The sequence below is a fragment of the Prosopis cineraria genome, unplaced genomic scaffold (assembly GCF_029017545.1).
Source record: "Prosopis cineraria cultivar Desert tree isolate PC_DT_omini unplaced genomic scaffold, ASM2901754v1 PC13, whole genome shotgun sequence".
NCBI lineage: Eukaryota > Viridiplantae > Streptophyta > Magnoliopsida > Fabales > Fabaceae > Prosopis > Prosopis cineraria.
This window is the reverse complement of record NW_026555344.1, coordinates 33,789,406-33,861,494: the sequence shown is the minus strand read 5'-3', so window position 1 is coordinate 33,861,494 and position 72,089 is coordinate 33,789,406. Positions and strand designations below refer to the sequence as shown.

The 72,089-nt window shown below is 30.9% G+C and overlaps 4 protein-coding genes and 1 non-coding gene across 6 annotated transcripts; 3 read left to right on the top strand and 2 right to left on the bottom strand.

Annotated features, from left to right (window-relative positions):
* Nucleotides 1-12,996: 12,996 nt before the first annotated feature.
* On the top strand, nt 12,997-13,069 carry TRNAK-UUU (transfer RNA lysine (anticodon UUU)). Its single transcript has one exon. It is a non-coding gene; the product is annotated as a tRNA-Lys (tRNA).
* Nucleotides 13,070-13,141: 72 nt separating this feature from the next.
* Nucleotides 13,142-22,134, top strand: LOC129289819 (protein PEP-RELATED DEVELOPMENT ARRESTED 1, chloroplastic). Its single transcript, XM_054926587.1, has 9 exons — nt 13,142-13,507; nt 15,528-15,683; nt 16,757-16,825; nt 16,925-17,095; nt 18,196-18,339; nt 18,630-18,785; nt 18,910-18,975; nt 20,661-20,720; nt 21,860-22,134. The coding sequence occupies exons 1-9, from the start codon at nt 13,181-13,183 to the stop codon at nt 21,905-21,907; spliced, it is 1,197 nt and encodes a 398-aa protein (XP_054782562.1). The 5' UTR covers nt 13,142-13,180; the 3' UTR covers nt 21,908-22,134.
* Nucleotides 22,135-39,515: 17,381 nt separating this feature from the next.
* Nucleotides 39,516-48,354, top strand: LOC129290393 (fimbrin-2). Its single transcript, XM_054927151.1, is given in 19 exon segments — nt 39,516-39,882; nt 40,353-40,523; nt 41,106-41,145; nt 41,148-41,346; nt 41,435-41,474; nt 41,476-41,607; nt 41,907-41,945; nt 42,127-42,175; nt 42,178-42,194; nt 42,308-42,424; nt 42,978-43,189; nt 43,947-44,071; nt 44,074-44,101; nt 44,248-44,447; nt 44,663-44,820; nt 46,300-46,396; nt 46,855-46,946; nt 47,959-48,004; nt 48,007-48,354. Coding segments are annotated over 19 exon segments (1,989 nt in total). The 5' UTR covers nt 39,516-39,792; the 3' UTR covers nt 48,144-48,354.
* Nucleotides 48,355-53,696: 5,342 nt separating this feature from the next.
* Nucleotides 53,697-65,263, bottom strand: LOC129291010 (gamma-tubulin complex component 2). 2 transcript variants are annotated; one of them, XM_054928092.1, is made up of 20 exons: nt 65,022-65,263; nt 64,800-64,917; nt 63,818-63,961; nt 63,159-63,290; nt 62,598-62,681; nt 62,429-62,527; nt 62,183-62,274; nt 59,645-59,717; nt 59,401-59,553; nt 59,137-59,256; nt 58,985-59,038; nt 57,785-57,868; nt 57,556-57,630; nt 57,338-57,469; nt 57,131-57,256; nt 56,940-57,047; nt 56,521-56,583; nt 56,349-56,423; nt 55,089-55,291; nt 53,697-54,055 (listed from the first exon to the last, which is right to left on the bottom strand). In XM_054928092.1, the coding sequence occupies exons 2-20, from the start codon at nt 64,857-64,859 to the stop codon at nt 53,932-53,934; spliced, it is 2,001 nt and encodes a 666-aa protein (XP_054784067.1). In that variant the 5' UTR covers nt 64,860-64,917; nt 65,022-65,263; the 3' UTR covers nt 53,697-53,931. The 2 variants fall into 2 exon arrangements, with proteins under 2 accessions (XP_054784067.1, XP_054784068.1); XM_054928093.1 differs by having other exon boundaries at nt 64,806-64,917.
* Nucleotides 65,264-67,305: 2,042 nt separating this feature from the next.
* Nucleotides 67,306-68,919, bottom strand: LOC129291762 (senescence-specific cysteine protease SAG39-like). The gene is made up of 2 exons (XM_054929286.1): nt 68,481-68,919; nt 67,306-68,113 (listed from the first exon to the last, which is right to left on the bottom strand). Exons 1-2 carry the CDS (start codon nt 68,917-68,919, stop codon nt 67,527-67,529), a joined length of 1,026 nt encoding a protein of 341 aa, XP_054785261.1. The 3' UTR covers nt 67,306-67,526.
* Between the last annotated feature and the right edge of the window lie 3,170 nt (nt 68,920-72,089).

The window sequence follows — 72,089 nt, the reverse complement described above, 5'->3', positions numbered from 1 at the left end:
CTAACTAATCAAATATTTCTTTATTTATTTACTCTTTTCAAATTAATGCTTCCTCCTTCAAAACCCTTAGCCTTAAGGTTTTTTTCTACAATGTAACCTGAATTAATGCTAGAGCTTTGAACATAAAAGCCATTTGTCTGTGTTTATTCTAAAGACCCCTTGCATCACATGACTTTTACGAACTATAACCCCTGCCTAGTATCAACTAAAATCATATTTTTCATACTCAAGAGGAATTTCAATAAGCTATTTTAAAACTGGTTATCCAAAAAACATTTGTGACCATTGAAAAAGGGTTTGTGGCAATAGAAACAAAGATTCTTGGCATGAAACTCATCAATATTTTCCAGGCTCGATGTCTTTATAATTCTCACATCAACTGGCGAAGAAGAACTAACCAATGAAAAAATAGAGGAAACAGACCTCTTTTGAAGAACAAGGTGGGGCACAGTCAAAAAGACACTTTTGTCCTTAATAAAATGGGACCCATTATCTTAAATTGCCACTTTTATATCCTTCCACCTTTCAGAAGATTGTGAGACACGTGGAGAAGGACCCAGCAGACTTGCCTAAGATAATACATCTCTCCTAGTTCATAAACACCCTTGTACTCATCAAAAGCCTTCGCCAAAAGGATCTCTTGTGTAAGATCTCCTTTATTTAACCACATTTACTCCAAAATTAAGGTAATCAAGGGATTAACCCTTAAAGGATTACAAAAGTTGTAAAGCTTCAAAGTGAATAATTCACAAACTATTTTCAATTTGGATCCTCAAAGTTCAATTTCAAATCTCAAACAACACTTATTATGCTCAAATTAGAGTTTGAAAATAATGGGGAGCTTGAAAAACAAACAACCCATTATAATGAGTTTTTAAAACTCAACTAGATTTTATACAGAAACATGACGTGCACGTGGCTTGTGACATATACACCGCGGCACATTGCACAAATTTGACAGCATCAGTTGCTGTCATTTGATAGCACAAGAAGCAAACTTTTAACATATCCTAATCTCTATCTGACATCTGATTGAGGTGGTTTAGGTGTCTACACAAAGCTTTCTTCTAACTCTAGCTAATGTCACTAGTTTCATACTTAATTTTTTCTATAAAAAGTTAGACATCAAAATTTATTTTACCACTTTTTCACAAAATTTCAATAGTAGTGTCCCAACTCACCTCACAAGCTAAAAAGCCTACATTGACCATCCGATCATACTCAGTGAACTCTAGTGGACTTATGCAATGCACCACACACAATCAAAAACAAATATATCTAAATCACCCCTCAATCCCAATTTCACAAAACATAGGGGAGGAAATCATGTACAAAATTATTATTTTCATTCCAAATCTTTCACAATTCACATGTTTCTACTTACCCTATCCAAGGGTTTACAACTAAAACTCATAACTTAGGGTACAAAATACCACATTGTACACTAAGTTAATGCAAGTAGTGTAAAATAATGACAAGTAATCCTAGTTGGCAATTGCATTAACATTTACATTAAAAACAATAAGAGAGGCATCAAAAAGGATTATTCTATAATCCTAAGCTTTTGAGTGCTTTTCTTGACTTAGATCTAATGTGCTAGGCCCTAAAAATATTAAGAATTGAAGGGTGAGTACAACCACTCAGTAACCAAGTTTTACCTAATCTATACAGTTGCATATCAATTGTAAATAGATCCAAATAGGCAAACACACATATAGCACATATAAGGAACTTTGCCATGGTTCACAAAACTAATAATCATACGACAAGCCCAAAACACACATAATCATGTTATTTTGCAAAGCACAACACAAGATCGCAATAATACTAACCATGCACTCCCTAACACATGCCGGCCCATAATACTATCAATCATGTGGCCAAAGTTATATGCATGATCAAATGCTAACCTTATACCCTTATGTTACTTTTGACTTAAAACCGGTAGCTATCATGTGGTTACGTCCTTCATGGATCAACTTAGCCTTCACTAGTGAGGAGTTACCAAGCCAGTGTTAACTTACTACTTATGCAATATGGTTTCCCCCAATACTAATAACTATGAAGTGTTGTATCCCTAATCTAGCCTCCTTGTGAACAGGTGAAGACTAGTTAAGTTTGAGGCCCTTAAAGAACAAGTGGGGTAGTCCGAATCAACTATGGGATAAGGGCTACCTCTCGATTCCAACGGTTGGTGCCTGAGTAAGTTCATGATTACACAATCACTACCAATACCATGTGGATTAAATCAATCTACTTATTTCCTAAGGCGAACTCCCGCCAATGATCATACTATACACATTTCTCACATAAGTGCATTTCAAATAATCAATTCTAGCACCTAAACTCATATACTTATATTCAAATACTTTACATACTTATCACATTACATCATCACAATTCTCCAACCATAATGACAACCATAATCACATTCATAAAATCACTAATGGGTGGCATAGTAAAGGTTTTTCTTACCAAAACCCAATGCCAATATGCATCATTAATTAAAATCATCAACCACATGTCACAAACAAAATTATATTCAATTATAAAAATTAGATTTCTCCCGATTATCTCAAACCTTGAGAGGTCAAAGGTTTACCCCTCACACAAAAAACACTTTAAAGTTTCTCCTAAGCTTGAATGGTGCGAATCAGATCTCACTACATTCATAACACAAGAATACCATCATTATCTCATTTGAGGATTTACCAATTCCAAACTCCACATATCTATTCTATTAATCTTATAAATCATTGCCCATTCATACCTAATCGGTTTACTAGGCTCCAATAATGCACATTATCATTAATAGCTCTTAAAACCACCATTAATGGTCCACCAACAACTTTTCAAAACCATATTTATGTTAATTTTGAATATTTATTACTTACGCACCAACCACTTCAAAAATCATTAATATTATGTTCCAATACCTTAAACAACTCCTATTATATCCATTTATCCAATGAAATCAAAACCATAACTCTTATGGATCGAAAATCAACTTTACAACTTAACCCTAACTTAAATCTTCATAAATGAGGTGAGAGAAATGAAGAAGAAAGCACCACGTACTCACTTTGCAAGTTGGGAAGCTCCACAATATGACCAATAAGGTCCCAAGTCGTGCCCTAGCAAAGCTAAAGTTGTGCTCTTCATTTTCTTTTCTCCTCCTTCTTTGATTTGCATGCAGAGATGAACTGAATTAATCAAATTTTTATCCATATGCTGTGGTGTGCACGTTGCCCTCCATCGTGGCACATGCATAAAAAGGCCGTTACATTTGAATCTACCCCATGTACCACAGCGGATTGACCACACATCATGGCATGTGGTGCAGAGCAGAGGCATACTTCACTTTTTCTTTCCTTGCCCGAGTAGCCCACATCAATTCAGACCCACTTCTAGGTCTTAAATTACAATAAATTCACAATTAGGCCTTTAGCCACACACTTCATAACTAACTAATCACACTAATTAGGTTAACTAATTATACTTAAATTTTTTCGGATGTTACATCCTGCAACCTAAAAAGAAGTCAAGCATCATGGAGGGTAACTGGTTTAAGTAAATGAATAAGTCTAGCAAATCATTCTCGTAAACCTTTAAGATAAATTTGCACTATACAATCCTCTGTTAGGTCAATCTTACACATGATTGCATCAAAAGCATTATTATAATCTCCAAGACTCCTTATTTGTTGCAATTGCTTGAGCTTTGCCATAGGTGTTTCATAAGTAGGTTTCAATCTCTTCTTTATTGCTTTTGAATATTCTTCCCACTCTATCGCACGTCTTCTTCTTGCACACATTAGGGCTTGATGCCATTAGAATGCCTTCTCATCAAGGTGAATACAGGCTATCATGACCTTCCTGAATCAAGGGTGTCATCAATTTAAAAATATGCTCACACTTCATGAGCCACCCAAGAACATTCCCTCTCTAAAATCTTGGGAATTCTATCTTGGTGAATCTAGTTGAAGGTTAGTACTCCCTTTCTAGTCTTTATTGATAGTGTCCTTCCCCTTAAATAGAGCCTGTCTCGTGATTATTGTGAGACTCACTAACAGTGTGAATAAGCTGTGATATTTGTGTTGAAGTGCTTCAATATGGAGTCTTTCATCAATTTGGTTAGTCATCTTCTATGATATTGATTGGGAGTGGGTGATAGGCATATGAGGGAGGAAAAAATGGCTCTAGATACCACTGTATGGTTTGAAAGAAGATAGAGAGAGAAATAGAGGAGGTGAAAGAGAAGGAAAGAGGAAGAAAGAAGATAAAACAGAGGAAATAGGAAAAAGATGAGAGACGAGAGAGAAAACAGAGGTAGAAAGAAAACTGAAATGTATTCTAGGATTTTTAATTGTTAAGCATACATCGACTATAGGCTCTTCTACTAAGTATGTTATCTAATCCAAACTACTGTTCCTCCTAACTAACTAATTATATATTCTTTATTTATTTACTCTTCTCATATCAAGTTATATCACTTTAAGCCTGCATCAACATGAATGTGAAAGCATATCTTATATTTCATGTTATTGCAAATTCATTGTTTTCTACTTTCTCAGTAATTTATTTTTTTTAAACTTCTATTATGTTCACCACCATAAATTCATCGAATAAATAATGGTTTCTCCTTCCGACCATAAAAATTGGGACAAGTCAAAATTAATTAATATTTTTTAAATTTCTAGAGTTATTATCAATGAAAATTATAAATAGAAAATAATTATTAGAAGGTTGTTTACTTCGTTGAAAAATATCAACTTAAGAAATTGAATACTTGCATAAGGTCTCATAATAGGAAACTAAAAAAAAAATGCCTTATAATAATAAAGAAAGAAGCGAACAATTTATAAATATTTGTTTAAGAAATATTTTAATATTTAACATCTTTAATCATTATAGTGATTTTCTCATATCTAATTCAACCAAATTTTTTTTCTGCTTGGGAAAAACGAGATCTAAAAAATGTAATTATAAAAATATTATTTTTTATAAAAAAGGGGGCTAGCCAATGAGTGTGGGACAAAAAATGACTCCTATCTAAACTAGACACCCATTTTGCCAACTCAACCCACCGCATGTTGGTGGGTTGGGCCAGAAAAAATTAATTATTTAATTTTTATAATTTTAATTTAGTTATAACTCAAATCTTTTAATTTAGACTCATTATAACTCAATTTTAAAATTTTGATTCAATTATAAATTAGTCTCTAAATTTTTTACCTCTTATAATTTAATTCCTAAAGTTTCAACCTCTTAAATATTGGTCCCTATATTTTAAGAAAAAAATTAATAAAAATTAAAAATATTTTAAACTTTTAATATTTATAATATTTATAAAGATTTAAAAGGGTTTAATTATTTAAAATATTAGCAATAAATTTTAAGTATTTTGAATCTTTATAATTTTATTTTAAAATATAAGGACTAATATTTAAGAGGTTTGAAACTTCAAGGACTGATTTACAATTGATTCAAATTTCACTGATTGAGTTATAGTGAGTTAAAGTTTAAAAACTGAGTTACAGCTAAGTCATAACTATAAAAGTCAAATGATTAATTTTTTCCATTATCAATGTTGATTAGTTCATGTCAATTTAGCTTGATGTATGTAATTGGTTTGAATGAGTTGTTACACTTGCTTACTAGTCCATGTTAATACACAAGTCTAAAAGATGATTTCTTTTTTAAATAGCCAAAAGATTTTTTTTTTGGGTTTAAAGGCAAATAGTAGCAACATAAAAGACAAATAGAAAAAGAAGAAAAATAAAATAACACAAACACAAGTTGAGGTTTAAAAATAGAAGTTGAAACATAGTAAACATGTGTTGGACTGTGAAGGGTGGGCTCGGAGAAGAATTTGAGTCATCTTGAACTTGTTTGAGGAGAGAGTGAGTTTTAACTTGAACCATAGAAAAGAACCTTAAGCTATAGCCTTCTTGAAAAAGAACTTCGGCCAGAAAGCTAGACTAAAGATCTATGGGGGTTATGGCTGCAATTCAAAGTAGAGTCGAACAGAGACAAGAAGCATAAAAAATCTCTAGATTCGATTCAAAGATCTAAGCTTATGTTAGGTGAACAGAGCAAGTTACTGTCTTTTGAAGCGAACAATTTATAAATATTTGTTTAAGAAATATTTTTTTAATATTTAACATCTTTTATCATTATAGTGATTTTCATATCTAGTTCACCAAATTTTTTATGCTTGGGAAAACGATATCTAAAAAATGTAATATAAAAAAATATTAATTTTCATTAAAAGGGGGCTACCAATGACAGTTAGGCAGTGTGGGACAAAAAATGACTCCTATCTAAACTAGCTCGCATTTTGCCAACTCAACCCACCGCATGTTGGTGGGTTGGGCCCCCACATATAGTTATAATCAAGAAAAAATTAATTATTTAATTTTTATAATTTTAATTTAGCTATAACTCAATCTTTTAATTTAGACTCATTATAACTCAATTTTTAAAGTTTTGATTCAATTATAAATTACTCTCTAAATTTTACCTCTTATAAATTAATTCTTAAAGTTTCAACCTCTTAAATATTAGTCCCTATATTTTAAGAAATAAAATTATAAAAATTAAAAATATTTTAAAATTTTAATATTTATAATATTATAAAGATTAAAAGGGTTTAATTATTTAAAATATTAGAAATAAATTTTAAGTATTTTGAATCTTTATAATTTTATTTTTTAAAATATAAGGATCAATATTTAAGGGGTTGAAACTTCAGGGACTGATTTACAATTGATTCAAATTTCACTGATTGAGTTATAGTGAGTTAAAGTTTAAGAACTGAGTTACAACTAAGTCAGAACTATAAAAGTCAAATGATTAATTTTTTCCATTATCAATGTTGATTAGTTCATGTCAATTTAGCTTGATGTAATTGGTTTGAATGAGTTGTTACACTCTTGCTTACTAATCCATGTTAATACACAAGTCTAAAAGATTATTCTTTTTTTAAATAGCCAAAAGATTTTTTTTTTTTGGGTTTAAAGGCAAATAGTAGCAACATAAAAGACAAATAGAAAAATAAGAAAAATAAAATAAACAAACATCAAGTTGAGGTTAAAAATAGAAGTTGAAACATAGTAAACATGTGTTGGACTGTGAAGGGTGGGCTCGGAGAAGAATTTTGAGTCATCTTGAACTTGTTGAGGAGAGAGTGAGTTTTAACTTGAACCATAGAAAAGAAACCTTAAGCCATAGCCTTCTTGAAAAAGAACTTCGGCCAGAAAGCTAGACTAAAGATCTATGGGGTTATGGCTGCAATTCAAAGTAGAGTCGAACAGAGACAAGAAGCATAAAAAATCTCTAGATTCGATTCAAAGATCTAAGCTTATGTTAGGTGAACAGAGCAAGTTACTGTCTTTTGTACATAATTAAAATTTCTAATACAATGAACCATCGATGTTTCTTTTTTGAGCAGGTTAAGCACCATTCACTTTTCCAAGATTTGGATGGGGATTAGAAGAGATAACAGAGAGATCACATTTTTGCCAAGATCGGAATTGACCAAAAGAATAATTTTAAAAGCATAGTTGTAGAAATATTTTCTTGACCTCTCTTCAATTTGTTGTGATTTGGGATGACCACAACGTGCAAAATTTGTAGGCAAATCTAGAGGGAGAAGACAATTGAGAGAGATCTCAAATGGAGCATACCTGCTTCCAACAATTATTAATTACATCTTAAATTCAGGGTATTTTTTTAAAAATTTCATTAATTGCACCTTATAAAACCTAAAACGCCGTATATTTTTTAATATCTTATGTCAAAATTTAACAAAGGGAGTGTGAATTTTTTTTAATATCTTATTAATTGTACCCTGAAAACGCAAAATATCTTATATTTTTAATAAATACTTTGAAAGATATATTCCATGAAGTTAGAGGTTAAATGACATTATGAATAATTTGAAAATACATACTAATTAGCATATCAATTTTACTTGTATGAGAGAGAGAGAGAGTAAAACTTAAAAGACACATAAAATTTTTAATTCATCCTTATTAAATGTATTTTCTTTAAAAATATTTTCTTTCTCACGTGTAACACTTTATTCTATTCATAAAAAATACAAAAGGATAAAATTAAAAGAAAATAAATAGTTATTCATAAAAAATATTTACGAAATATTGTTCATTATCTTAATTTACTTGTTCATTTTTCTGAAGTGAAATCAATTGAAAGTAGGGTGATAAATAATAGTTTATAAGTAGATGAATAATATACAGTATAGAAACTAACAAATTATTTTAAAATAATTTAAACATTTAAAATGAAATCAAGTGAAATAGAAAAATGAACAACATTCTGTAAGTAAATGAACAAGAAAAATTCGGCAATGAACAAGTGAAATATGACAGTTCTGATATTAATTTAAATGAAGGACGGTTTTATCATTTCTTTAAAATTTTTTACATCAAATCAATACCTTTGACCTACAATAATATTTTAAAAATTTAAGGCTTTGATTTAAAATAAGTGTGATCAAATGTCTTTATTGATAGTTTTCTATTAAATTATTGCAAAAATATGCCTCATAAATGAGAAGGATGGAGTAAAAAAGTAGTTATTGAATTCCCCCACCCCACTCCCAGCCTTTCTTCAATTTGTTGTGTTTGTGTTCAACTGACAAGCTTCAATCATTACAATTGAGGGTAAACGAAGTTTTGTGATACATTGGCAATTAAAGATTAAGTGTGAGTGAGTATTTCAAAAAGATAAAATTCATTATTTGAAGAGTTTTGGCTTTTCACTATTATTCATGAATGATCAACAAATTCAATTAACCAAATAAGTTCAAATACACGATTCATATTAATTAGACTTTTAGAGACGATTGATGACTCTTAGTGTAATGTATTCCATGTGTCTAAAACAATGTCATTCATATGGTGTTATGAAATTTTGTGATTTATATTAAAACGTAATTCATGTAATTAGAGGTTAAAGTTACCAAAGAAAAAAAAATACACATTGGTTAGTTTGAAAGGACATATTGGTTAGCACATTAATCTTACTGGTACCCGCGTGTGTGTGTGACATCTTCCTCTCATTTATACAAGTTCAAGAACTCATCTCTCTTATATATACTTTTGGGTTATTAAATTGTGTCCTGTTTTGTTTAGGGAAGTGTCTATTTTAAGTGGAATAGTCAATGTCTTTTAACCTTATTCAAACTATCTATGCTAATAGATTTAAATCCGCTGAAATTGATATTTATAAATTTACGTAAAGTTTGCCATTTGAAGAAAAAAATATATTTTATAAAAAAATAATTAAATGAGAAAAAAATAAAAAAGGAAAACTTTATTCAAATTGGCAAATGTCAACTTTAAAGGATTTAAATCCCATAATAATAAGTCATATGAGGATTGGCGTAGGAGAGTGGATAAGAGATTATTTAAGTTGGTGTCTACCTAAAGAGAGGTGGGTTAGACTGAATATAAATGGCTCAATTAATTTTAATGCCACAAATCACAACAGCATGTGGAGGTCTCATATAAGATGATAAAGATAATTGGATATAAAATATCTTATTAAAACACCTTAGTTATCATCTTAGTATTGCATTAGAATTCTTAGGAATTTTAGAAGATCTCTCCTTTTGTTGGAATGATAAGTTTTTTTAAGTTAATGTCTATTTGACTCTTTTAAGACCCATGTTGTAACATCTAAAATTTTGTTTTTAAGACTTAGAAGAAATAAGAATTGATTGGGATTAAGTATGGGATTTAATTTGAAAATTAAAGGGGTTAAAATAGTCAATTTAGGCTTGGGATATCAAAGGCTGGAATCCACAAGAGAAAGCACAAAAGAATAGCATTTTATAACATTGTTAAGAGAACTAGACTGGTCATTAAATTGAAAGAGGAATTAGTTTATGGTTCAACGGTCTGACCATGATTCAATTGTTCATGATTAAATTGATATATTTTAAATAATATATATTTAAAATAAGAGATAATAATTATATATAATAATAAAAATGAATTTTTAGATTTCAAATAAAATAATATAAAATAAAAAAGATAATATCATATATATAAATATTTCATAATTTATAATTTATAACTTTAAAATATATACATATGTACATATTCCATACATATTTATTGTGTATTTTGTTCATTTTTCTTCAGTTATCAGTGCTTATTAGCCATAAATATCTATAAATTATAGTTTATAAATATGATTCAAATTTTTTGAAAATAAAAATAATTTTTTTTGAAAAATAATAGGATAAGTCCAACCAACTTACTCATCGATTCTATCAGTTTTGACTAGTTTGAAAATGGTTCAACGAATTCTTGGATGGTTCTTAGACTGGATGATTTTATACAATAATCAAATCAAGCTTATCACTGGATTTAACCTGTTAAACTGGCCAATTTTATTCTCAAAATATTATTTTATAAATGTTTTGCGTGGGATGATAATGGAAAAATAAATAAAAAAGATTATGGTATTTGGATCGTGGAGTGATAATCTGGTATGCAATTTAAAGTCACGAAAATTTGGAATCAATCATCATCAAATGCCACACGATTGGCCAAAGATTAAGAGTGTGTTTGGGAGTTTATGATTGAATAAAAATGAACGGTCATTAATGGAATGAAATGGAATGGAGTGGAATAAAACAAAATTTTCTATTATTTGAGAGTTTTATGATGAGAAGGAATAGTTTCACATGACCATTTTTTGAGAGTTATTATAAAATGAATGGAACGGAATAGTTTAAAACTTTTCAATATTACCCATATGACTAAATTTAAAGAAAATAATAATACCCATTAAATAATTATAAGATATATCCAACAAGTTCACATCAAATTGGGCTGATGCCTAGCGCAACCTTACCCATGTACAACTCTAGCAAGAGGCAAGAGAGATTGTTGGAGAATAAAAATAACAGATGAGATTTTTTTATTAGGATAGGAGGTTAGGATAATTTTATAAATGAAATAATTATATTGTATCACTCCATCCTTAAATTTCTAATTTGGGAGGACAAAAAATATTACGCTATGAATGGCAAAGGAGAGCTTTAGAGGCCATTCCTTGCCATTCCATCATTCTTTTTTTTTTAAAAAAAATCAAACAATGACTTATATCATTTAGCTATCCCACTTCATTACATTCCCCCCTAAAAAAATCTCCCAAACATAATGTTAAAAAAAAAAAAACAAAGTACATGGCCAATTAGCCATGGGGAAATGACTTTAAAGGGATAAAATATATTGGAATATCTCAAATAAAGACTAAAAGGAGAATGACAAGTAAGGAATCCATAAAAATATTAATGTCAAATTTAAATTTTTTAATACTAACATTTTTAAATTCATTACTCCTCCTCTTATGTTTTAATATTGAAATTTTTAATTTGACATTAACTTCCTTACAAGATCCTTACTTATCACTCTCCCTAGACTAAATAGATATGTAAATTATAACAAAAAATTTCTTCCAAAAGAATTTCTATTATAAGACGGAGGGAGTTTTTCTTTTTAAAGTCAATGGAAAGCAACAATTCAAATGCATATATCTTCTAATTAGAAATAATTTAATTCAAGGCATAATTAGATACTGAATGTTGATATTTTGAGTTTTAAAATGGTAATATAAAATAAAATGTTGTTTGGTTAGCTATGTTGAGATATATGAGTTACAAGAGGTAATAAGTTTTTTGGTTCTAACCAGTTAGAGAAAATCTCATCTAATCTGTCTCCTTGTTATGGAGTTTGTGTGGAAAGAGATCAACTCATTAGGAGCACCCTCTTTATTAATTCTTAGAGGAAGAGAAGTGAACTTATCAATCGTGATGACACACTTGAGGTAGATGGTTCAATTTGGGGAGAAGCTAGTAGTAGATATAATGATGTCATGGGATACACATTCTATGCTCATTATTGTGCTGAGCATCACATAGCATGTGCTCGTCATTTTCATGGGTGTCTTTTATTTTATCTTGAAATATGCATGTTGTTCATTTTAAATTAATTTTCAAATATTTTTAATATTATATTTGTAAAAGTAAAAATTAATAATAATACAAAAAATTTATATTTGCGATGAGTATTATGGTGCTCATCTTCTAACTAATATTAAATACAGTTCAAATTTAATTTTAAAATTTTAAATTTTTTTATTTTCACAAATATAATATTAAATTATATAAAAACTAATTTAAAATGAATGATAAAAGATTATTTCAGCATGAAATGAAGGATCAACATGATCCACAAAAATGATAAGCATGCGGTGCTCATTGCAGAATGCATATCCAGTGTCATGCGTGATCAGCAGCTACAGTAGGTTTGTGGCTTTAGTGGTAAAATTAATGCAGTGCGCCCAACTATTGCTAAATTAAATGTGGTTTTAGTCTGATCTATGGTTTGAACATTTGATGGTTAAGAGGTTTTCGAAGAGTGGACGTGTATATAGATTATTGCATGAAGGCCATTTTCTTGATTTTAAAGGGCTATAATTAGTGGTGGTGCCAGGATTGAGGTGAAACATTTTTAAAACTAATAATTAAAAAATTTTTGAACCCAAAATTTTTAAAATTGAATTAAGGGGTGAAAAATATTTGAGCCAAATGGTGCAAAATATTAAAATACATGAATTGTTTTTGCAATTTTCTTTAAACTTAAGGGATGTATTTGTCTCTAGTCTCACCTATGGTTGTAAAAGTGATTATTCTTTTGTAGATATTGTGGAGGAAGCAAGATCTCTTTACTTTAGAGAATTAGAGATTGGAAAAAGCTGATCACAGAACGCACATGCAGATCTTCTCGCTACCTTCTCTCGCAGTTTAGTCTCAAACTCTTTACAATTTGATCATCCTCCTTCTTTTATGATAGATGGTGGTGGATGATGAACGACTTCAGATCGCTGTGCTGGTGTAAAGATATTTTGATTCCAAATAAATGTTGATTATATAAAAAAAAACTAAATCTCACATTTCGCCGTCTTAGCTCAGCCGGTAGAGCGCATGGCTTTTAACCATGTGGTCGTGGGTTCGATTCCCACAGACGGCGTATCTTATGTAATTTCCCTATTTTTCTTGTTTTCTTTTTTGTTTTTTTTGACCTTTTTAAAAAAATGCAAATTATTCTTATCCTTTCCGATGAACTGAAGGAGGCAACGGGATGTTCCAGAGCACGTTACTCTTCCTCCCTGCTGGTTCATGTGTGTCTTCTAATCTCTTCGCTCACTGTTTTCCAACCCCAACGTCCTCCCAACCATGCCACTTTCAACGGTTGCAGTTAAAGCGACCGAAGAGGAGAACGCAGCGTTTTGTGTCAAGTACAAGTTACGAAGTGGGTGGAGGCTACCCAGAAGAGGAATTAGATGTACAAGACAGATATGGAAGACCCCAACAACGAGAGAACCAACGGTTGGATTCCTCTCAACGTGAGGCTCTCCTCAATGGAGGAGAACAGGTCATCTCTGTTCTCCAGGAAATGATTACCCTTGTAAGTTTTTGCCTCCTCCTTTTAATAGGGTTCTTCTCAAATGAAGGAATTGTTTTTTTGTCCTTTCATAAGTGGAACCTCTTATATTAGACTAGATGCAAATGAGTAGTTCTGGGGTGGAATCTTATATCTCATTCATTCTGGTTTGCAAAAGGAGATGTGTATTCAAAATGTGCGTGTGCGTGTGTGTGTTTGATTGTGTAGGTGTTTTGGGGTTAATAATGTGATCTTTTTGTGAGCCTATAATCATTTCCTGTACCGTATTGGGGATTTTGGTGATCTTCTGTGGTAATGGGCTGTCATATTAGGCCTATTATCTTAACTGGGTGTTAATGGGCTGCATTCCAGCTAAATTTTTTATGGTACTAGAATGATTTTTGGCAGCTATTTTGACAATGCATGCTGGTACATAGCAACAATCTATCTTTCCTGGCTCGTTGACTTCAACTGACTTATCAGTTATCATTTTAGTCTTCATTTCAGGGATAAATATTAAACCTCCTATGATGACTCTGCAAATTGGAACTTAAGGACACGTTAAGTCAATTAATCTTGTAATTCTTTGGGTATTTGGTTTGGATTATACAAATGTTGGGACTCTATTATTTATCAGCATTAGAATGTGAATGAAGGTGAAAAGCTTTCCTCTCTACTTCAATGACAAGAAACTAATTTTAGTTGAGGCCTTCAGGGGGTTATGTGAGAATTAGAGATATTGGTTTGGGCACTTGCAAAGAGTATAGGTGAATATCCCTTTGGGAGAGTGATTAATAATGTAGGACTAGGTGAATTGATGAACATTACAAGTACAATAATGATATGGGCAACAGAAGTGATGAAAAATATATGTTTAGGTTAAGGATAAGGTACTGATAACAAAGATTCTATGTACTAATTTGAGATAGTTACTGAAGACGTGTGATATATGAAGTAAAAAAGTTCTCTTTTCATTCTGAATTCAAAGACATGAATTCATTTGTGTTGATTAGATCCTGGAGTTCACCCTTTCATTTGATCAACTAGTATAGCTTTGTGAATAATCGGAAGTTTAAGTTATTGCTTGAAGTCTTTTTTTTTTTTTGGAAAGAAAAAGCCAACTTAATTAAAGCCAAAGCCATAGAAAAAGATTTACAATATAAAAGTGTAAGAAGAATAGTAACACTATTTTCTTTGGCCCACCACACAAATGCTAAAACAAAATACAAACAAAGTTTGGGCAAACTGGACAAACTAACAACAGAGAAGCTAAAGTGAAACAACATAGAAAACTAATAACACAAACCGGAAAGAAACAAAGACAACAACAGCAACAGCAACAAGGAGGAAGTCATCCAGCAACCTGATCTGACAAGAACCGATTGCCTTAGAAGTTATTTGTACATATACCCAGAAACAAATTATTTTTATTTGAAACACTCCTCTAATGAATTCCATTATAACTTTCAAATTCAAAGAAACCTAGAATTAACAATGAGCAATGAATACAAGAGAAGAAACATCCATTTCATTTGGTTTAAGGCTCATTAATACAAGAGCAGAAGTTGCAGCTCCTTTGTATGGGTCAATAATTTGTAAAGTGTCTGGAGGGTGGACAAAATGACACTGATTATCATATTTGATCATTGTCCATTGACAAGAAAAGCACCTATATAACATATAATATTAATATTTCTCTAACAGTTTAGTGTTTTTACTGATCAGAACTTTGAATCTATGCATGCCGTCCTTTTACACTTCCTAGTGAAGATAACTGATGTGATTAATTTCAGTTCATAACATGCTTAGTTGCAGTTTGTGAATTGTATTTGTGCAATCCTTCTTGGGGCCTTTACATTTTCTTTGTGAACTTCTAGTGTGTAATGTTGCTCACGAACCTTAATGCACTTATTTGTATTTTGCAAGTTGTCTTCTTGACCTTGTCTGTGTAATTCTACATGTGGTCTTTGCATGTTATTTGTGAAATCCTGATGTAGATGTTACTTGTGAAACCCCATCGCTTGTTATATCTGTTTAAGTCCAGTTGGAAGACATGAACATGGATGAAGCTTCTGAGAAAGTGGCAGTGGAGTTGGCTGCACAGGGAGTTATTGGAAAGAGAGTTGATGAGATGGAATCAAATTTCATGATGGCTTTAGATTACATGATCCAACTTGCTGAGAATGACCAAGATGACAAGGTATCATTTTCACGCTGAAATTTTTCAATTCCATTCTAGTTAGTTGTCAAGCAAGCTTGCCAAGTCAGTTTCACATAGAAGCTCTCAAAGATCATACACTAATTAAGAGAAGATTTGGTCGTAATATCTTTAAAAGAGTGTTTGTCAATTTATATAATATGTTTGTTTTTGTTGAAACATGGAAGTTTTGGTGGTAAATTTGACTATGTGGAAGTTCTCATGCGATATTGTTTCTTGCTTTAAGAATCCAGTGACTAGATGATATTTTTGATTGATAAGAAAATACTAATTATCGATGCTTAATTTCTATGGATTGTTACTTATAGCGTGTATGCCATCAAAAACAAATCGTAGCATGTAATTGTGGATGCAATTCATGTGAAGTCATTTGTGATGTAAAATCAACTCAATTCCTGTCAACATTCATATTACATTTTTAAATTTTGTGATTTCAGACATAAGTAAAAAAAAATAGTTGGAGTGAATGAAGATAGGTTGATTTTCCTAGAAGTGTGATGGATCTTTGCTACAACAGTACATTATGGAAGCTTCAAAACAAGGATTACTACACCAACAGTGATCTTACATGTATCAAGATTTCAATCCTTCATTGGCAGTAAACTTTAAAAAATTACGATGTTGCCTAAATTACATAGCAGGTTTTTTACCTACATTATGCTTTATCATTTAATTGAAGGTGGGATTTGGATGAATTATACTTACTATGCATGAATGCCTTGGGTATAGCATTATTAATTCATCTTACGTATTCTCTGTGCTCAACTCAGTTCTTATGGACTCTTAGTGGCTGAAACATATTTAAACCATACGAGCACACTATAATTTATTCTTTCCTCTAGAAGGAACATTGAATTGAAATTCAAGACTTCTTGCTGTCCCTCATCCCTTATAGGGATTTTTTTTTTTTAATGATTTCCTTACTGTCAACTGATCTATTATTTCAATTGATGATGCTGTTTCTTGATTTTACTTTCAGTTGTCCGAGAGATCATAATGAACTTGTGTTTGGATATTAACAATAAATATTGTTTTTTCTTTATTTTTTTTTCCAGCGTAAGACATTGTTGGAAGTGATCAAGGAGACTGTGTTATCACATTTAACAAAGAAATGTCCTCCGCATGTAAGGAGTTTCCTTTGGGCCATTATCTGATCAATTTCTGGTTGAAGGGTTGAATCTATCCTTATGGTGTTTATCATGCGCATGTTTTCCATTTTCTAGGTTCAAGTGATTGGTCTTCTCTGTAGAACTCCCCAAAAAGAAAGCAGATATGAATTACTACGACGAGTTGCAGCTGGTGGTGGTGTATTTAAAGGCGAGAATGACACTAAGATACATATCCCAAAGGCAAATCTAAATGACATAGCTAATCAAGCTGATGACCTATTAGAGGTATATATTAGAAACTTCATGCGTTCTATTATCATCTAGGTTATATTTCTAGCCTTTAAATTTTTAAACATCTTGAAGAATTTCACAAATTAATGACTTTGATTATTTTGTTATTTTTATTTTTGGCCAAAAAAAGAATTTTGTTATTTTTATTCATGATGGGTGATGAAATTATATAGGGAAGCAAATGACAACAAATCTACTACTCAGCCCCTTAAATGAAGCCACCACTTAGAAGTGAAACCTATGCTCTGAAAATCCATACTAAATAACCAGATCAGGCAGCAAATAAAATACAATAAAAAAGCAAAATAAATGCATAGTAAAGGACCTCATCTGATCACAATCACATAAAATGGAAATAAAATGGGAAATGAATAAATTTACTCTTATGCCTATATGCCATGTGACAAACCAGCTTAATCAGAAAATGAGGTAAGACCATAATTACAGCATTCCAACACATCTCTTAATGATATTTGGCGGCTACTTGGGCATGATTATGCTTTGTTCTTTATATGACAATTATGGAATTCTTTTCATGTGTTATAGGATATTTACAATAAAAGCAAATATATTTCCACAAATAGTCTTTTTCTACTGATGCTTTCAGGTTCCTCTGCTCCCCTTTTTATCAGCACTTACTGGCTTAGATGTTGCTCTCTTTCATTAGTTTTACTCTTAAATAATTTTCATTCATCAAAAAAATGACGAGATAAGCTGACAAAATGTGATCATAATGGCACTAATTTCAAGTGAATTTTTGTAGACATTTAATAATGGAAATGATGAGTTGGTAATTTAAATGCTTTCTATTGTAATTTTTCTTGCCATGTGGCAAACATTATTTCATAGCTTTTACACTATCATGTATTAAGAGAGAGTGTGTTATCAAAAATATGTGTTAAATAGATTATAGACTTCAGTTCTTGGTCTTTTAAGTTCTAATATTTTTTAGCCTCTAGCTTTGCAATTACTGCATAGCAAGGTTTTTCAAATCTTTGAATTGAATGACATGTTTTCCCATGTCTTGTCTGAAGCAGCCACATGGATTGTTGACTTTGTTTGGTTAATTGTCTTGTGCTAAACAATATATGCAGACAATGGAAACTCGGCCTGTTGTACCTGATCGAAAACTACTTGCAAGGCTTGTTTTGATTAGAGAAGAAGCCCGAGATATGATGGGAGGTGGGATTTTGGATGAAAGAAATAACCGGGGTTTGTACACCCTTCCTCAATCTGAGGTATGCTGATTTGCAGGTTTCATATTTCAATCTCAGTATGGTTCTCACATGAGTGAAATACTACCCAATAATACTTAGCTTTGTATCATCTGAACTTTGTATGTTTGTAAAAGGACTTGGAAATCTCAAATATATATGAAGTAATGCTGTCCCCACCCAGCAGGATAAAATTTTTTGTTGTCGTATGTGAAGTAATGCAGATATCTAAAAGCTTGCTTTATTATTCACCATCATTTGTTGTCATTAATATTATATCACCCTTAGCATCTTTACAACTTTTGTCAATGTAGGTGAATTTCTTAACCAAATTGGTGGCAATAAAACCTGGGAAAACTGTGCTGGATATGATAAGAAATGTAATGCTAGGAAAAGATGAGGGTGCAGACAACATTGTTGACGATGAAGATGCTGCTGGGCAAAAGGCTTCAAGTGGAATTGCTGGAAGGGTGGGTTAAATTGGATGTGTGCATTTATGTTTACCAATTAATCAGGGTGGCCATGTGTATAGATTGTATTTGTTTTATTTTGACTCCATTTCATGACCTGTGTTTTACTTGTCATGATGTCCAGGCAAGTGTTACAGGACGGAAACCACTTCCAGTACGCCCAGGCATGTTTCTTGAGACTGTCTCTAAGGTAATGTTACATCAAAGAGTGTTTTTTTGTAAATACTTGGGAAAGTTGAACCCCATAGTTTGATTTAACTGTTTCTTGTGCCTCTAGAATTTACTCAATTTTCTTTCAATTTGGTCCTTATTGTTCAAAATTTTGTAATTGGGTCCATTATATAGTTTTAACTTTTTTAATTTAATACAATAAGTGAACCTTGTTTTGTGACTGTTGAATTCTATTGATATGCCTAAGCATTTGCCATCTTGGCATTTTGAATATGCATATTTCCTGCCAGACTAAAAGCAGACGATTGAGTGAAATCCAATCCAATCTATTGAGTGGCATGTGATGCCATCTTAGGTTGAGTGGTTAGAGATTCAATTTGGTTTTCATGGTTTGAAATTTGTAATTGGGTCTATTTTTATAGTTTTAATTTTTCTAATTTATTCTCCGTCAATGAACCCTTGCTACTACTAAGCTTTATTGATGTGGCTAACCATATGCCATCTTGACACACTGAGTGTGCATTATCAAGTCAAAAGACTGGATAAAGGTAGATCCTAGTCGTAGACAATTGCAAAAAATCCAATATGTTGACTGGCCTATGATGTCACCAAGGTTAAGTAGTTAAGAACTAAAGTTTCAATGTGGTCTATACAATAAAAAATTCTATTATGTGGTTTTAACTTTTGTTTTTTTTTTTGTTTTTTTGCCCCCTATGTCTATCAATGAAACTTCATTAGTGCCCACTAAACTTTGTTGATGTGGCTAACCATATGCAATCTTTGCTCTCTGAAAATGTTCATGCCATCAAAAAGGCTAAAGGAAGATGATCTAGTGAAATCCGATTTGTTAAGTGGCCTGTGACAGGAACCACCAAATTATATCTAAACTGTAGTGGTCTGATTACTAACTGGTAGACTATAAGGCCAATGTAAAAATTGAAAAAGAAATTAGATGACCAACAAAATAATTTAACCTTAGACATTCTAACTCATTTCCATGTCTTTTGTTTTTCGTTTTTTGGGAGAATTTCATCTGAGGACCCCAGTAGCATCTGAGGACCCCAGTAGCTAGTTATTTACAAATCAGATCCAACAAATGCTGAAATTACACTGTAGGAATTTGGGATCAAAGTGAAATAAAATGTTGAAGCAAAATGACAAAAGTCCTTGAATGTTCAAGGGAATTATTAACATGTAAAATCACTAACATTACATATTAATTCTCGTGTTATTTGTTAAGTCTATAACATTATTGGTACATTATCTAACCTGTATTAAATTCATTCATCATGACTTGTTAAATTATTAATTCTACTTGTAAAATCGTTGACATTACTTGTCAATTTCCTTCCATTACTTGTTAAGTCCATAACATTACTTGTACATTATCTAACTTATGTTAAATTCACTTATCACAACTTGTTAAATTATTAACTTTACTTGTAAAATTGCTAACATTACTTGTTAATTTTCTTGCATTACTTGTCAAGTTCATAACGTTATTTGTCTTTAAACATTAGGGCAATTTCGTCATTTTGTTCAGAAATTTTATTTCAATTAGGTCCTTCAAACCTACTATGTGTTTTCAGAGTTTTTTAGGCTTGATTTGAAAATAATTAATTACTATGGTCCTTAGATGAAATTCTCCTTTGTTTTTATGTGTTTGAAATCTGATCTTCCTGCATTGTTGTGATGCCATGCTAGGTCTTGAGTGGAATATATGCTGGAACAGACTCTGGCATCACTGCACAGCATCTAGAATGGGTGAATTCCTTTATTCCTATCACATTCTTAAAGATTTCTGAATGCAAGATCAGTTTATTTTTCTGTCAATGAATTTGTCAAATGGAATAAGATTACTTCTTGCGCTAAGTTTCCTCTTTCCATTGTATGCCAAAGTTTCTGCAGAATTTTACTAGTTAATTCATTGTTTTTATTTTCCTTGATTTATTTCAACCTTGCCTTCAATCAAACTTCTTTAACCAGTAGGAGTAAGTTATGCTAGACTAACTGTTTAGGGCACTTAAGGTATTGCCTCTTGGTTTTGAAACTAGGGAAAATGGCAGATGGATCATCAAATTTGCAAAATGACACACAAGTTCCAAGGTCCTTAATTGTCCAAAAAACGGGAAAAAACTTGATGGATGAAAATGGTCTTGCTTGATTGATAACATAGAACATTTGTAGATCTTGTAAATACTAAACAATTGAGTTGTATCTTAGAATGTGAGTTGTAAATTAGGGGGAGAAACAATTTTGATATTTTATGTGAAATTTAGCTGTAAATTTTCACAAGATCAATTGTAAATTGAGTTGTGATATCATATCTGAAAAAAATGGTTTTTGAATAAATTACAATTGATGTTCTAAAGGGAAAAATGTAACTTTTGATCCTTGAATGTTTTCTCAACTGTTAATTTAATTTAGTTTTTTTTTGACCAGAAATAACTTAGTCCTTGAACTTTCTTGATACAAAAAACTCAATTTTTAAAGTTTTTGGATTCAGTATAATTTAGGCACTATAATTCTTTAACTCAATAAATTAGAAAGATTGATTTAACTGAGTTAAACTTGAAGGACTAAATCAATAATTGAAAGAAAATGGAGGAGCTGAAAGCTATATTATTTCTATTCTAAACTAGAATAATGGGATTTTTGCCCTTCAGTTTTTGTTTTTTGGACAATTAAAGGCCTTGTGAGTGGCTTGTTATTGGAGGGACTTGCTTGCCATTATTTTCTTTATAGAGGACTAATATACCATTTCCCTAAAAACTATTCACTTCTGCATAATATCTGCTGAGATTTGATATGGAAGATTTGGCACCTTGAAGAACTAAAACCTCATGGTCACGCGTGAGACTTTCCGAATGAAACAATTCATTTTTGCCTTTCTGATTTTGCAGGTCCATCAGAAGACACTTCAAGTGCTTCAGGAGATTGCATTTAGCTAATCTTTTTCTCTGTTCTTGATATAAAGTGGGATGATGATATGCCCCATTTTGTGTCCAATTTTGAGCTTCAAGCTGCCATAAAGACTTAGTGTTAGATTAGAGTATAGCATTACACATAGATTAGATTAATTCATAGGACCTTGTTAAAGATAGTGCTGTAAATTCTCTTGCACAAGATATATGGTTTACATTAATAATGTGTTGGAATTTTGGATTTTGGATTTCAATTTGAAATTCATGTATTTAAAATTTATTATTTGGATAGAATAAACAATTTTAAATTCTAATGCTTTAAACCATGAATCATGCGTGCTAAAATCTTAAGCTGATGATTGAGAATGTAATGGCAAACTTGAAGAACAGAAGTTGTGATGATGGACGATACAGTGGAAGATGGATGAATGCTGGTAGAGATTAGAGCCGATAATTAAGGTAGGTTGGATTTATTCAGAACAATATTAAAATAGCATACACTTTCAAAAGAGTCCACATAGTTAAACTTAACCCTTTTAACTAGATTTGGTGATGGGCTTATCAAAAATCACCAACCATATATACATATGTAGTCAATAATTTCAATGGTAGTGCTTATTTGTGCCAGATCAATTTTGACTGAGTTATTTGAAGTGGGTTTAAAGTATCTTATTTTTTTTAAAAAAGCTTATATAGTCAAGCTTAGTTTTAATTTTTTTTTTTTTGGTGGATTCAAGTTTGACCTGAATCACCTACTCTAATATAGAGATTGTCGGCAATAATAACAGAGGAGATTGGAGAAGTTGAAGAACTAGCAAGAAGAGAACCAGAAAGAACTATCTTTTATTGAACTAAATTGATGGCGGGGGCAAGGCATTTGAATTTTATATTGGGATTTTTTTTTTTATCAAGAAAACAAAAGGTTGGAATTTACAATTGAAAGAAGGTTAGAGTGAATATTTGAAATTCTAATAAATTAAAATAATAAAATGTACTTGGCATGAATTTTTATTTATCTGAATAATACATTTAGTTCGAATTCAAATTTCTTATCATGCAAACATATTATAAAGATTTCTTGTTTCAAGGTTCTATATTTATTGCCTTTGTCTTGGCCACATGTAAATTTTAGAAATCACTTCGTGCAGAACTTGTCATGTTTCTGTGACTTTCAGTTTGCACCCCTGCTGACTGTTGCTGCTTGAAAGATCTTGGCGATTCTCCTGTGGGTTCCTTTTTTTTTTTTTCTGTTTTTCCTAATCTTTAGTGTGTTTTTTGGGTTTCCCTTCTCTGTTCATCAACAAATGTAATTAGTAATGATATTTAGATAATAAATAAAATGTTGACAAAAACCTTCTTTTTAAAGAGTTAAATGATACTGCCTTTTTTTGAATATAAAAGAAACTATCATGTGTCTTTTTATTTTTATTTATAAGTAAAACTACAAATTTCAAGAAACATTTATTACATTTTTCTTAATTTTTTTTTGATAAAGTCAATGTTTATTTTCACTATAGAAATTTGTTTCATTAATTACAGGGATAATAATCTAATTTTTTTAATTTCAAACATAATTATTATATTTAACTAACTTTCTTAAATTGTGAAAATTAATTATTTTCTTTTATGCTTATAAACGGAGGGAGTATTGTTTAATCAAAATGTGCTTAGAGGGGGGGGAATGAATGATTTGTTCTAACAATAATCTTTGTTTTTGTATAAAAAAATTCTCTATGTTTTTTTTTTTGTTAGATATGGATATTCTTCCATTAAAGGTAATCATGTTCAATGTATTGTTGAGCACTAATTGTAAATACCTCTATCAGCTTACATTACATTCTTTACAAGGCACATCATTCATAACTCGATTCAAACCTTAATTCACTATATTTATAGGCTAGTTTTTTTTTTAAAACTAAATCTAACCCATCTCTGTTTTGATCTGACAAACAAAGAAAACAAACAAGGCTCTACGGTCTTCTTTTCTCTTCTTTTCTTTCTTTTCTTTTCTTCTTTCTTTCTTCTTTCTTTCTTCTTCTTTTTCTTCTTTCTTTCTTCTTCTTTTCTTTTTTTCTTTCTTTCTTTCTTCTTTTTTCTTTCTTTCTTTGTAGGGTAAAGAAGGCTCTACAGTTTTCTAAATGGGCTTGAGTACTAAAATTTTGAGGCTTCCTTATGGATCATTATCCTTTATAGTGGATTAGGCTTTCACCATTGCTTGGTCGGCCCAACCCAATGCATGGAATTAAAAATTAGGAAGATTTTTGACAAGAGAGAACAACAATTAAGTCTTGAAGGATTGAATTAATAATAGTTAGATTTTTAATAAATTTTTTTAAAATGAGTTGAAAACATCTATTCAGAAAATTACAAGTTTTGAAATTTCAATTGCAAATAAATACTTAAGTTTTAAATATAACTTTGAGATTGTAAATGAAATTTTTGTTTGAATTGACATTCTTAACTCATGTTTTTTTTTTTAAAAAAAAGAGGCTTTGAAAATAACCAAAAAGAAAGGGATTTTGAAACCTAAGATTTAACTCTGAACCTTTGATTATTAATTTAAGAATTGACTAAACAAGGAAATATCAGCGATGATATTGAACAAAATCAAGGAGACTGTAAATATAAAAATTACTATCATTTAAATTGAATCTGGAATTCATATCATGGAAGCTTGCACATTTATTGAAATGGATACTTTTTGTGTATTAAATGAAGTTTTCAAAGAGTTATACTATAATGAATTTTAAATAGTATAAGTTATTATATACATACATACATGCATATATAAACATATTTTCTTGTGCAAATATGATGTTATAATTAACAAACTAGTAACAAATTTTGATAGAATCATAATTTTTTAAAATAAGAAAGATCATAATTACAGAAGGCACCCTAATGAGCTAGGTATGATTGCCATTGCTTGAATTTAAAGATTTGAATAGGGAATAATGGTTGGCTTTTATTTGGGTTGAGAACAAAATAGAGAAGAGAAAAAACTAAAGATTTTTTTTTTTTTACTCTTGTTCTCTGGAAAGGAAAACTAAAAAATATTTTTTTTTCACTTTTGTCTTCTGATAGAAAAAAAAAATTAAAGGAAAAGACTTTATACTAGGGAAGAAAAATGTCTTTCTTTTTTTTAACTTTTTGTCATATTTTTTTCCCTTATATCTATTTTCATCTTATTCGAAAGGGAAGGTTAGGGCCTAAACACTTTTCTTGAACTGAATTAGTCCAAAATGGCCCAAAAGACTCATTGATGTTATTACCTTTGGTTAGGAGAAGATCTCCTAGAAGGCTACTCAATAGTGCAACACTAACTCTTAATTTGAATGAGAAGGGGGAAAAAAAAAAAAGAAAATTATGAGCGAAAATTTAAAAAATTAACAAAAAATTAATGCGTCTTTAAATTTTTTTAATAATTTTCTCTTATTTCTTTTTTCTTTCCACTTCTCTGGTTCTCCCTCCATTTAAACCAAGCCTAACTTTGTTTGATTGAAGAAAGAAATGAAGAAATTTTAACAAGTTCAATTCTTAAAAAGAAATGAAAAAATTTTAGTTGGAAGTTTTCAATTAATTTTTTTAACCTTTCCTCTTATATCTTCACTTTATTAAAATTTTATAGAAAATTATATTTAAGTCCCATGAAAGAGAATTTATTACAAGAGATTTCATAAAATTTACAAAATACTCTTAATTCTTAAATCATGCGTATTCGCAATATGACAAAAGGCATTTACAATTGAGTAACAAGCATTTACAACTTGTTATTATAAGTTGTCATTTTTCTTTATAAATTATAAATGCCTGTTGTTCAATTGTAAATACACTTTACCAAATTGTGAATACGCAAGATTTGAGACTTAAAAATATTTTGTGAATTTTATTAAACTTTGGATAATAAATTCTCTTCTACAAGATGTAGGTGTAATTTTTCCAAAATTTTAGAAATTCATTAATCTATTTTTAAAAAAATTAACTTATTAAAATCCCACTTACCTCTCCTCCTCTCTATTCCTCACTAACCAAACAAATAGGCGATTCAGATCCATGACCACATTTTTTTTTAATTAAAAAGACAATTGTCACTTCTTAAATTACAGATTAAAAAAAACTAAAATTATAGGTAAGGGTTATTTCATTTCCAATGCTGAAAAACAATAGTTTGAGTTAAACAAGTAGATGAAAGACTACTAAAACCACATGACTAAAAAGAAGAACAAATCTGGGGATCTTTAATGATAAAAAAAGATGAAACCAAGTGATCCTCCAAATCAGAGTTTGATGCCACCCAGAATCAGCAAGCAATGATGAACCATTCTGTGTCCAGATTGCAAATTGTCCAAAACCCATGTGTGTCAAGGTCCCATTCTGATCCCATATTAAAGCAAATTATGTATTTAATCACTATTATATGTCAATCAAGTTTATAAAAAAAATATGACAAACTAAGAGTGAAGAGAAAAAATAAATAAATAAATAAATTAAACGAGAATCATAGTAAAATCCCAAAAGATCAAATTAATAATGTTTATGTCCCCAACAAAATTTCTGAAAAATGAGCTGTAGATATGGATTCAAAAAGACGCAAACATGAATTTCAACAATAAATTGAGAATTATGTTAGAATTTAAATATTTAATTTGTAATTAAAATTCTTAAATTTTCCATTACTTAATGATATTTACAACAATTTTTTTAGAAAATTTTATAAAATAGGTGACTATAAAGTATTGTTTAGTTTCATGAGACTTAATTGTCATTATCTCATAAAATAATTACGTTTCATTAACTCGTTGATACATCAGTGGCGAGGTCCGTTCTGATAGGCATGAAATTATTGATTCGAGTACCCTGAGGTTTAAAAAAAAAAATCCACAAAAAATATCACCAAAATTAGAAAAAGAAATAAAGATAAGAGACAGAATATATTGAAAGAAAAAAGTAAATCTTATGCAAACTGTCCAAATTTAGAACATGTTTGGATAACTCTCAAAAGCACATTTAAATCATATTTAGGATTTGCTTTTACCAAATTCAACAAGTAGTTGAATTCATTAAATAAATTTTTGTCAAATATAAATTAAAACCAAACATACACTTAATCTGATGTGCTCCTCTTATAGACATGTTTAATTTATACATAATTTGCTAAAGAGATTCTCACACAAGAGAAATTTAAACTCATGCTCTTGTCAGGGTCTTTTTGCTGTTTAATTATTATAAGAACTTAATACTTTATATAGATTACAAAATTCGTTAAAATTAATTATTATCGTTTACCGATGCTTCAAAAAACACCCCCCGGGTATTTGATATGTATCTGATACAATGCACAATACATATTACATATTCTAATATTTACTATTTTTTAAAATATTTCTATATTACTTAAAAAATTAAAAAAATTAATATTTTAATTGATTGGTATAAATATCTCTATATTACTTTAAAAATACTTACTTAAAACTCAAGATACTCATACCTATATCCTAATATTTTAAATATTATATATATAGATATATATATATTCTCGTGACCATATTATAGAATCTTGAAAAATTGTTGTCTCCAGTGTATTATGTGGTATCGTATTCGAATTTATATTGATGATTCTTAGGTAATTTAACTTCAAAGATCATTATAATTTTTCAAGATTATCTTTAATCAAGTTGAAATGAGATAGATTATGACAATGATATAGATAATGGCTTTTTTTTAAAAGAGTCATAAATATTTATTAATTTGCATGAAAGGTCTTATATTAAGGATCATAAAAATTTGAGGAAGTGTAAAAATTACATTCTTATCAAATTAATGTACTGTCGCATATAATCTGCTAACGAGATCCTAACATTAACATAGAAATTTTTATTCATACTCTAATGAGATCTAAATCATATATTACCAATTAAATTATTTTTTATTAGACCATTTTTTATTTTTAATAATGTGGCTCTCTTTTTCTTTGAAATATTTAAATTGTGGAACTTTTGGGAATGTGGGAAGGAGTGGACCTGAGTAATGATTCAGAATGTGTGAGGAGCATGAGCAAGAACAGCAAAGACTAATACAATTACTTCAATTATTAATTATAACATTAAAAAATATTTTGCATTATTATTTTTATTGCCTTTTTCATCATAAAGCAAAACCAATTCACTATTAATAATAATCAACCAACAAACTCAGTACTGCTCATCACCCACTGGAGTGTTGAACCACGCCTGCTTCAGTGTTAATAAGGCCCACATGAAGATTTTATTATTAACATTATTTTAGTATTAATTAATTATTACTGTATGTACGTCTATATTTATTGAGATTGATAATCTTATTGTAACTGTTGCTAACAACTGTTATCTAAAACACTATATACTTTTTTTTCCCCATATGCAATATGAAATATCAGGACTTATTATAAATTTTATATATTGATGAATTTAATACATTATTCACATGTTGAGTCCTAAACAAATAGAAACTTTCCCAATAAGATTTTTTTCAATAAGGCTTGAATCAAATAATTGCTTAAAGAATATTAAGCATCTTTCTTTTTTAACATTTATCTATCAAAATTATTGAGTAAAATTTTAGTATTATTTATATTTAGTCTAATTGAAGATAACTCTCTAAAAGTATTTTTTTATATAAAAATTTTAAATTATTGACCTTCATTCATTGAAAGGGAAAATTGAGCATCTCTTACTCAACCCAACTACTATTGGCAAGTATTAGGGCCCTTTTATTTGATATTTGTTGGTTTTTAGTGTACTTTTTTTTAGTTTTGATGATTCTCAATACAAAATTAAATATGTACTCTATATTTTTCTTTGGTTTCATAAGGTATCTTCATAGTCAGCAGTTATGAAATTAATCTCTTGAAAAATCTGAACACCATTAAAAAAGATTTGGCCCATTTGTTTAAAATTAAAGAAAAATGTGATTTTAGTTAAGTTTAATATTTCAGTTGTTAGGACATCATGAAGCCAATTATAAGATATTTAAATTTTTTTTTAGCTTTTTTCAATAAGCTATTCTGAATAACTCATCAAAATAAATATTTTTCAATGCATGCTTATGAATGTAGCTTAAATTCTCCAAGCTTTTTTTTTTTTGGTTCTTAGCCTAATGAATTTATTTTTTAAATCTTAACAAACTGGTCCTCAAGAAAAGACGGCAACTATATCCTAAAAATAAAGTGGTCGTATGCGTAATGTCGTATTGAGTCAGTCGAAGACAAGGACAATAAAATAAAAATAAGAAAAAGAGTAGTGGGCCCAAAGCCTACCCAAACCGACAATCAGATTGATGTCGTTTGGGCATTTTAGTGAAATGAGGTAAGAGAATGTTTGCTTTTGAGCTTTATTATATCTTATGACAGGAATAGGATAGGATCGCTTAGCCCCATTTAGATAAAGTCGAATAGGCCACGTGCATTGTCCCTTTCATTTGTATTAGTGCCTCTCAAATTTTGCCTCTTGTTTGGTTCCTCTGTTTCTTTCACTCTTTAGTCCCTTCAGCTTCAGGGGACATCAGCCACAAAGCTTGCTTCTTTCTTTCTCAGTTCCCATTACTTTTTATCTCAAAAATTTGATTAGATGATATTGCTTATGTTGAATTTCACATTGCTCACATTAAAACCAAACTATAGTGCTCTTTCTACAAGTAATTGATCGGATATTAACAATAACATATCCTAGATTTAACAATAACACATAAAAATATTTAAAAACTAAATTTATAATATATATTATTGAATTTAACATAATATTGATAACTTATCAAATTCAAGAAATAAGTAATTGAATACTAGTCATGATGGTATTTTTTTAAAAATGAAGCAAAGATTGTTGAAGTAATTGAGTCCTATGGCCAAAAAAAAAAAAGTAATTGACTCCTAAAACTTAATTACATTTAAGGACTTTGGACCTTCATGTATAATCTATCTTGTGGGGGCCCTGGATGATATTTTCCCATTGTTTTCATTTATAAATTTAAACTCTAAATTTTATTTAAAAAAAAAAGATTCCCTTCCCTGCAACTTACCACGGTAAATTAATTATAAATGTTGAGGGGCGATGTAATGTGTTGTTCTTTTCTTTTTTTGGGACAAATATATATTTCATTCAAAAATATAAAATATTTTTAATTGAATCTCACTCTTAATAAAAGTAGTTACTTATTTTTAAATTATTAATTATATTTTTTTATTTTTAACTTTATTTAATAAAATTTTACCTTAAAAAAATATGAAGTCATTTATTCAATAGGGGTACTTTTAAAAAAATAATGATTATACCTTAAAAAATTAAAAATATTTTATATTTTTTAACATTCAATCTTTAAAAAATTCTTTATAATTTTTAACGGAGTAATGTGTTGTTTGAAAAAGAGATTGAGAAATGTGATAATGTCAAATGTCAAATAGGTTTGAATGAACTGAGATGGGTTTTTGTGTAATATTTTCACGCTTGTGCTCTAGAGAGGTAGGAGGTCATTGATTGTGATTAATTGATCCAATTAAGGATGTGACACCCCAATTTTAAAAAAGTTAATCATCATTATTGAATTTAACCAACCAGTCCACCCCTCATAATTACACTCTTTCAATTCATTGGTCAAACATAAATCTTTTGCCCCCTCAATTACATTTATGTTCAGGCAAATGATCACTAATGACAGAAAATCTTTCATTCCGTTGACATTCATTTAATTTAATAACCTACTTTCTTTGACTAATATTTACCCATCTGAATTAAAATATAAAGCATTAATAACTAATTCATATTTTAGACAAATGTTAGTTGAAAACTTAATTTCTTAAAAAAAATTTATATCTTTTTAATTTTATCCTGTTAAATATCTTATACAAGTATTCCTTCCATTTTTTTATGGTTAGAGAAATTATTAATTTTTACTTGTATTTTTTTATAAATAAAATCACTTATTTCAATAAATATTTATTACACATTTTTTAATCACCTCTCATAATTTATATTAATGAGAAATAATTAATGCATACTTATGTTGATAAACACAAGGCAAAATCAAATTTTTTTATTTTTAGACATAATTATTATAGTCAAGCAACTTTCTTAATTGTATAATACAATTTTTTATTATATAGAAATGGATGAAGTATTTTAATGATGATAAATAAAATTTCAATGATTATTTCTTTAAAAAAAGAGTAACAAATGAAGTATGTGTATAGTTAAAAAATAATACAAAAGTTACCAAATGCTTTATATTTTAGACCAAGCAAGTCTTCTAGAATATGAGGGTAAAATAAAAAATTTGTAATCAAGAGATGCTTGGTTTAATTGGCTGATAAAGTTGAATTGTCTTATTTTGAGGTTTTAAGTTCAAATCTTGGATATACAGTCGTGTTAAATAAATATATCAAAGACATTCCTGATGTACCTATGAGGTCACACAGTAAGGATTCAGATTAGTCTAGGCATGAAGTGATAATAATTTGTGATAAAAATCAATACATGCTTATAAATAAAATAAAAAAAAAAATATTTTTTTACCTTCATTGAAGAGAATATGCCATTAAAATTAAGATTAAAAGTCTATAAATTTTGGAGCTGTTACCAACCATGTTAAAATCATTTACTCAAATATAAATACATATAAATGTTAGTGAGAAGAAGTATATCATTTTAAAATTTGTATAGATAATTTGCTAATGGTTTTTTAAGTCTTTTGTTTGTTAATATAAAATATAACATTATTCTTACATTATCTAATATATCATGAACAATTTTTTATTTCGTATAATGTATAAGACTCTAATCATATTTTACTAATAGAAGAATACAATATCATATGTGATTAGAAAACAAAGGCTCACATCTCAATTTTTTACAAATATATAACCCCTTATGTTTTGATTTGCATAAAATAATCTATAGACTTTAAGCTATATCCAAATATTCCTAAAAAAAATATTTTGTATGGAATGGCTGACATGTTAATAAGAGAAAGCATTTGTATGACCATGAAAGTTTAAGAAGTTGATGTAGCGGTAACTCCTATGATTTTTAAAACTTAACATAGTGCAAATAACTCGCTATTTCTTAATTCATCTTGTCTATGAGAAAGTTGACGTGAAATAGGTACCACAATATTATCAAGGTTAGGATATATTTTAAGTTTAGAGTCTTTATTAAAAATACTTATAAATTATCTATTAATAAGAATCCTAACTCAGTAGTAGGATTTGAACTTGTAATCTTGTGGATTATGAGTTAAAATTTTCACCAACTAGATCAACATTAATCCTTTTTTAATTCTTATTTTTTTATATCATTTCATTAATATAATATGATTTTTTTTTTTTAATAATGAAAAATTTTGAACTTTATTTTATAAGATTAATGGTCATTTTTGCTTTGAAACTTTTTATGTAAGGTCTATAGGTGTCTTGAACTCAATTTTAGATCATTTTTATCTTTGAAATTTTGAAATTCAATGCCTCATTATCTTGCTATTCACACGCCATTTATTGACTGCTTAGTGAATGCATTTTTTTTTTACATTTTTTTTTAGCCATATGGCATCCAAGTGAATGCATTTCAAGGCATTTTTGGTTATTTTTTAAGTTTAAGGGGAAAAAATGACTCAAAAAATTAAGTTCAAGACATCAGATGTCCATAAGTAAATATTTTGACAATAATAGCGACCTTATTAAATTTTAACTGGGTATCCATTTAAATGTCACATGACCAAAAAAATCAACAAAATGCATCCAACTCAATAGATAATGGTCAACAAGCGACTTGTAAATGGTAGGATAATGAGGCATCAAATTTTAAGAGTTCAAAGAAAAAAATGACTCAAATCAAGTTCATATTTAGCATAACTTATACACAAAGTTCAATAGTAAAAATTACCCTTAATCTTATTTTATATGAATAATTTATTAACCAAATAAAAGAAGGGAAGCAAAATTGTCTTCTTTCTCTCCCACTGTTTTCTCTCCAGCCAAGTTGACTGTAATAAATGACAAGTACCATCATAGATAACTTAAAAATTATGTAAATTTTGTATAAATGATTTCAAATCTACAAATTCATATTTAGTCTAAAATTTATAAGAAGTCACACTATTTTTCATTTAAGTAGTATGACTCACATTAGTATGTGCGTTAATTAATTCATGAAAATATATCTAAATATGCTGAAAATTATGAGACACACGAAAATTAAACAAACGACCGTTTTAGCACGGATCCAGGCCCTTTTTTGAATATACACGCATTCTTTATCTTGGCAGGCCTCTCTCAATACGGGAGAAGGGCCCCCGAATCATTCATATCTCCGAAATGACTAATTTATCCTTTTCCTATGCCATGATTTACTACCCGACAAGGGTTTTTTTTTTTTAATAGGTTTCATTTTTAATTTTTAATTAATTAATTAATTCATATCATTGCCTTATGCAGTATCAAAGAAAGTTTGTCGTTTAACTTTCTGGCTTTCTTTCCTTTCCCGTTTCTTCTCCCAATATTCAAAAAATATTTTATCAAAAAGGAAATTTAGATCATTTTACTTTTCATGAAATAAATGTGATGTTATTATAAAAAAAATTAGACCAATATTTATTTAGCATCAACCAATGTAAACTATATTTCAAATCATACTATTTACTTAAACTCATTTTTGAATTTTATAAAATTCACGAAGAAGTACAATTAAAAGATACAACTTTTGGAAAAATTCTTGTAGGGGTAAGGAGTACCATCTCATCATATTCTATCCCATAAAATTGCACAAATTTAATTAAATAAATTTTATATTTACTTATTTATAATAATTTTTTTAATTTCTTGTATTTTCCTTCTTTACCATGTCATAGATGAATGGGGAGAAAAATGCAAGAAATTAAAATAATTTAAAGTGATATAAATGAGAGGTAACATAAAAGATTATATAAATTTAACATGACATGTTTTTATTAAATAATATACAAATGATATAATATATTGAGTCTCTGCAACAATTTCTCATAACTTTTGTACATACTTCTTCTCCCTATTTTATTTTTGAATTTTATATCTATGTTTACTTGATAATGTGATGTTGACATTAATATATATAAATATATACATATATATGAAACAATTTTTCTCGAATATTTACAACTAATCAAGGGTGAGTTTTTCAATGGATTCAGGGATAAATTTTTACCATTCAATTTACTTCAATTATGAATTAATTTATCAAGTTTAATTCTTATTGATTTTGTTCTTTAAATTTATATTAGTTATCAATTTGATTTATATTGTTAAAACAAGATGTAACACTAATACAATATATGGATAAAGGAAAATTGATGATGGCTATTTAGACTAGTGAAAGGAAATGTAATTATTTCGATAGAAAAATAGATTCATAAATTTGTAAAAACAAAGAACAAAATATAGTGTAAATGATTAAGTTAATAAAAATTAAATTAATTTAAAGACTAATTTTTTATTATTCAACTGCATATATATATATATATATATCAAATCAAATCATCAACATACTTTATACATTAAATTAATTTCAGATTTAATTTATATTTTAAAATTTAAAATATTAACATAATAATTTTAAAAAATAAGGAATTGAATTGATAAAAATAAAATTTAAAGGATTAAAAATTTCACTATTTTATAAATTTATTAGAGATATCTAGATATAAATTCCACGAGGTTAACTTAGGTGCAAGAAATAATATGAGGTTGGGAAATAATGAGCAGAACATATGCTTATATTCCTGTATAAAACGTAAAAAATTTTAACATTAGCCAAAAATGTTAATAATAAAAGAAAAATAAAACTATTTCTATTATTCATATGCCGTTAATTTATTTTGGAAGAATTTTAATTTAGGACCATGGAAGAGAGATATTTACTAGTAGGTCCTAAAAAATGAAAATTCTTTGTAGGATTTCTATATTAAACTGAAATAAAATGGATGGTTGAAAAGATTGAAATATTCTTTTGCAAAATTAATAAGTATTTGTTTGCAACCTAACTTGACTTGTTAGTTGCTTACTTGTATTTGCTAATTCTTTAACAGTACTAATTAAATGGTTAACTAGTTAATCTGTGATTTCATAATCTGAAAAACATGACTTGTTAATTTTATAACTTTACTTATTAATTTGTCAATATGAGTTATTAAATACTTGACTTGTGAATCTTTTATAAGACTTGCTCACTTAATTTGACTAAAAAATATCATTATTAATTGTTAAATTTTTTACTTTATTTATTAATTTATCAATATAATTATAAATTACTTGACTTTACTTGTTAATTAATACTAATACTTTTATTAATTATAAAACTTTTACTTGCTAATCTACCAATATAATTATAAATTACATAACTTATCAATAATCATAGTAGTTCAATCATTTTGTTCTAAACGTAGAATCATTAGTTGTTAATTCTCTAACTTTTCTTATTAATTTACTAATATTAGTTATTGATATTTTTTTCTTTTGCAGAAGGGCATTTCAGTCTTTTTATCTATTTATTTTATTTCAATTCAATCCAAAAATTCTGCAGTAAACTTTAAAAATTTTTGGGTAAATATTTTTTCTTCCATGGTTTTTAGTTGAACTTCTCCCTTTTATTTTCGTCTAATGGCCTTTACAATTGCCTGGCATTATCAAAATGCATATTCCGAATACGCACGAGTTCTTCACAAAAGGTGAGGACTTACCTTTCCCTTCTTTGAATTTCACAACCTAATGAGGGTAAGCACGAAGTACAAAGTCCATTATTTTATTTATTAAATTTATTAAATGAGGATATGATATCATATGTATATATGTAACTGTCACATAATAATGCACCGTCTGATGTTGTTTTTGGTAATTTACACGTCAAGCATTTCCATGACTCATGCTATTCTAACATTTACTATTACAATACTCGTACAATTTTCCAAGTTAATTATCTTCGTGATTAAAATGAATTTTTTTTATTACAAGGTCATGAGCTAAGTCATGCAAAAAAAAAAAAAAATCAGACTAGAGCTCATAAAGGTCCTATATTCTTGAGGTCGATCAAGTAAAATAATTATTGCATTGAATTTTCATGATTAGCATGGGAGAGAGCTAGTTAGTGCAATGGTTTGTTTCTCTAAATATATAAAAAGTGACTTTTCAATTTTGTATTAATAAATCTCTAATTTTTTTTAATTGACCATTAAAGAGGGTGATTCAGGAAGAATTTGTTATGAAAAAGCATTATGGTCTCCATCAGATCAGTGAATACATTAATCTTGGGATAATTTGACTTTGACAAGTGTCAATACTTAAGAGTTTTGTTGTTGTTGAAATTCAATCTATTTTATAAAACCTTTTAGCCAACTTCCATGTTAATGTCACCCTCATTTGAAATAATCTCATGTATCTGTGCAAAAAAAGATCACAAGTTTTAAGGAGTCTTTCACTAAAAAAATTAAAGGTTTGAAGAGTCCTTTACCCAAAAATAAAAAAGTTCTAAAGAGCAGTATTGACATTTTGCAGATTTTTGAAGTTAAAATTTAATGTGATATATCAACTCAATAATCTCAAAGGCTTTTCATTTGCTATATGATTTGATACATGTGTGCGTAAATAATAACAAATTTTTCTATTCATAAAACTCTATGAAAAGCTTCCTTTAGGTTGTGTGTGTGTTTTTTTAATATTAATTTTGATTTGAATGATTTGATGTGAAAGTTTGAAGTTGTAGTCAAAGTAACACAGCACTTAGAAAGTGAAATAACTGACTTAAAAAGCACTTTGAGAGGGGATGAGGCTGTGACTTAAAATTACGTTTACCTTTAAAATATATTTAAAAATAATGTTTTAAAATCCGGATCAGACAGCGAGCCAAAAATATCAATGAGTCACGAGTCTTATAGTTCAATCGGTTAGACCGGCGGTTGGACCGGTGACCTAATAGTTAAATAAAAAATTATTTATATATATATATATATATATAAAAGAAAACAAGTTAACAAAAATACAACACTAGATTCTTGAATGCATCAGGATTTAGGCATAATCACTTGAAAAAAATAAAACTTCTATTTGCAAATAAACAACTTTTAGACAATAAAAATAGATTTATCTTCATTCATTTAACAATCCTTCATTTTGCAATAAACAGCTTGGATAATAAAAAGCAAGCTTATCTATTAGCATTCATTCTACTCCATTTTAGAACCCATAGAGATTACATTAAATTGGGTAGAGATATAAATGAGGGAGAAAGAAAATCTCACCGGGACTGAGAGAGAGAGAGAGAGAGAAAGAGCAATCAACAAAGAAGATGAAGAATCATGAAAGGGGTCGAGCTCGACGCCATCTGACTGTTTTCAACAACTGAATGTCTATACTAGAGTTAACTAAGAATACAAAGTCAGAAACCAAAATGAAGAAAGTGAAGTAAAGATGAAGAATAAAGAAGCATTTGAAATTTAAGAGAGTTTGAGATGGCTAAAGTTAAATGGTGAAGACAACGAAGGGTGAACATAGAACCCAAATGGTTGAGAAAGCGAGTCCAAGATGGTTGAATGGTGAAGACAGAGCCCAGAAGGCTGAGTGGCTTGAGGGAGATGACACATAGAACAAAACCCAGATGGCTGAGATTTGAGAGGTGACGAGAATGAGTGCGTGCATTGTGCAAGACAGAGAGAAGTGAGACTAAAAAGAAGAAGAATGGGTCCTTTATAGGTGTTGGTCTGCTAGACAGAGTGAGGAGAAGGGTTTTTTATTTTTAAAAATATCAATTTTGTCATTTTTTTGCGACCCGCTGTTGACCTGTAAAACCCGCTCCAGGTTCCGGGTTTTTCCCAAGTCTTTAAAAATTGTCCGGTTCTAGGCGGGCCAACTCGGGCCAACTGCTAATCCTAGTTAATTGGTTGAACCAGCCCGTTTTCTTCAACGGGTGACAGTCCGACCGTCCGAGTCGGTCCGGATCTTAAAACTTGTTTAAAAATGTTACTTCATTATATTTTGTTTAAGAACACATTTAAAGTAAATTTTTAATTCCTATTTTACATAAACATTTGCATACTTTTCAATTAAAGCACATCTTTGTATGCATTCTTATTATTGATATATATGTTTCATGGAAACTATAAGATGAGCCATTCTATTAATAATAAGGAATGTATGACTTTTTATAAAGATGTTTTTTCCTACTTAACTTGTTCATATTCAACATTTGATTTTTTTTTTCCTACTTAGCATAAACTCTTTTCTCTATTTTGGAATCAATTCTCAACATTTGACCATTTTTTTATCTTCTCCCGTTTTTTATAATTGATTTTAAAAAATTATCCAAGCAACATAATATTTTGTTAATTAATTTTTTCTAGAATTAATTTTTGTTAATTAAAATCCAAACACACCCTTAATTTCTTCTACAATGTCAAACACATTATGCTTTCTATTTTGAAAAAAATTATAACTATATAAAGCGTTTCCATGTTCTGTTAGGCAAAAAAAAAAAAAAGTGTTTCCATGGATTTAAAAAAAAGACTCTAACCCCTAACACATAGCCAAACCTTCTCTAATACTCAACATCTTAGCAATAGTATTAGGATAAAAATTTCTTTCATAATTCATTTGAGCTCTATGAGGATGCGTTGATTCACTTTAATTGACAACAAATATACTCTCTTTCCAAATTCTAAAGAACATAATGATTAATGAATAAGACTCACAGAACATTTGAATTTCTATTTGAATTTTGATTTACGTCTGACAAAAATTTATTTAAAAAATTTAACTATTTATTAAAGTTGATAAAAACACATTCTAAATATGATTTGAATGTACTTTCAAGAATTATCTAAACATTTCATCATTAAATATTTTTTTTGATATGACTATCTGACTGAATCAAGCCTAATTAAATGTAATTCTTTCAAAACTATTTTTTGTATTCATACATGTTTGAACCCTGAACCTTAAATGTAGTCATAGCTTCATTCACTAAAACTAATGTAAGTTAGCCCATAAGATATTTCATGATAATTTTGATATTACAATCTTTGATGTTTCCTTACATATTTTTAGTAAACTTTTAACTCTAAATATGACTAGATCTTAATTTTTTGCACAACTTACTGTGCTCATGTATTAAAAAAAACATAGAAAGAGAGATTCTCTTGAATTTTTATTAAAGGGAAGCAATGCAAATGCTTCATAATACTCCCTCAGTCAAAATTATGAGATATTTTTTTAAAAAAAATAAGACATCTTTTATGAGATAGGATGTTAAAAAATATAAATTATTTTGAATATTTTAAAGTATATTAATAATATTTTTTTAAATACTCTTAATTAGGAATATAATAAATAAGATTTTTTAATTGAGATACGTTATCATATAAATAAGTATGAAAAATATATAATTTTAATATTAATTAATTAATATATTGAAGATATAATTTAATTGAAATTACTTTATAATATTAAATGGAAAAAGAGATGAGCATTGAGCAACAATAATAGAAATAGTGACAGTAATAATAATAATAATATTTCGTTAGGACTTAGGAGCATAGTAATAATAATAATAATTTCTCTCTCCTTCTTTCTCTCGCAGAACAACTTTGAACTCTGACAGCTCTACACCGTCCCATGATGTTGGGGTCCTTCTTCCTTCCTCCTCCTTCTCCAACTCTCTCTCTCTCCCTCTCTCACTGTCACATACACTCCTTCCTTCCTAACGCCTCAACTTTTCATAGACGAAACGAGAGGGTGAGGGAGAGGGAGAGAAGGGACTGTTAGATAGAGAAGAAATCTCATACATCCATAGACACGACTTCTCTTCCCTTCTTTCTCATTCTGCAACTTCCATCTCTGTTTCATTTCAATTACTCTTAACAAGTTGCAGATGATGTCTGGTCACTGGGGGATACTTGTTTCAGATCCATGGCTTCAAAATCAGTTCACTCAAGTCGAACTTAGAAGCTTAAAATCCCACGTAAGTTCATCTCCCTTCCCGATCATCTCTTCCCTTCTGCAATCATCACGGATTCATGGCCTGTCTCTCTTCCTACTTTTTCTGGATTCATTCTCTTCCTCTTATGATCTTTGAGGCCTTAATCCTCCATATCAGTCTGGTGCATTTAATCCCAGAACACTCTAGAAAGAAATCGAACCCAGGTTCTGTGATCCTCTGTCCTTTTTTGTTTTTCACGGTCCGAATCCGAAGATGAATCCACTCTTGGTTCTCATCTTTTGTTTGGTTCGTAGGAAAGTGTTGGAATGCTAACTTTTGAATCTTATCTTATTGACACTAACTTACTTTACTGCTTTCTCCATAAAGTTTGGAATTTTGGATCATCATCATCATCATCATTGTTATTATATTTGTTTTTCTGAGGTTCATGCAATTGGGTTTCTGGTTGATACTGAAATTACTGATGGTTGATTGATGGTTGGTTGCTGTAGTTCATGAGCATGAGGAGGGAGATTGGGAAGCTTACGATTGGTGACTTGGCTTCCAAGATGTCAAGGTTGAAAGTCGTGGGAGAAAATCTGAGTGAGGAAGAAAGAGCTTCTTTCATCCAGGATTTGTATCAGAACACAGAAGAGGAGGTCGATTTTGAATTGTTTCTCAAGGTTTGTTTTATCATCTCGATTTGGTGTTCTATTCTTGTTTTTTCTGGAAATTCTATCTTCAATATTCATCACTGTCTGTTTTTTCTAGGATTCTCTGTCCTGTAAATAAAAAAATAAATAAATCAAATCTATGAATATTCAACACATGATGATTAAACTATTACTTTTACTGGTAGATTCAGGGAAACTTCTCTAAAGATTCCAAGGCACCCAACTGTTTATTTTGATTTGAAATGTAAATTGTAAATATTAGATCAATAAAACAGTATAGGCTATTAGTTTCTGTTAGAATTAATGCTCTTCTTTAGACATTGCATAAGGATCTTGAAATTCTGGCATAAGATCTTTTTCCCTCTGAACTATGCAGAATATAGGAGGAGCTTTTGATTTAACTGGCTGCACCAAATGCTAACCTGAAATTGTATTAGGATTATTTCAATTGCAATTTCCTGGCAAATTTGTATTTGATCATAACTAATGTATAAGAACGTAGAAATATACATGAGACCCCCAACAGTTTGAGCAATTACCGGTTGGGATTTGATTTGGATACTGACAAATTTGAGTGTTATAATGTTCCAGGTTTACTTAAAGCTGCAAACTTTTGCAAGTTCAAGGACAGGAATAGTGCAAAGAATTCCTCTGCATTCCTCAAGGCTGCTACCACAAACTTGCTTCACACCATCAGTGAATCTGAGAAGGCATCATATGTTGCCCATATAAATAACTATCTTGCAGAAGATGGCTTCCTCAAGAAATACCTACCTATTGATCCTTCAACAAATGATCTATTTGAAATTGCAAAAGATGGTGTTCTTCTCTGGTAACATAAATTTCTTCATTTAGTTTTCTCATTTTTCCCTTTGGATTAATAGTAGTTTTTTTAAAATCAAAACTACATGCTCTTGCAGTAAGCTCATCAATGTGGCAGTTCCGGGTACAATTGATGAAAAGAGCAATCAATAAAAAAAGATTGCTTAATCCATGGGAAAGGAATGAAAATCACACACTTTGCCTCAACTCTGCTAAAGCAATTGGATGCACAGTGGTCAACATTGGGACTCAGGACTTCATTGAAGGAAGGGTATGTATTCAAGCCTTTCAAGTTTTCACAAAAAAAGTGGGATACTGACTGATGTGCTATGCATGCATGCATTGTACTTTTGCTTGATTTTTTCACAAATATGGCCTTTTTTTGCTCGTTTGTAAGAGTTGCAAAATTGAACTGCCATGTTATGAAGGTGACTCGTACAAGTTCTGTATTTGACTAGATGATCCTGTTTTGAATTTAATTTTGCCTTTTTGTCATCCATATCTGATTTTTTTTCCATTCTACGTCTCAGTAGAAATAATTCTGTGTTTGTTTCATTTTTCTTATTTCAGCGTCATCTGGTGCTCGGATTGATTTCACAGATCATCAAGGTAAATTTTAACAGAAATGAAATTTTTTTGTCCCATCATACAAATAAATATGGAGTATTATTATCTGTTAATGCATTCCAGCATCAGGACCAAAGTACTTGATAGAGATTGAAGACTTAATAATCTCAGTTGACTTTATTGAGGCTAACCTTTTACATTCCTCATGGTTGTGTGAAATTAGATACAACTTTTGGCTGATCTGAACCTAAGGAAAACTCCTCAACTGGTGGAGTGATCGGGGATAGCAAGGTAAATATACCTTCTATCTATTTATGGACACATCATGCATGCTCACACACGCACACATACGTTCATAATTCCTTGTTATTTATATGTTGCAATCATATCTTTAAAACCAACAGGACATGGAAGAACTGATGTGTCTACCACCAGAAAAGATCTTGTTAAGGTGGATGAATTATCATTTGAAAAAAGCAGGTTATAAGAAGATAGTCACGAACTTCTCCTCTGATGTAAAGGTAACTGAGAATTCTTCAAACTTTATAGATGCTCATATGGTGTCTCATTCATGGAATGTTTAGAAGCAGAGCAATCTAGTTTTTTTAACCAACAATATTCGAACTTCACAGGATTATTGAAAAGGAACTTGTTCAAACTTCTTTGGACTGTCAGTTTGTAAATCTTATTTACAGTTAACCTGGTAACATTTCAATTAATACGTGACAGTGAAGTATAGGAATTTGAAATCTTGACACATGAAGGTAGATAAGAAATAACTAACTTACTTAATAGATTGAATCTTCTTGTCTAACAAGTTCCTTTTTAATGGGCGTACAATGCTCTGTGTGGAAGGAAAAAAGAGTTCTAGTTGGATTCTTTCTGTAGTTATCTACGTATTTTCTCTTCCTTTACAAGTTGAAAAAGTTTGTAAATAGTAAAGATTTAGCACAGGAAATTTTATAATCTGATCAGTTTAATGATTTTATGAAATCATGATTATGACAGAAGCTTTTTTTATGCATTTCTGTGCCTGGAACTTATGCTTGAGTATATATGGCTCTGAGCCTGCAGGATGCTGAGGCTTATGCTCATCTTCTAAATGTTCTTGCACCTGAGTACACCAATCCATCCACATTGGAAGTCAAAAATCCATTTGAAAGAGCAAAGTTAGTTCTTGAACATGCTGATAAGATGGGTTGTAAGCGATATTTAACTGCAAGAGACATAGTGGAAGGTTCCCCAAATCTTAATCTTGCTTTCGTTGCACATATTTTCCAGCTCAGGTGAGAAATTCCTTTCTCTTAAGCAATATTATAAATTTATAATCTCTCTTTTTGGTTGCTGAGGGAGGTTCTGTTAAGGATGGAACACTTATTCTAGGAATGAAGACTTAGTTTTAGGCTTTACTTGGGGTTTCATTCATCAATGTGCTTACTGAGATTATGTATTGTTGAGTTTTAACTTTTCCTTGACTCCTATATGCCCCCACAGCACCACTGACTTTAGTCAACTTATCAGCATGGAGAAAACTTATCATATAACAGCTCAATGTAAAATGACTTATTGTTCTTCTGAGTAGTAACATTGGTAAACTTGAATAGTAAATCCCTGTTCCAAACTAAAACCGGAATTCCTGAAATGGAACCTAGTATTTAATTAAATTTAATACTCCATCTGTTGACCATTTGGATCCTTAACTTTTCCACCACATCACCCTATCTATTCTTTGTGGGGCTGCCTTATGAAGCATTTGGCTATTCTTTTGGTTGTTTTCCATACCAGATATTCAAATATCTGGACTGCTGAGAGGAGGACAAGTGAGGTGTAATTTGAAACAAAATAGAATTGCAATTAATCTGGTTGTTCAGTTAATGGTTTTGTTTTGGTTTTTATTCTAAAGTCATTACCTGTATATGCTTTTCTTAACTTCAAGTTTTGTTTGAATGGTGAAATGTTCCCTATATTTATATTAATTTTTATTTTTATTTTTAAATTTTAAGTGCTTGAGAAATATATACAATCTTGGTTTTTCTCTGATAGGAATGGACTTTCAACCCAAACAAAACAGGCATCTTTCCTTGAAACATTGCCAGATGACACCCAAGACTCCAGAGAAGAGAGAGCATTTCGCCTTTGGATTAATAGTCTTGGCAATTCAACATATATAAAAATGTTTTTGAGGATGTCAGAAATGGGTAAGTTTCTTGCATTTTTCACCATTTCTGTGATAAGCATTGAATACACACCAAATATGATTGCTCTAGTTTGCTGGGTAATCTGTGTGTGTGTATATATTTTATCTTCAAAGTTCTGAGTTGAAAGTGATATTACTTCTTCACAGGTGGGTACTACTAGAGACTCTTGACAAGGTGTCGCCAGGGATTGTCAATTGGAAGATTGCTAATAAGCCTCCGATTAAGATGCCATTCAAAAAAGTGGAGAACTGCAACCAAGTTGTGAAACTTGGGAAACAACTTAGGTTTTCCCTGGTAAATGTTGCAGGAAATGACATTGTGCAGGGAAATAAAAAATTGATACTAGGTATGTTGCTCTTTATGTATTATAATCTGCTAAATCATAGTAATTCAATTGAATAAATGTCACACATTAGTTCAGTTATAGCCAGCAAATAAAATAAAAAAGCTGACAACAGGAGAGTAACAGTGTTCTATGATCTGGGTTTTATGATATGTATTGATGAGACGTTAGTGGATGCGTATACTGTCTAAATCAGATAACGATGATATTTTCTTCAGCTTATTTGTGGCAACTGATGAGATACAACATCCTACAACTTCTAAAGAACTTGAGATCTCACTCTCATGGGAAGGAAATAACTGATGCTGATATTTTGGAATGGGCAAATAGCAAAGTTAGAAGCTCAGGTAGTCAGAGCCGCATGGATAGCTTTAAGGTATGAAAATCTATTTTGTGTGTGTGTGTGTGTCTATTGCTCTTATTCAATAATCTACTCTCAAAGGAAGGGCTGCATTTTGTTCATGATTAATTTCACCAATTTTTACTCATCTTACAATGGTTTTCTTGGTGATATATGGTGTGTGCTGCTGATAGGCTCCCATGCATTGAGGAAAATCCTTCCCTAAAAGTTAGCTGAAATTAGCATGGGAGACCATGCATTTTTTTTTATATGGCTATTTGACTTGGTCATTTTCAGGCTTAATTGGGGGTAACTCTTCCAAAGGTATTTTATGCATTCACACAAACTCAAACTTGAGACCTCATGCTTAAGTGGTCATAACTCTTTCCATTAGGACCAACACCTGTTGGTAGAACCACACAATTTAAGTATTCCATTAAGTAGTTAATACTACCTGATGTGGGACTTGGGCAATTTATATTATCTTGGTTTCTATCAATTAACTACCCTTGAAAAGTTGTTGACCTAGTGGTTAAACTCTACCATATTTCACCTGGTCTTTTGTTGGTTAGAACCTTCTATAGGTAGTTTTTCTTTCAAAGCTACAAACTACCAGCTCAAATACCAAATGATAGGGATAAGTGGGGTGTAGAACATTCCCCGAAAAACTAATCGTTGAGGTAGGAGAACTGCCTATTTTAAGTTCTCCATTGATCAGTCCATAGTACTTGACTAAGACATCTCATATGACTTTGGTCCTATTAGTGGCTTTTTTCTTGTTCATGTCTAATACTCACTCAATATAGAAGAGAAGCTATAGTTTTGTAATTTTGCTTGACAAACAGTTGATCTCATAGCCTTTTCTCATAAAACTTGCATTATACATCCGTACTATATGGCTTAGATTGCTATAATAGCTTTTGAATAACTATTCATGGCCTCATAACAATATAATACAATTACATGTATATGGTATTATTCTTATTAAGAAACCCACAATTGCAATTTTACCTTCAGGAAATTTTATCGAGTTGCCTGCTTGCTACTGAATGGACACAAATTTTACCTAAGAGAAAGAGGACATTAAATATTTTGAAAAAATAAAAAGATTATTGAGTACATTTTAATTATTGGGTTATCTGTTTACTTTTTGTTTGAGATTTTGTTGCGTAATGAAATTCAAGGACAGGTATGGGGAGGCCATTTTTTCCTTGTATCCATCTGCAGTATTGTATGATACTGTTGTTCATACATGCTTGGAATTTTTTTTTTTGGAAAAAATTATATTATTTCTGACAAGGCAAATGAAGAAAGGTTCTATAAAAAAATTTTCTGTGAAACAAACAGCTTCAAGAAGAAAAGGGAGAAAGTTACCAATCCTTTTATCTTGATTTTATTAGTTGGATTCATGTGACATGATAACATTGCAATTTATCTTCAGAACAGTTTTCAATTTAGGCATATATTTATATATGATTTTTCATTTCATTGCTTTTTTTTAACATCAAATTTCAGGATAAAAGTTTGTCCGATGGAATTTTTTTCCTTGAGCTTCTTAGTTCTGTGCAGCCTAGAGCTGTGAATTGGGGCCTCATAACAAAAGGAGTAACTGGTATGTTGTATTTGACATAAAAAATTTTCGTTGTTCAAAGCTATCTTCAATTACTTGCATGCCTCCTTGGAGAACTTTTTATTTTTATTTTTTTTTTTTCAAATTTTAGAATATAATTGTTCCTTAATCATGAATCAATGAATGTTGATGGTATACCTAATGAGAAATTAGGAAAGGAAATAGTGTATGAACTGGCATTCAGAGCACTCATCCAAGTCATCCATAGACAAAGAACTTTATATATATATATATACACATACATACAAGGCAGTTTTTTTGTGTACTTTTGGGTTCAACCGGCAATTTCAAATCCTCGAACCTTAATGATGACTTCGATACCGTTGAGTTTGAGCGTTTGAGCTCATCAATAAAGACATTTGATTGAATGAATGGCAATGTATGACCAGAGGTTTGAATTTCTATGGGCATCTTCATCAATATATATTTGCTTCATGCAGATGAGGAGAAAAAGATGAATGCCAGTTATATTATCAGCATTGCAAGAAAGCTTGGATGTTCCATATTCTTACTTCCTGAAGACATCACTGAGGTATTTTGGACTTATTGCCATGTCACTTTTTGGTATGAGTGAAACTTTCTTTGGTTTGTAACCTGCATTTCTTCATCAATCAGTCTTGGTCTGAAGAATATTTTAGTTGGAGAAAACTCAATATAGACAGGGAGAATATCAATGAAAGACCCCTAAAAAAAGAATTTAAATTACATCTTGTTGGATTTGGGTTCGACGAGTGACCTAAGTCCACTCACTTAATAAGTGTCTCAATTACAGTAATTAAATTTCATCAACACTTGAAAATTATTTAGATATATTTTCCTCTGAAAATTTAAAACAATCCTCATTCATAAAATACTCCTCACATATGTTATCCCCTCAAAAAAAAAAAAAAAGAGATGTGATATTTTTTGAGTATTATATGACAAAATCTCTTACAGCCGTTTGATTAAATCGAACGATTGTTATCGTTTACGTGAGGCACTCATTGAATGAGTGAACTTTGACCATTTACTAGATCCCAATCTCATTTTATTAAGGATTTAGCTACATCTGGATATATCTGTTAAATTACTTTGTTAGCCCCAAGATTTCCACTCGATTTTCAACGTGTTTCTTTTAGTTTGAAAGTTTTTAATTAGGCGCTTAGAATTTAAAGAAGTTTTTCTAGTTTGGTCCCAGTGATGAAGTTATTATTATATAAAGCATAATAAATTATGACCAATGGGAGTTGTTTCTTCCGTATTTATCACCTGACCTTATCTTAAATGAGATTGCATTCAATAAAAGAATACCTATGCAGAATGAAAAAAACATAATAGATTACTACTAATTGTTTACTATTCATCTCTCTCTCTCTTTCTCTCTCTCTGTGGGTGGGTGGACCGGAGGGTGGGGGTTGGGGTGGGGGTGTGGGGAACTATTTGGCATTAGCAAGTCAGATTTAATTATTTTCGGGCCTAATTTGTAATATCCGACTACTTTTAATTATTGTTTAGCTTGAAGTTTCATTTCATCTAAACCTTAAAATGGTGGTACAAATTTTCAGGTGAATCAAAAGATGATCCTTACACTAACAGCAAGTATAATGTATTGGTCTTAAAGCATCCTCATGAAGAGAGGGCAGCAACAACTTCAGATAGTGAGAGTGGGAGTCAAATAGAGACTGTATCAAATTCAACTTTAGATGACTCTGCCTCTGATTCATCCTTAGAGGACAATCCCAACATGTAAATATGCCTTGAGTGAATACCCTTTTTCTTTATTCTTTTTCTTTTTTCTTTTTGCTTTTAAGCTTTTGATGTTATGGTTTATATATATTATAATAATATATGAACCAACCCTCCTCCTTATACTTGAAACATAACACTAGGTAATTTAATGATTGCCCAGCAAATTTTGCTCCCTTTAACTGTTATGTGAATAGTGGATTTGTTTCCTTTTTTTTTTTTTGGTTGAAGATATAAATATTTTCATTTTGTGATGGCTGAGTTTTCCATCGATCTCCTTCAGTTTACTTTGAAGTATTTTCTCACAATTATGATTTATAGTGCTGATTAATGGATTAGATACAGTAAAGTTGATTAAGAGCTATGAGAGCTTGTACAATGGCACAAAAAATTATCATACTTATTTTTTTTTATGTGTTATGGCTTGATCTCATAACTATTGATTAATCAACATAAAACCAATCATTCAGCCAAAAAAAAAAAATATTAAAGGTCTAATGTATATAAATTTCAGAATTAAGAGTCAATTTTACCTTTTAACTATATGTGAAAGGTCATAAAGGATTTTAAACTCAACTGTGGGTCAAGTTTATCTCTCAACTTTAAAAATTCAGTCATCCATCTACCCTATTTTTTATTAAGTGGGTCCCACATTTGATTTTTTTAAATATTGTTTACTATCAAATGTTTAATTATGGTTCCCACATTATTTTAATTTTTTTATAATATAAAAATATTTTTGACTCTCCTCACACGCGCACACACTCTCTCTCTCTCTACCCCAGCTCCGGCCGCCCATGTCTCCCTCTCCCAGTCTCTTCTTCCTCGACTTCCATCCCCCATTGCTTGTGAAATGGCAAGATAATCATGGTGACTCTCTTTTGCTCCGGTGGACCCTCGCCATGCAATATGCGAGGCTTGCACAAAACAGCCTCCTGCACTTCGGATACTCCTAGGATGTCACCACCTCATCCCCGCCATCCACAAAACAACCTCCTACATTTTTGGTGAAGTTTTGTCTCTCAAAAAATGAGAACAGGTGAAGGTTATCTCGGGAGTTTGGATTGGGATCGAGAAAACAGCAATAGTGCATGGAACGATGCTGTTTGGATTGATGGGCTTTGCACTGTTGCTTAACAGTCGAGACTTCAATGAGTCGTGGAGGAGGAGAGGTAGAGGAAGAAGTGGATATGCATGGGAAGGTATATATATATATATTCACACACACACACACACCTCAGACAATAATTGAAGCACAAGAAGTTGGATTCATGATCATTCTTGAGTTTCAAAGACTGGACGACGTAGGAGACGAGGACGAGAGAGAGAGAGAATTTTGATTTTTTTCAGGTCTCTATTTTGATGATAGAACAATAGAGTAAAGAGACAAGCCTTCCAAAGCAACGAACAACACCCATTTTCTGCAAGATTTGATTTAAAAATGGAGAGAGAGAGGGGAGGGGGGATGAATGATGATGAAGATCAAGAGCAGATTATCTTGCTGAATATATATAATTGGTTTAGTTCCTTCCTCTTTTATTATTCTATTGAATATCCTTGCTGAATATATTACATTGTACATTCATTATATATATATATAATATATATATATATATTATTATTATTATTCATTTAAGTTTAACTCCATTGACTCTAGAAGCTGTTGCATCTAATCTAATTATGGGGTATACGTAACTAATGGATTATAAATTTATATACGTAGGTAGAGGTAAGTGTTAAAAACAAGAAACAAAAAGTCAAAATATCAACACAAATTAAAGTTGAAGTGATTAGAAGGGCACTAAACATCTTAATTTAAAAGAGTATGATATTGGCCACCTCCGTATAGAAATCATCAACGTGAAAGCTCAGTAGGGGAAAACGAAAAGCGTTGCGAACGAGAGTTATCTTTTACATTATGCCTATTCCTATGTGCAATAATGTTGATGTCACCTAAGGAAACGAGCCCCCTCGTGCAATAGATTGTCTCCGCCGTCACTACACCACGCAGACATCTTCTTCGACTAATGTTTGGATATGCATGGGATTCATCTTTGCGTGTTTAGGTGTCTCAGATGCCACAGCTTAATGTCAGTGCACTGTGCCTTTGCCGGCCAGGCACGTTCAAAGGGACAGAGCTTGGGGAGAGAGAAGGAGAGAAAGAAGAGAAGGAGACGGAGACGGGGAGAGACCGACTGGAGAAGAGAGAATATAATTAAAAAAATAAAAATAAAGTGGGGACACACTCATATATTTTATTATTAAAAAATATTTAAAAAATTTATATGGGCCCCACTAGCGAGATAATAAACGTTAGGAGGATAAAATTTTAAATTTGAAAAATAAAACTGACTTTAAATTGAATTTAAAATTATTTGTGATTTTTTGCATACAGTTTAAGGATAAAATTTGATCATTAATCTTAAATTTTAGGAAGTATTATATTAAGGAACCATTCATAAAACTTATTTACCAATAATGACTAATACGAAATATATTGTTAAAATGAAAATATATACTTAATTTTTTTAATGAAATTTGTTATTAGTTTTTATTTATAAATAAGTTTTTTAAACAGTTCTTAAATGTAATTTTCACATAAATTTTATTATAAGCTCACAATAGTTGATTGGGAAATCGAGAAATGTCATTTTTTTAGCATGACCTGACTAGTGGTCGGCTGGTAAGGCGTGCTTTGGGCTATTAGTACAATTGAACAATTCTGGGAATTCACTAAATTAAGTGGTCAAACTATTTATAATTATCTCATTCAAATTGTTGACCAAAAGTTATGTTCGGGATAGGAAAAAAAAAGCTATTGATTTAAACTGTTAAATGAATCATAACTTCAACGAGGATGTTTATCATTTGTACATGAAATTGTAAGTCAAGTCAAAGAGTGCCCAAGTTGCATTTTATAGATTCAATTATGATTTTTTTGTATGGTAAAAACATATGATTTTTTTTTTGTTGGAAAATTGATTGAAAATTGGAGTAAAAGAAAAGGTGAGTAAATTATAAAGTGTATAATTAGTACAATTAAACTTCACATAAATAGTAAAGACTCTCGTTATTTAAACAAATAATTAGGAGTTTGAACTCTAACTTTTGTGTATGTAATAATTTAGTTAGAAGATGTCTATTAATTGCTCTCAATGTCTTGAGAGAGATATTTTCTGCTATCAACTAAGCGAGGCCTATTCTTTGGAAAAAAAATTGTATAAATAGTCTAATTAGTCTCAATTCTTGTGTAAACGAGATTGAGAGTTTATTAAGTCTCAATTGAGATATTTAAGAATATTAAGTTAGTGCCTTGTTATATTGGGAAAATCACAATCAAGGACTTCTTTATAGAAAATGATCAAATGATTATGAAATTGTTTTGTAAGATTAAGGGACTAACTTGTGATTAAAATTAAAATGTAGTGTAAAAGGACAAAATCATTTATAGAAAATGACAATTAGGAACCCCATAAGGTCATTAATTACAATTAGGGACCCTAAATTTTTGATATCTCAATAATGAACTATGGTCCTTTCTTTCAATTAAGCACATACATGAGCTTACAAAATTGCTCCTCATTTGAAAAATAAAAAAATGACACTATTAAAATTACTATCATGTGATAAGAATATTGTTAATTTCACTTGGGAAACCAAGAAACTAGTTGAGAATGGATTGTTTTCTAAAATGAAACTAAAATTTCACTTTGAAACTTTTTAAAGGCACTTGTAAATATATAATAGTCATTTGAAAATTTAATAAAGTCACTTCAAAGGGCATTTTAGACTATTCACATTTTTTAATTCCAAATAAAGACCATCATTTATTATTGGGATTTCAATAATTTAGGATCCCTAATTGTATCTAGTGGCCCTAGGGAATCCTTACTTGTCATTTTCCCCTCATTTATTTTTTAAAACAATTCCTCCCACCATCACCACCCACTGAATGGGAAACCAGTCAAAAGAATTGTTAACCACTAAACTAGTAATGCTTGTGGGTCATATAATATCAATCTTTATATATATATATATATATATTATAAAATTTGTTCTTACATTCCAAACAACACTTGTCAGAGTTGAATGGTTATTTGTCATTTTACAAGTAATTACTTGTTAATTTTTTAATGAGATTTATTAAAAAAAATTTAATATGTAATGATTTTATAAATGCTTACTTGTTTTTATCATTAAAAGTTTATGTGAATTTATTATTTTACTAAAATTTACTTGATAAATTAGTAAGGGAAAATTTTTAAGTTAGTAACAGGCTGGTCATTTCACAAATAATTATCCGTTAAATTATTAATTAGAACTTGTAAAAAAAATTAATATATACTAATTTTTATACATGTTTACTTGGTTTAATTATCAAAAGTTTATATTAAAAGCTCATGTAAACTTGTTATTTTAATACAATTTACTTGTTGAATTATTAGAAAAAATTTTCAAAGTTAGTAATGAAATTATCATTTCACAAATGATTACTCATTAAAAATTAATATGCATTGATTTTTATAATGTTTATTTGCCAATTTTAATTTTTACCTTAAAAAATTAAAATTTCTCAAGCAACATAACACTACAAACTAGCTTTTTTCTACCCTTACTAATATGAGACCAAGTATGGAAAGAATCAAAATAAAAGTGCATGAAATGACCTATTGTATCTATTTTTCTTTCACATTTTAAAAAATGATTCAAAACAAATTGTTATTAGAACATTACAACTTCAATTAGAACTCTCGGGTGCAAAATGCACCTACTAAGAATTTAGGAGAAAGTTTGTGGGTACTAAATGAATGTTGAAGTGGATGTTGATTTCACTTTACTAATAAAAAAATTTAAATATTTGGACCAAGCTTATTTAAATTCAAGCTTAGCTTGAATTTCTTCAAGTTTATTAAAGTCAGTGATTTGAAAATCAGAATGAATCAGACAGTTGGATTGGTCAAATTGTTGACCGATCAGGCTAACAATTTGATTAAGTCAAAAAAATTGTTTGAAAAGTTGGATCGAATTGGGCTACTTTGAACCAATGATTAGACCAAGAATCAAAATCAAGTTGAGAACTAATTTTAATTTTAAAAAAATTAATTGTTCAAAAAATGCCTATACCTTATTTTTTTGTCATTTTTTTTAAATGACCAATTTTTTTATTTGTTTGATATTATATTATATCATATGACTTATTAAAATTAAAATTTAAAATATTTAATTTTATTTTTAAATTAAATAGCAATTTCATATTTATTTTTTATATTTAAATTGCTATATATATATATATAACTTTTTAATTTAATTATTACATCATCGCTTTGATTGGTTCAACCTGATTGGACCATACAAAACTGCTAACCTCTTCAATTTATCCAATTCGCTTCTGAAAAACATTGATTGAAGTCGTTTGAATAAGCTTGGAGTGGGGGAAAAATCCAAACTCCTAAACCCAGTCTCAATTCTTTGGACTTATCCAAGTTAACCCTCAAATTCCCAACTCTAGTCTCAGCTTACCAAACGTCAAGGCTGGGACAATGAAAGAAGCTCAAAATTTCAGAAACATGATAACATTTCAATTAAAGTATATCTTGATGTCCAAGGCCGAATCAAAATAACATGATAGACTAAAAACAAACATGCCAAGAAAACAAAATAATGCTATTTCCATTCCTGAACAATGATGCAATCAAAAAGCATGAGATAAGCATTACGAATAATACAAATTATCAACACCCAAAAAAATTGAGAAAAATTACAACAATAAGGGAAAGGACATCAGTGTAATTCTATTCGTTTCTAACACCAAGAATGTACTGTGCAAGATGAGTCAGATATGGCTCTGCTTGGGAACTTCCACTCAAGACTGATCCGAGGCTTTGAAGTTCAGCATTGAATTCCCTTTCAAATTTGCTGCAACATGCCACCAATGTCATTAGTCATACCGGAAAAAGGGAAGGGGGGGGGGGGGAAAGAATTGCATGAAACGCTTTTGGGAACATATAACTGTTAGCCCGATCCCTATAATTTTGGCGTGATTTGATAATAGTCCTTATACTTTTTTTTTTTTTTCCATTACTTCAAGTCTCTCGAGTTTTATTTGGTTGCAATGTTAATCCTTATATTTTTAAATATGATCATAGAGACGTAACAGTGGTTAACACATACATAAACTCTATTACTTTTTGTGTTGACCTATTAGAATTATAATGAGTTGTATAAAAATGAATAGAAGGCAAAAAAAAAAAGAAAAGAAAGAAAAAGAAAAGGTAGGAGTGTAGGATATTAAGTTAGAATCCTTAAACGTACAATGAACAAAGCTTCAGAAGGAAGAAGACATGACAGTGAAAGCAAATAGCAAGATTAGTGGCCACTTTGCTTATACAATATCCAACTCATCATAATTTTATCAAATCAACAACAGAATTTAACAGAGTTATGTTAACATCATCAAATTTACCCTCATCAATGACGATAAGGATTAATGTTGCAAACAAATAAAAGTTAAGGAACTTGAAGCAATGGAAAAAAGTATTGGAACTAATATCAAAACACATTAAAAGTATAAAGTATAGGAACCAACAATTATACTTTTTCAAAGCTTTTTTATTCAAATGTTAGCAAAAATGTTCAAGCAAATGTTGGAATGATGAACCGGAGTCTATTTTACACACACACGTATCTCTTCAAACAACTTCATAAAATCCTACGGGTACTACTGTTACGGTTGATAGATCCTATTTTCATATATCAATCAACAATAACTTTCAGAACGCTACGACAAAAATTGAAGTGAAACAAACAAAAGATAAATTAGTAGTAAAAGAATAAAGAAAATTGAATGACGCCCTAAACCAAGTTAACCACATATGGGAAAATGAAAATTTAATTTCCCCTGCAATAATTTGTCGGTTCCATGTATGTATTAGAATTTCATTTGACTTACAGAACTGATTCGGTGACAGACGCAGTTCTGGTTGTAGATTTCAGAGCCTGAGATAATTTTCCCGGTTTCAACTGACTGGCATTGCTCAAGCCAGTTGAACCATCAACGGCTTCCTCTGGATCATGGATTTTGATAGAAGATGATAAAAGCCACTGAGTTGCAGCTGCATACTGCAAGCACATGGACTTGAGCCGCTCCACCTTCTGCAATTGAGGAAGTTGTTGACAAGACATATTACAAAAACGAAGAACCTCCCCACTTAGGGTTGAGTTTAGCTATAAAGCTAAGCTGTATATTGCATAGTCCCACATGGTCTACATATCTGTCGTACACTTGTTTTCTCATTATAATAAGTATAATATGCTGTGATCCTATATATCTTCCGACTTTCACACACTCTTTAGTCACCTCAATCCTTGGGCCTCCTCATGCTCTGAAGTTCCAGTACAAGGTATAATAACTAATAAGCGTATGGTTTTCTTCACACTTCAAGCCCAAAGAACTTTCATATGAAGCAATGTGTTAAAGATTATGTCAAACCTATTCACAAGCTTTTACTTAACATCTTAAATTTTTGAGTTGAAAAGATCCTTGACAGCACAATTTTATATATTTTGTTGCATGGCTGCTTGTTGAATCCTCAAATCTGAAACATGTAGCAGTCTTTCAGTTATTCCTAATTCTAAATGTTAAATCTATTCTTACTTTTTACTGTTAAATTGCAGGATTCAATTTATCCTCTGCTTCGTTGCAAGTTTATAAAATTGATGTTTCATTCGTCCATGTCAAGGCATGGCCCGGTCCAGTTCGACAAAATGGCTCCGCAGCAATATTAATCTTCCAAAAACCCATTACTGGATCAGGATAACAATGATCTTGGGGAATCAGAACAATCAAGTCAAAGCAAAGTGGTTGAGACTAAACACAAGAATGGAAAGGGAGACTTTTTTCAAATAAACTATTCAATTATTCCTATTCACGTTAATCTTCCTCCACAGCAATTAAAAAAAAAAAAAACTTCAGAAATTGTTTTCGTTCCCCTCTCTGGGGAGAGAAGGAAACTAATTGCACCTGAGAATAAAACACGAGAAGGGAACAAAACAATTCTCTGTTCAAACAAGCCTATTTTGGACGTCTGCACCTTTTCTTGCTTTGTGTTAAGATCTCTTCATCGAAAACATTACAAGAACGGTGATACTTTTGCAGCCCAAAGCCACAATAGCATAACCCTTTAAGGTTCAACAATAAAGAGAAACTAACCTTCAGCATCTCTGGCAAAAGAAGCAAGCATTCTCTCAAACATTTATCGAGGAAAAAATCATGATGTTGAATAACCTGTTTCAGACAGAGAAAGGTGTACAAATACCATGACATGTAAGTTTCAATTATATGTCAACAGGTTATTATGTTCTCAAGGACATATAGAATTTACCTCATCTATGCTCTTGGCTGACTGAAGTCTGCTATACATAACATGCCAGTTGGGCTCAATAACCTAAAATAAGAATTGTAATCATATACTGAGAAATGCACCTAACTGCTCATAACCCAAACCTCTGAATAAAAGAAAAGCAAAAGTAGAAACAAAAGAACTGAGTGCCATTTTCAATTCATAGAGAATTTGAGCATGCATATTTGAAATTATCACAATATATATATACATGCGTATTTGAGATAATGTAAGAAGCCTGGATTCAATTATTTAACAGAAAAAATAAAACAGAGATTGAAAGCAAAATCCATCATCATAAAAATCAACAGACAAACTAAAGTACAGTAGAAAAGGGCCACTTCTTGTGGAACAGAAAGTACCCAAAAAGTGCATAAAAGTTTAGGAAAAGTAAAACTTACCTCAAATGTCAGATAGTGTAGAAGGCTGTTGATAAATTTAAGCATACTACGGCAAAGAAGAGATGATCTGGAGATAGCAGTTCCTCGAGTGTTGAGTGCACGAACCCCCTGTAAAGTGAAACAAAAAATGGGAATGAAGAGTGTTGGGTAGCAACCAAATCAGGTAAGGTGAATGGCACTTGAAGTCATACTTGGTGCACTTGCCATGCTCCACAAAGTTGACGGTCAACATGTTTACAATGAAAAAGAAATCGAAAAATTAACTGATACTTTGTAAGAGCTTTGCGAGATAAAACTATAGACAATGGCCATCGGACCTGAGAACCAAAACCAAAAAATTATCATGAGCAAGCAGAAAAAGGGAATCTGTTCAGAAACTTTAAGGGAAATACAACCACCTTATAACTTAGAGAAAATGTTTCAAGACCCGTAATGCTAACTGGTTCCTCCAGATTGTTGCTAACAGAAGAACTATGGCTAAAGTCAGGACCCTTGACTGAACCCAACCTTTTAAGCAAAGAAGATCTTTCCTGAAAAGACAAATGCATAAATGTGCCTATAAGTCACCTTTAAGATAAAGATCACGACACATTTTCTCACAAACTGAGTTACTTGCCACAACACAGGTCAAGTCTTCATGCAAAGGATCTGCTGCAGCTGCTGTAGTACGTAAAGCAAGATCCAGAAGTGACTAAGTCATATGAAAGGGGAAGAAAGAAGAGAAAAAAAATTAAGATGAAAGCCCACAGTTAAAATCTGTCTTCTATTGAATTATCAAACAAGTCTTCTTTTTTCAAAACCAAAAATAATTAAAAAAAAAAAACAGCATAGTGCTTATTGTATACCTGCAGCTTCTCAACAGAGACTTCATCAGGCTTTTTTGCCAGCTCATCTCGAGCAATATCCATAAAATGTACCAAGAAATCACCCTGTGTGATCATACACAGTCATCTTAATCATGCTAAAATTAGTTATGAAAAGGACAGTGCCTTTAAATGCACAACTTTTCCGAATATTGACACCCATAAATCTTCCAATCATCAAACATAAAATCAAAGAAAGTTTAGGAAGGAAGATTTTTGCCCTGAAGTGTCTTTTCCAACAAACTAATAATTCACATGACACCAATCTGTCTGAGTCTGGCGTTAGGATTCCAAACTCTTTGCCTTTTTCCTACTCCTAATTCCTAAGTTAGGGACTCACATATAATCAATAATTAAACTAAAATAAGAATCTTTTCATTGATAAGGTCAATTTTGATAGTGGTAACATCCATGTCTGCCTAACTCATTTCACAAGCACATCACCATACTATGTAGCCAATCATGCCCAAGCTTAATTTACATCAACAAAACTTCACAGATTCAATATGATCAGTGAAGCTTGTTACTAGTTTACTTTGACTACGGTCAGACTAAGTAAAATAAAAAGTAGAATGCTTCTCCCACGCCAACAAGCTTTCCCTCCATTTCAATCAAAGTCATACAAACCTAATATGATGATGCTATATTGATTATTCAGAACTAATTTTCATACAACAACAACAAGCCTTATCCCACTAGATGAGGTAGGCTACGTAAATTGCACGACGCTATTGTGTTTTATTAGCAACTAAGCCTTTGGAAATATTGTTAACCAAGAAGTCTCGTCTAACAACTTCTATGAGCGTTCTCTTTGATGTTCTCTACCTTTCTTTATAGGACTCAAGACTATCTGCTCCACTCTCCTCACCGGCACCTCCCATGGCCTTCTTTGTATGTCCAAACCAATTTTCATATATTCCCAAAAAAAAAAAAAAAGTTCACTGATATTCACAGCATCCCTGATTCTCACAGCACATTTTGTTCCCATACCTTTCTCTACTTGCAAACTCAAACCAAAAGTCAACATGTCTGAATAACTGTGATGGAATATGGGATTAAGACAATTAGGAAAAAGAAGGGAATATTCCAATCACCATGAAATACTGTCCTCTATACTGTATTAGCTTTGCCAGCATAGCTACTTCCTATCTTCAAAATTAAATTCTTCTAAGTTTTACATACCTGATCAAGAAGAAGATAGTGCTTTATTGATCGCAGCTTTCCCAGCAGATCAAACTAAACATACAAACATAACTTACCATCAGAAATGACCATTGCAAAAGCCTAAGAAAGCAAGTTGGGAATTTTATCACCAGATTTGAAGTCTACCTCACCTTATCTTTGATGAGATTCAGGAGCTCACCACTTGCAAAGTTATAAGCAGCCTTAATACATTCAAGATAATGATGATTTGAACCAAAGCTTGTTAGTTTTGAATTTTCTGATGCAGGGACCTAATGTGAAGGCAGTTAACTACACTTAGAGGTGCAAACAGATATAAAACAAGGAAATCTTCTTTGGTAATCAACCTCCGGTGAAGAAGATTGAGAAGAAGAATCCATTCTGCATACAAGGCATAACGGTTAGAGTAGAAAAACCTGTACATTGTGCCCACATTCTCTCATGACATTAAGATATTTTCCAGTGGTTAAGATTGTTCCTGCCATATTTGATAGAAAACTAGGAATTCCATCTTTGAGGCTGTAACGGTGCCGCCAATATTTAGCATCATTATCTTGAGTGAGACTCTCCTGGAGAGAATTTAAAATTGTGACTGTCTAGAGCAAGAGATTGAAATAACAATATAGGGCTGCTGTGAATGACGGAAACATATTAAACTACCTTTTGGAGTGATTTGTTCTCTGCAATGAAAAATTCACCATAAGGGTCATCTATCACTCCTTCATAGACCCATCTTTCATGTTGTTCAAGCCAATATGCACAAGAAAGCGAACAAAAAATCAGAATCAACTAAATTTTGAGTTAAAATACCTAATCCTCCTGCCTAGTTTAAAAATATAGACTGACCTGATTATACTTTTTAAACATACAGCATCGTTTAGTCCATTTGCTAAAGTAATGCTTAACAAAACCACATTAGAGGCCAGTCAAGAGCTAGATCGTCTGATAAAATGCCTGAAATACCCTTACAATTATTTATATAATAACTTCAAACAATATTAATGTCCATTGGCAGAGGTTGGGAGTTGATCAGCTCAATTTCTAGATTTTTAAACAGTTTACTAGAGTTTCAAATACTGTCAGTCACTAAGTATTAGGGCATTTGACCATGGACTTTCGGCTTTTGAGCAAACATCTTAATTGATGAATCTGTTATGCATAACTTACAAGCACTGGATGACGGTATAATTTTTTGGGGAGACAATGGTGGTATATTTTTAAGGACCACACTGGGATAAAGATCCTTTTTAAGTGTTGCTATCAAGTTCTCCAACAAAACCATGACAGCAATAATGCAGTTCTGGCCTCTAAATTTTACTTTGATTTCAGTTTCGTCTCTTAACTTCCATTGTACTTTAGTCTCTTATCAATAAAAATCAGTCAAAAATTTCCTCAACCCTTACTTCATTAATGGAAATTGCTGACAAATCTTCATGCCAAACCACTGCTATCACTGCATATCCATTAATCCTCCATGTAAAATATTCCTATGGCCTCCAAATCGGCACTCCAGGGATAAACAGGGAATCAACCCATACAATTCTTGGCCAGTTTCCAAGGTTATGCTTGTTTCATCTCCATACACCCATCCCTTTCACCTTCCTTTCTCAAAAAAAAAAAAAAAAAGAAAAGAAAAGAAGGGGAAATTTCTTTGCACTTTCACTCAACAATGTTACTCTTATCTTCCTTTTAAAAACATGCCAACTTTTGATAATGTAACCATTGCTTGAAAACTTGGATATTTGATGCAAGCAAACTAGAATTGATAAATATTGCTCTGACACTGCCAGACATCCTGGAAAATAATTAGTGCTGCTGTTATTTATTTTCTAGTCAAATCTTGAATGTGTTTTTCTTTCTTTTATCTTCCTTGTAAATTGTTGGGGATTCATAATACTTCCAAGCAAGGTGCCTCAGTGCACATTTAAAATTGCATAGATGCCCTAGTTCGATTAATCTTTATTTGTTGGATTGCTTCCACTTGCCACTGAAGATTAGACTTATTCTTGAAGATAATGGTTGAAAATATAGCTGTAGTTATACAACTGCAATGGATTCACGTTTGCATCCCATGGGAGAGAAATCTACATTAGCAACTTCAACTAGAGAATCCAGATCTCTATTTGTCAAATCTGAATCCTCAGCCTCGTCCAACAATGAGAATACAGGTATATACTAACCCCTCTTTTCATCACCCTTGTTCAACACTGAGAATATAGAGGCTATACTAATACCACTTTTTCTAATACATAAAACCATCTCCAAGGGCCTATTCCTTGAATTGGAGAATTATTGAACACAGAAAGAGATGATAAGCCACTAAACACGTACAGCAAAAAAAAAGAGGAAGATATGTGATCAATTTCATATTTTTCCTGATTTCTTTGAGTCTGTTGTTTTATTTTATTAATTCAGTTTATTATTCCCCAAGTTTAGGAGTTAGTGGAACTTCCTTCCTAGTTTTTAGGGGGGATTATTAATTTGAATAAGCATTCGCAATCAGTTATGAGTCAGTTGCCCACCAAGTCCTAAGTTTAAGGAAGTAAGTAGTTTTTTGAGTCTTTCAGTTATTGTTCAGTCTATTTAATTGGTCTGCTCATTTGTAGAATTCATATTTGGAATTAATCAAAGTCTCTTTTCAGTCTCTAGAGATTCTCCTTGACTCGGCTACTGTTTTTACTTGCTTAGAGAGAGTTAGCAGATTATTTACCTTGTTTACACTTGACCCTACCAGAAGACAGATTCAGAAAAGTTTGACAGAAAAGAACCTTTATCTCTAAAGCAGCCACAATAAGGATTATGAGTAAAGCAGCCACGATGGAAAGACAGAACCCTTGTCAATATGTTTAGACACTTTATAAAAAAATGGCACCAAGAAAGAAGACATAAGGTTACCCTCAACAAGGATGCCCAGATAGGTAAGAAGGCAGTTAAACTGAGATGCAGAAAAAGAAAACATCCATGGTTTCATAAGCTAATATTAATTTCATTCACTGTAAAATTATCCTATAGGTTGACAAACAGATCAAGGTACATGACTATTTGATCCATAATAGTGGTAAAGAAAAGCGTCTAACAATATTGATTTAAGCGGAATAGTAATACATAATCAGAATTAGTAAGTGACATAGAGGGGACGTAATTCAACATTTCTGGTCAAGGAATCTCATATAGGCAGGAAGGCATAGTAAGGGCTACCTTTCTAATATGCTCAGGTAAGCATTACTGGCGCATTGTGCCATTTTTTCCAGCAACAACCTAACTGCATTGTCTCCAGCCATAGCCTTTGCCTAAATATAATAAAAGTCATGGTAGTATTACTAAATTAACGTACCAATAAAACTAAGCAAAGATTTCTTGAACATATACAGAAAAGGATGACCATTATAAGGAACTTCTGTATGACTCCATGAGAAAGTACACAAACCTACAGAGAAATATTACCTGGCTCTGCAATAAATTAAGAACCGCAGAACCTGAAAAGTTGTTAAGTGAGGCCTTCTGTATTACAATGGATAGTGCATGCATAGACCCCATCATGGGCTGCAACAATTAAGAATAACATTAGCCGAGATTTGACAAATATTTGCTTTCACTTATCTCAAACACAAACCTGGCAGTAGAACCACAATCCTTGAAGGGAAAGTCTCCCAAGATGAAACTGGTGCTCGAGCTGTGCTACCATGGCCTGATAATCCTGGAAAAGATTGATCAAATGTAGCATTAGCTGGGGATTATTTGAATTTGAATCTTCTATTAAAATTAGATAACATTTATATAATGTTCCAGAGGAAGTCAACATGCATAAAGCTGTAGGCCGCTCTGTAGTACTATTTAATTTCTAATAAATTCAATTTTAGGACGCTTGTTATATTGATTTCCAGTTTCTAGTTGGACGATGACAGACCTCCTGATTGATATTACAACTTAACATCACCTCAACAACTGTCCTAACATAAGCCTAGTTTCTGATAGCTAGACTAAAGACATTAGCAGCATTCCTAAACATAGGCCAAAGTTGGCTGTTTTCAGAAATAAATATGCCCACACATCAAACAGAGAACATGTATAAAATAGAATGTAGAGATTCCAATAACGAATTAGATCAAAGAAGCAAGTACAAATGTCATGGTATGAAAATTGACCAAATGATAAACAATGTAGAAAAACCTACAAGAAGGAGTGCCCTGAGTGCAGCAGAAAAGGCATGATTTACTAGGCCATTCTTGAATTGAGACCTCGATTCCACAAACTGATTGATCAAGATAAAGCTCCTACATAGAGGGAATATCCGTTTTGCCAATTCCTGCAAAAATTGATTCAGATCAACTATTAAAATAATTTACTGTTGCATGCAGTCCCGAAAGTATGCTGTGATTTCATCATTGTGATCTATTATATTGTCCATCATTTAGAGACATAGCTAAGGTCAAGATTGCATAAGCTATCAGGTTCAATTTTGTGTGGGAAAAGAAATTTCCTTTTCTGGACTTAAATCAGGAGCATGGAAAAAGTAAAATTCTGTCATTATATAAGTTTAAGCAAGATGCATGACCGTTCACTAGAATAGTTTACACAGTTGTAATGAGTGTCAACAAACATCCAAAGATCTAGACGTAGAATGAAATTTGATTTTGGATTGGTTAATTAGCATGTAAATTCAGACAATATTAAACGTTTCAAAGAAAAAAAATCCTATTTCTAGGCTAGCTTGTTTGTTACCTAAATATCACACAGCATAATTTTCCATATGAAGTAATATGTAAAGGTTTGGCGACTCTCATGTTAGAGGTCAATTTCAACAGAATACATGCATGTTACGCTATTTCTTACCTGAAGTGCCAAATCCATAGATGGATCAACCTGGAACGTGACATTATCATCATCCTGCTGCTTTCCGTGAACCGTTTTAATCAAGATGTAACGTCCTTCAATCCCAACCATGGCTGACAGGATATCATCAATAACAATGAGCTCCTATATGTCAAGAGAACAAAATAATAAATAATTTTTTTAAGCTTGAAAGGACAATAATCCTAGATCATCTTGTAAAGATTAACTGAACTTCCAAACAAAAACTCTTATAAACTAAAAATCATACACACTTGAACACAAGGGTACATAAGTAACAGGAAGCATGTAGAATTCAACCCAAATTTAAGAGTAAGCTATCCACACAGCTATTGAAGTCACAACTGCAGCAGTTCGCCCATCAAGCAGTTTGTGGTCCCGCTTAAAATTTATGCTGTTTAACTTACATGAAACCACTTTTGCAGCTTTACACGGTTGCAAGTCATATTACTTCAACTTTTATGTAACTCCGCCAGGTTAAAAATGAATAAACTGGCAATATGAAGCTGTCCTGACTAAGGAGTAATAAAGAATCCACACCACACATCTGAAATTTGCTGAATGTAGTATATCTGAAAATTCATTTTAATTTCCTTTAAAATTTCTTTAGCTGTCGCTAATGCCCCAAGAATTACAATAAAATTGAAGAAATTCTATTTCTCGGTATTTGCCTCAACAAATAAGGAGCGTTTTTAAGTAAAAAATGCAATCACTGGAGTCATTAAAAATGATGTTTAAATAGAATTTTATACGCATATTAAAAACAAACAATCCTACCCATTAAAACAAACACCCAACAAAGCAGAAAACAAGTCCCTGGAGACATATCCCCCTATGCTAAAAATTGAAATAAGGTACCTTGTGCCAGGAATTCCCACTCCCCCCCCCCCTCACCAAACATTTCAAATGAATTAAATTAAAATGAACAAAGGCAAGAAACAAATCAAAAGGAAGAGAGAAGTACTTGAACCGCAGCATCGTAACAGCCAATAGGATTTTCAAACCCACTACTGCTTAGGTTCATATCGAACAGAACCCAACCTCCAAATCTCAGCCCAGAGCAGATCGGAAAAGAAATATGGCTGCAGCAGAAAAAAAAAATTATGAGTTTGTTGAAAAAGAGAAAAGAGGACCCCACAATCAGCCATACCAACTCTGAAGAACGAAGACAGAAAAGAGAGGTTACCAGCGAAAATGGGGAAGGGGAAGAACAGAACTGAGAGGAAGAGTGTAGTCTGTGGGCTGTGGAGTTACAATACAGGACTTCGTCGCTCCAAAATTTTGAATTCAGCTATATTAATCTTATGCAGAAGAAAACTCTCCCAAATTACAAAAGAATGTCGCGCGCATGTGGGGATTGGGAAGAATAGTAGAGTACAAACATGCGGGACACACAAGGGAAAATCCTACCGGGGGCTATTGGTGAAAAAATTACACTCAGGGCCTAATGTTATGAAATTGTTCTTCTTCTTCTTTTTCTTAAATATATTTTAGGGTGGTAGGGCACAATTACCCTTAATAAAAAAAAAGATAGCAATTAAGAATTTAAATCTTTACAAGATATTTATATATCCACAGCTTTATAATCAGATATTAATAAGTAATTATGTATTAATTGTAAAATTTTTGTTTAGAGTTAACAAATTCATGTTGTTTAAGTTTGTAAATTTATAACTTATAGTTTGAATATTTATAAATATATGTTCATTTATTTGCAAATTAAAATCATAATTTATGACTTTATATATTGAAAACTAATGTTCGTCATGACAAGTTCACATTTTTAATAATTATATATTCACAAATTCATAATTTTTAGTTCATATATAAATAAGTAATTGTCCATGACAGTAAAATTTTTGTTTAAAGTTGACAAGTTTGTCTTGACTAACTTTATAAATTTACATCCTAAAGTTTGAATATTTATAAGTATAGATTCATTTTTGCACAAGTTAAAGTCTAGAATTTATGACTTTATATATTTAAAATTAAGGTTCATTATGATAATAAGTGCAAAATTCTACAACACATGTTCATAAATTCACAATTTTATATTTACATTTTAATAAGTAATTATCCACAGGTTGTGAACTTAAAGTGTTTTTTTTCTCATTAAAGGCAATTGTGTCTTTTCTTTTTAAAACATATTTGTAAAAAAAGTCATTAGAATAATTTTAAAATGCATTGAACCTTAAATGTAATTTTTTATATTTTAGAGAGTCTAGCTGCGATTTTCCCCACATAATGACGAGCAGAAGAAGAAATTTAGTCCCATAACTCAATTGCTTAAAATTTCATAACCATAGACATTTACCCCTCACAACGTTATTTTCTTCACAGATCATAAAAGCTAATTACACCTTAAGTTTTATTTATAAGTCACTTTCAATATATTTATTAATATTAAAAAAATTTAAAACTCATTAATTCTGTATTAAAATTTAATAAGTTCTCAACTTTGACTCTATTAAATATATATATATATATATTTTTAATTACATATTTTCTCTCCAACATTCAATGTAGAGTAAAAGAGAACATTTTTTATAAAAATTTAATGACGTGATTTATAAATAGGATCAAAAAAAAAAATTTCTACCCAATAAATAGGATCAGAGAAAATATAAGCTTATGTCAGATAAAAAATTGTGTATGATTATAAAATTTTAAGGACTTGATTAATAAAAATTAAATTTAAAAAAATATAAATGATGAAGAAAAATTTAAAGGATCAAAAGTTTCATTTATATTCTCACATATGACTTGTGAGTGTGAGAATAATTATTTTGAAGTCTTTAGGAACTTATCTCATATATATATATATATATATATATATATTTATAAAATTACATTTAACTTTCTGAAAAATAATAGAAAAAAGTTAGTTATTATTTGATATTCAATTTTAGTCATTTCTTGTATGAAATATTCATTTTCCCATTGTAAGTAATTATTAACTTACATACTCTACTAAAAAGAGTTACAAAAAAGGGAAAATTACAGTCAAGGACTGGTAGAGGAATTTATTTACCAGCAAGTACCAAATGATTATGAAATTACATTGCAATATCAAGGGATCAAAAAGTAATTAATTTTTAATGTGAAAAGACAAAACTATCCCTCAATTATTTTTTTAAAAAAGCTCCTTAGCCACCGGCCGCCGGAGCTCCAATGCCAATGGCTGAATCGAGAAATAACAAGCTTATTTGCAAATTATAGTGATGACATGCTCTTGTGGGGATCGAGAAATAGGGAAGCTCTCAGAAATTTAAGCCAAACTGAGTTTTGATATTAATAGCTTCACATTGCACAAAGATAAACTGAAGATGTAAACAATTGTTTAATAGTCGATGCAAGTCATAAGTCATATAATGATCCATTTCATTGCATTAAATATACAAATACACAACAGATATACAACATCACTCATTACATGTACTGAAACTCAAAATAAAGTGGCATAAATTTGACAACTTTTCTGGCCAAAAAAAAAAAACATTTGACAACTTTCACAATCATGACTTACAGAACTTGAAAATATATGCATGTGTCTCATTGTCATTGCTATGTTTTTAAAGTAATGTAGTTCACAGGTACTAATTAAATGGTGCAAAGGTATACTATACATCAACACCAATCATTGGGAGTGAATATTGAGAATTGAAAGAAACAAGGGTGTTTAGTTTAACAATTATGCAGTGGGATAAGAAGCTTGCATTGCTATGCCACAAAGACCTTCTTGAGTATTCACATTTCTTTGCATCCTAATGTATCCTTCTTCACCCCACTCTGTTCCCCATGAATTTTTCACCAACCAATATTCAGTATCATCGCTGACACCATAACCAATGGCTGTAACACCATGATCCAACTCGGTGCCACAAGAACCTGTGAAAATGCCACTTGAGTAGAACTGAAAATCAGATCCACTTGCATCTATGGCCACTGAAACTGGCTGGTTAGCCACAGCTTTTTGCAGTGCCTGCTCACTATTGGCAGGGACATCCTCATACCCATTAATGGTGGCTACATGGTTGGCTTCTTCATTGGCATTGCAAGTTCCATCAACACCCTTGTAAGGATAGTTGGCTTCAGATGTTATGCCTTTGTTTTTTATGATGAATTTGAAGGCATCATCCATTAAACCTCCTTCACAGCCTTGGTCCACACCTGTGTCACAATCAACCAGCTCTTGCTCCGACAAAGAGATCAATTTGCCTGTACTCAGCTTAATGATTCCTTCTGTTGCTGCTATAGCAGAAAATGCCCAGCAACATCCTGCAATATGCATGAAAGTTAAACAAAGCCATACAAAACAATTCAATCTAAATTTGCTAATTACCAGGAATAAGTGTTGTACTCCCTCTGGTTCTAATTATATTTATAACAAAAGTTGTCTAATTTTGCAGTTTTTAAGGAGTCGTATTTGATGCCTTAAACTTATAGAAAAAGATTTGACTTTCCAATTTTGCACTTTATTGGAATTAATGACTATAATAAAGTGTTGTACAAAAATTTAAACTTGCGAACAATTTGTCGTAATTAAGGGGGATTTTAACTACCACATCTTTACCCTCTATTTAAAATCAAGTAGGACTTCAAAACTTTGTCATATAATTAGGACTGAAAGGAATACAATACAAACCACATTGGCCTTGGTTCTTGACAGGTGTCACAGCACCTTGCTTTCTCCAGTCTACAGAGGAAGGCACATCAGTCACATTTGCATATTTGAAAGAGGGTGTCCTTGAGATTGAGGAGCACATGTGACCCTTGAATCTATTTCTAGAAGCTGTGAATTCTTCATTGCTGAGATCTGCAAATTGATTTATGCCTAGCTTATAAGGCTTGGCTCCAGCAATGTTAAAGCCTTCAATGTATTCCACATTTTGCTTGAATATATTGAAACGCTTCTCCTTCTCCTGGGGGTCCTTATACACTCTGCCATATTGAACCATCCATTGCTCATGCCTCTCCTTCATTGAAGCTTCTTGAAGAGTGCGAGATGAAGCTTGAAATGCCAACAATCCCAGAAAAAGAAGAACCAATGAAAGGAGATGCTGAGATTGAATTTTGAAAGCCATGTTACTGTGATAATGGAAATAACTGATGATTCAGATGATGGGTCAGTCAAGTGTGGTAAAGAAGCCGTGATGATCTCTGATGTTCTTGAGGTTGAGGTATATAAAGCAAAATTTAAGCTGACTTGTAAAATAACCATGTTCAATATTTTAATCAATAGAGAATAATGAAGAGAAGCCTTTCTTTTTGTGGTACCTGAAAAAATGTTATGAATGAGACAGCTTGGTAAAGCGTTAAAATGGAGGTCTTTGAGAAATGTTAAAAGACAATTTTATTTAAATATGATTTAAAATTGCGGGTATAAGCAACTAATGCTTCAGAGTTATCATTCAAAGACACAGACAGTAAAGGGGAAAAAGGGTATTCAGAAACGTATGCATATAGAAGACTAACAATATTATGTATGCTGCATGTCCTGTCTCTTGTCGTTGAGTTACTTATTGGAATGGAAAGTTGTCGTCTAACTTTGTTAATATAAAAATAAAGAATCATCTTTTCCGCGTGTGTTGCGTATAACAATTAAAAAGAGTGTCAATTTTTGATTAAAAAAAAAAAGAATGCCAATTTATTTGATTGTGGTTTGTTGTCAGACTCGGACTGCTTGGTCATCATATGCATTGTTTTAAATTGTGGGTAATTAATATATCAATATAATATAATATAATGGTACTATAGATTTATGTTTTAAAATTTTTTCTGTCATGTTAATTCTAAATATAAATTTTGACACTTGAAGTAGGGCATTTTCCCCAAGTTATATATATATATATATATATATGTGAAATCTAACCATAAATTGATGAATTATTTCATGATGAATGTAGATGATAGTTGCCTGCGATGCATATAAGCTACTCTAAGAACCCAAGTTGTTATTGTTTTCTAGTTGTATTATTATCATTATTCTTCATTATAGTTTGTTTCGTTGATTAAGAGCTGGGTGATAGTGACACCTTGCCCAAAAATTTCTGCACTTCAATTCTTTACAAGGGATGTTCATGAGATGAAATAAGATTAAAATACTCTTATCCCATGTTCCATTCTAAAAAATTATTGGGATTGAATGTTTATCCCATGTCTTGTCTCATCTTATCTTAAAAGTTATCATGTTCAATTAGGAATCAGGATGTAATCGGGACAAGATTAGGACATTTACCTATTCTGATAAAGCAGACAATGTGGGAAAAAAACTTAAATAATAATATTCATTAATCAAAATTTTAAATCACATAACTTATTGAGTTTAAAACCAAAATAACATAAGCACACGAATCACAACAATTATTTAATTACATCAATCACAATTACAAGTATGCAAGAGATATAATACATTATGATAGTAATTATAAGTAATTTTTAAGCTATAAGAGTAACGACAATAGACAAACCCAACATAACATCAAGTCATTGTTCTTCTTTTTTAGTTAAAATATGTTAAGCTAGTGATTCTTTCAAAAATAAAGCAAGAAATATGATATAAACAAAAAGTTATTAAATAGATAAATGTAATAATAAATTATATTAATATAATTAATACTTTTTTTGGTTCAAAAATGTAAAGCATTTTTAACCAAATCTCACTTTCAATAAAGTAGTTATTTATTTTCAAACTAACATTATCTTTTTATATTTACCTCTATTAAACACTCTATAATAAACATAAAGTCATTCATCAATAGGAATACTTTAAAAAAAAGGTAATAATTACACCTCAAAAAACTAAAAATGCCTTACATTTTTAAATATTTAACTCCTCAAAAAATGCCTTACATTTTTAAATGAAAAAATATATTATAAATATAGATATTATTATGTATTGCTTACTCCCGGAGTATAATGCTATTGAGCATGTCTATAATAGATATCCATGGCTGGGAGAAACCATATCTCTTGCATGATATTGGCTTTGGTGTTAAGAAAATTTAATAACCGTGCGGATTGGATTGCATGCCCATTAAAGTTATTATATGGAAATTTTTAACAATTCTCTCTCGTAGGGTGTAGAAACTATTATCAGACTTGTATAACTAGCTTTTACTCTTGACTTGGTTTCTTTTTGGTTTAAAGACAATTTTTTTTCCTAATTTTTTTTAAGAAGTGAGGGTATCTTGTATTGAAAGGTAAGGTAATATCTCTCTAAATAATTTTTTTAAGTGCAAGATTATCCTTCCTTATAAATCCATCATCTTTTTATTATCTACTAATGTGATATAGTTGTGGGATCATGCACAATGACAACATGACATTCTAACCTATTTTGAACATTTAACATGAGCCAAAGACGCTAAAATGGCTATGGTAATTGCAGGAATTGGCATCATTATAGTGGCAAATGGTGGCAACATTGGCCAAAATGCCTAGCTGTCTCTATGTGTTGACTGTCTAATTATTTTTTTTTTTTGGGAATTACAAACAACTACATAAAATTTAATTAGGAAAACGAAAATTCATACAAACAGGTAAACTACTATTTTGAATCCACCAATTTTTCCAATGATTCGGCAATAATTACAACTAGGAGAATCTAAAGAGATGAAGCAGCTTGTCAACACCTCTTCAAATCATGGCAATGGCAGGGTATCCTTCAGCCAGGTTAAGAGTACTCTTCAAAACATCATCATTGATGAAAACAATAGTAACAACAAAGAAACTAAGTGGACCAAAATCACCAAGATCAATTATCCATTTTAAAACAGAGCACAACTCCTTTAGGGAAAAAAGAAGCTGATCTTCTTCCACACTAGCCTTTCCAATTCTTTAGTTTAAGAAACAAAAGTCTTTAAAAATAACCTTCTTGAGGTCTTGCATCTTTTAAAAAACAATTATCCATCAATCCACTTAGAACCTGCCCCACTTGCCTCTTTACTACACGAAGCTGTGAATTGTTTGAGTCAGATGAGGGAAAGTTAATACTTGATAAGCACCATTTAACCTTCTCATGTACATCTATGGATTGATATTGTCATTCTGAAATTTCAATCTGTTAATACAATCCCAAATTACATGGACCAACAAAAGAATTTCTTTCCACTGATGTAGCCATTCCCTATCTAATACCTCGTAATTATTTTACGCCAGTAGATAACAGAAAAGATGACGGGCTTCTGGCAGAAAGCTGATTTTGCTCTTGAAAAAATTTAGAAGCAAAAATAGTCTTTAATTTAGGGGATAG

Excerpts from the sequence above, each read along its gene's own strand:
- LOC129289819 (XM_054926587.1), top strand. The coding sequence starts at position 13,181 with ATGTTCCAGAGCACGTTACTCTTCCTCCCTGCTGGTTCATGTGTGTCT. Across the intron at positions 16,826-16,924 it reads CAAAGAAATGTCCTCCGCAT|GTTCAAGTGATTGGTCTTCT; the intron begins GTAAGGAGTTTC and ends TCCATTTTCTAG. Across the intron at positions 17,096-18,195 it reads AAGCTGATGACCTATTAGAG|ACAATGGAAACTCGGCCTGT; the intron begins GTATATATTAGA and ends CAATATATGCAG.
- LOC129291762 (XM_054929286.1), bottom strand. The coding sequence starts at position 68,919 with ATGGCTTTCAAAATTCAATCTCAGCATCTCCTTTCATTGGTTCTTCTT. Across the intron at positions 68,114-68,480 it reads CAAGAACCAAGGCCAATGTG|GATGTTGCTGGGCATTTTCT; the intron begins GTTTGTATTGTA and ends TGCATATTGCAG.
- LOC129291010 (XM_054928092.1), bottom strand. The coding sequence starts at position 64,859 with ATGAACCTAAGCAGTAGTGGGTTTGAAAATCCTATTGGCTGTTACGAT. Across the intron at positions 63,962-64,799 it reads GTTACGATGCTGCGGTTCAA|GAGCTCATTGTTATTGATGA; the intron begins GTACTTCTCTCT and ends CTTGACATATAG. Across the intron at positions 59,718-62,182 it reads TACCTGAGCATATTAGAAAG|ATGGGTCTATGAAGGAGTGA; the intron begins GTAGCCCTTACT and ends ACAACATGAAAG.